The sequence below is a fragment of the Erinaceus europaeus genome, chromosome 17 (genome assembly GCF_950295315.1).
Source record: "Erinaceus europaeus chromosome 17, mEriEur2.1, whole genome shotgun sequence".
Taxonomy (NCBI): Eukaryota; Metazoa; Chordata; class Mammalia; order Eulipotyphla; family Erinaceidae; genus Erinaceus; species Erinaceus europaeus.
Window position 1 is genome coordinate 16671086 of NC_080178.1, and position 60948 is coordinate 16732033.

Consider the following 60948-nt stretch of genomic DNA (forward strand, 5'->3'; position numbering starts at 1 on the left):
CTCTCCCATTAGGGAAAGATAAAAACAGGCTGGGGGTATAGGTCGACCTGCCATGTCCAGCGGAGGAGCGATTACAGAGCCAGACCTCCCACCTTCTGCACCCCCAAAAGAATTTTGGCCCATACTCCCAGAGGGAGAGAAATATTAGGGGAATATGACCAGAAGGCTCTGAACTCCAATTCTATCAGGACCCAGAGAGAGAGGAGGGGGGAGAAAAAAGAAAAGAAAAGGAAGGACATTTGGAAGCGGCAATAGGTATAGTTGTGCCTGAGAAGGGAAGAGAAGGTAGGACCACAGGGGGGAAATGGGCAAATATATCTATAGAAATAAAAATCACCCCATATCTGTGGTCAGGGGAGAACTGCTGCAATCTCCAATGGAAGGAATGGAGACAGAGGATTCTGGTGGTGGGAATGGTGTGGAATTATACTCCTGTTATCTCATACTTTTGTAAATCAATATTAAATCACTAAAATAAACCTTGCTTTCAACATAGCTGTAGAGATAAGAAAGGAGACTTGTCTTAATTCGGTTCTGAGATATTTTTATTAATTATGAACATTTCAAATATTTCAAATATTTTTATATCTTATGTAATCATTAGGTAGAGCAAGAAATCAAGAAGGAAGCAGGGGTGGGGGAGGTAAGAGAAAGAGGGGGAGAGAAAGACACCTGCAGCACTGCTTCACCAGCAGTGAACTTTTCCCCCTGCAGGTAGGGACTGGGGACTTGAACCTGGGCCCTTGTGCACAGTAACCTGTCCACTCATGGTAACCAGGTGTGCCACTGCCTGACACTTCAGTTCTTGTGACCGGAGCCCAGGATGTTATTCAGATTGCCAATAATAATTTCTGTAACGGAACTAGAGGAAAGAGTAAAGGCAGTTTTCTTGATCAGCTGTAATAAAAAGGTCAGGTGTCTAGAAGTGGGGCCCTGAACAGGCATGTCATACTTTCTCTTTGTGGAGTTTTATTCATAGCACTAATTCTTCTCTTCCTAATTAGAACCACTTCCAAGCTTGTTAATTAATACAAAGTATAATGATGACACGGATGACAAAAACATCCTGTCAGATATTTAGCATGTGGGAACCCTCAAAATCCTTTTCACTGAGTATTTCACTCTATCTTCACAACAAATCTTCAAATCCTCTCGGAGTCTTTGCTCTGCAACACCTGGGTTTTGCCTCTGAAGCACAGCAAACTCACCAGCTTGGCTTTGCCTGGAGATCCACTCCCCCGCCCCCCCCCCCCACACACACATACTGTTAGGCATCTTTCAAAAAAATCTCCCCATTTCCTCCTCCTCCACTAGAAGCCCACTCTGATTTGACTAGGAAGCAACGATCACTCCTGATGAGAACCCTTTGAGCCCTTCACCAACTAACCAAGAAATAAGCGCCTGAAAGGTATGGGGTTGAACCCATGCCTGGTGCCTGGGGCCAGAAGTAAAGGAGTTTGGCCAGCTAGCACCCAACATCAGATGATCCGCTAGGTTTGTCTTCCCTCCTGGATCTCAGCACCATTGTATATAAAATGAACAGCTGGGCCTTGACTGTCAGTTGAATTTTCCCATAATACTGCAAGGGAAATTTCTTTTTCTTTTTGAATTTGTAGAGTCAGGGCCTCTTGTGTGTGATTTCATGTGAGCCACGTTTTCCTTCAGATGGAGACAAAAAGAGTGAGAGAGACATCTCAGCGTCAGAGCTCCCTCTGTGGCCAGGGCATCTCCCATGTGGTGCTGGAGCTCACACAGGTGGCAAGGCAGGTGCACTGACCAGTGAGATACCTCGTTGTCCAAGGAGAAATGATGTTTTTTGTTTGTTTGTTTTATTGACACCAGTGTTATTGCTGGGGCTTGGTGCTGGCACTACAAATCCACCACTCCTGATGACCATTTTTCCTTTTTTTTTTTTTAATAGGACAAAGAGAAATTGAGAGAAGGTATGAAGATGTGATTCCCACATGTGAGATGGACCCACTGCTAGTGGGAAGTGGGAGGGGGTTGGTCTCAAACCTGGGCCCTTGTGATGGTAATATGTGCACTTAACCGGATATACTACCACCCGGTCCCCAAGTGATGATGTTTTAATAACAGCAATTTAAAAAAAAAAAAAAAATGGATGCTTCTCCTGGACCACCTGACTTCCGGTTGATCTTTCAGAGCTAACATTTCAAAGTAGTAATTTCCAGTAGACCAAGACTAGCCATGTAACAGGCTTTGTTCCAAGCACTGCACGCTGCATACTACTTCCTTCTGTCCATTCCTAGCTGTCAAGGCTGAGCCTCCCCCAAGACAATGCGCTTTGCCCAAAGCTCCCCAGCTGGCTCCCAGTGGAAGCCATTTTCACTTCAGGCAGACCAGTGTCACAGCCCCTGGCCTAGCGATCATGCCACACTGCACTTCCAGTGCAGGAAGTACAGCTCACCTGTGACTAGAAAGGTCTCTCAGTAGGAGAGCACCTGATGCGCATGCCAGAAGCCCCGAGTTCCATGCCTGGCCCAGCACATGCAACAAATGATGCTCTGGTTCTCTGTTGCACTAACCAGGCATATCTTTGAAGGCACAGCTCACTTCACCACAAACATAGATGGTGACACACCCCCAGACAATCCAGGGACTGCAGCCACAACTCCATCCACTGTCCCCAGCCCTGAAGTAGTTTAAATAATACCAAGAGCATGGGGGTGGGGGGGGGCAGGAGATAGCTCACCCAGTGGAGCTCATACTTTGCCATAGTCAAGGACCTGGGTTCAAGTCCCCAGTCACCACAAGAGATGAAAAGGGGAAGCTTCATGAGCAGTGGAACAGTGCTATGGTGTCTGTTCTCTGTCTCTCACCTTTTACCTGGGGAAAAAAGGGAGGGGGGGATTCCAGTATGAATTACACAGGTGTGAAGCCCTAAAAATTCTTTGGAGGAAAATGAATAGGATAGGATGAGATGGGATGGGATGGGACAGGACAGGACGGGATGGGACAGAACGGGACGGGATATGCCACCTTGAATGGGAATAGGAGTGGGGGAGGGGTAACAGTGGAGAAGGACACTTGCATGTGACTGGGATGGATGTCCCAGGGTGGCTGTGGGGCAGGGACCAAGCTCATGTCTGTGTGTCTGACATATTATTGAGGTGCTTATGTGTCAGGCAGTGTTCCTCAGCAAGAGATGAGACCCCCCTCCAATCCTGCCTTTCTGGAGTCTAGATCCCAAAAGAGATCCACCCCTAAGGCAAACATGACAGGTAAGGGATAGTACTCCAACTATTGGATATAGTTTAAACTGAAGAAGGAGAAGGGGAGTGGGGAATTCTGGGGTGAAAGGTAGAGACTGGTTGGTCAGTTTAATAAATACAGACAGCAGACCTGCATGGGGGAATCCACTTCTCCCTTAATCCGCTAGGTGGCAGCATCCTCTCATCCATGGAGGCAACACAGGTGGGTCTGGATCATGGTCTAGACAAAAATCCTGACAAAAATGGGAAATCCTAGAAAACCACAACCTCTGACTCTTGCTGGTGACATGTAGCTGGCCTGTGTTAAGTGGAATCTGCGTGGGAGGTTTCTGAATGGTGAACAGACCTGTGTGTCCACACCCAGAACAGTATATCCCACTGCGTGGTTTTCTTTTTCTTTTTAATTTTTTTATTATCTTTATTTGTTCATTGGATAGAGATAGCCAGAAATTGAGAAGGGAGGGGGAGATGGGGAGACAGAGAGTGACCTGCAGCTCTATTTCACCACTTATGAAGCTTTCCCCCTGCAGGCCCTTTCACGATGGGCCTGGGGGTGTTGCACCTGGTTGAGCACACCTGTTACAATGCACAAGGACACGGGTTCGAGCTCCCAGTCCCCACCTGCAGAGGGAAAGCTTCACAAGTGGTGAAATAGAGCTGCAGATCTCACTCTGTCTCCCTCTCTATCTCCCCCTTCCCTCTCAATTTCTGGCTATCTCTACCCAATAAACAAATAAAGATAATGAAAAAAAAAAAAACATTAAAAAGAAAAAGAAAACCACACAGTGGGATATACTATTCTGGGTGTGGACAAACAGGTCTGTTTTCCATTCAGAAATCTCCCATGCAGTAGTTACAATCTCAGCAGATTCCAACTAAGTTATGCTAGCTACACATCACCAGCAAGTGTCAGAGCAGCTTACCTTAATCTAAATCATAGGTTTTAAAAAGTCATCCTACTGACCTCTCGCTGATTACGACTCTGTCATGTTATCTCAGTTTATTTAAGTGCCTGTGTACAGACAAAATACTCAGAGCCACGCTGACAGGTGGGAGACACATTGTAAATATCAACACCTTTTCTTTTCGTACACACCCACCATGTCTCCCTAGTCATTTTCTTCACGTCAGAGATGCTCGCCTTGCAGTCAGATGGCAGAATTCTAGCATGTTATCACTTTCCACAAGCTTTGACTGATAGCATAATCAGACATATTTCAGTAGATCCTCTGGGGGGCCAGATGGCACACCTAGTAGAGCGCACACATGATAGTGTGCAGTGACCTAGGCCCATGCCTCCCAGTCCCCACCTATAACAGGAGAAGCTTCACAGGTGGTGAGACAGTACTGTTGGCCTCTCTCTCCCTCTCTTCCTTTCTCCCTTCCTCTTTCTCTCTCTCTCTCCTATCGCCCCCATCACTCTTAATTTCTTATCTCTATAGAAAATGAATTAAATATATTTTTTTAAATAATCACTTTAAGAAAGAACTCCTAACAGAATGGAGGTAGGTGTGCGTCAGCCTGCCAGTGCCTGTGTCCAGTGGAGAAGCAGTTACAGAAGCCAGAATTTCTGCCTTCAGCCCCCTAAAAAGAATTTTGTTTCAGACACCCAAAAAGGTAAATAATGGGGTACAGAAGACTCTGTACTCCCATTCCACCAGGACCTGAAGCATTTTTCCCCAGGAATCTTGTTTTTAGACCATCACTGAAAGGGAAGCAAATCTGAAAAACACCAGAGGATGCCAGGCACTGTTCCTCTTATCTGAGAGAGAAGAGGACAAAAAGGGAGAGCGTGGGAATAAGTAATAGGCATATGGGTGACTTAGAAAAGAACTGAAGGCGGGTCTTTTGAAATAAAATGGGGGGAAATATAGATTTAGATAGTTACAGAATCAGCCCTTATCTGTGACCTTGGGAGAACTACTGCAGTTTCCAGTGGAGGGAATGGGGGCAGAGAACCCTGGAACCAATATGAAATTATACCATTACCTTACAAATTTGTAAAGCAATATTAAGTCTCTAATAATTAAACAAGTTAATCTTTTTTAAAAAGTCATTTTAACCTTTATTTATTATTGGGTAGGGGCAGCCAGAAATCAAGAGGGAAGGGGGTGATAGGGAGAGAAACAGACACCTGCAACACCGCTTCACCACTCTGAAAGCTTTCCCCCTTCAGGTGGGGACCAGGAGCTTGAGCATTATAACGTGTGCTCAACCAGGCATGCCACCACTTGCCCCCAAGGCAACTTATCTTTAGAGATCTTTCTAACGCATTCACCTTAGAGTGCACAGGACAAGCTGTTCCCCATAGTTCTGTTTCCTCAGTTGCCATGTGAGTTCACTGCAGTGCATCATTCAACAGTGAAACCAACTGGTGCCAAGAGGTTTGGAGACAAGCACGGCTCACCCATGGAGCACTTTGGCCAATCTGGAAGGTTGGTCCAGTGGAGGCTGGGTCAGAGAGCTACCAGTGTGTTGTCCCTGTGTGCCGGCAAAGTTCATTCTTACTTATACAGCTAGCTCTTCATGGGCTGGTTTATCCACCAGGCATTGTCACAAAGTGCCCAGGAAGGCCTCTGGGAGCCTGAAATAATCATCAGAGTGACTTTTTGTGCCACTTCTGTGCAGCATGTTCAGTCCAGGTGCCTTCCTGGACAAGGACCCCTGTGAGGACTGGAGCAAGCGTCACTGAGCACTTGAATATGCTAATCAGCGAGCTCCTGATGGGTAACAAACACTCCACAGCGTGATGATTTGAAGTGACTCATCATTTTAAGTTCATTCATTATTCGATTCTGAATCGGCACTTGGGCTGGGTCTACTTGGGTGGATCTTGTGGTTCTGGTTAGGCTCAGTCACATCTTTGTGATGAGCTGCCTGACAGTGGCTCTACTTCCGGGAACAGGTTAGGGCTGCCTGGGAGCCAGGTGAGGAATGGAGACATTTGATCTTTCTCCCTGCTGGCCTGGGCTTCTTCACATGGTGGCTGGGCAGGATCCCACAAGAGAGTAAAAATGTTCATCAATTCAGGATCTAGGCTCAGAATCAATAGGCAGAGTGTGACCACTGTAGTTAAGTTGGTTAAATGAAGTCACAAGGGGAGAGAAACAGTTGTCCCTCACCTCTTGACAAAACTATCTTGCAAAGAGGTGTAGACACAGGAAGTGGGGATGGTGGCAATTGCATCCGTCTTTACACATAATATATCTCATGATTTTTTGTTTTGTTTTTTGCCTCCAGGGTTATTGCTGGTGTTCAATGCCTGCACTACAGATGCACTGCTCCAGGCGGCCATCTTTTTTTTTTTCCTTACATTTTTTTTTTTTACATTGTTGTTGTTGCTGCGATTGTCTTTGTTGATTAGTAGAGAAAGAAACTGAGAGAGGAGGGGAAGACAGATGGGAGAGAGAAAGATAGACACCCGCAAACCTGCTTCATGCCTGTGAAGCAACCCCCCCTGCAGGTGGGGAGCCAGGTGGGAGGTGCTCAAACCAGGATCCTTGTGCAGGCGCTTGGAGTTTGTACAATGTGTGTTTAACCTAGTGTGCTATCGCCTGGCCCTCTTTCCTTTTTTTTAACAGGTAATGGAACCAAGCCCTAGATCAGATCAAATCAATGGGGTTTACAGTCAACAATATTTGACTAATCATGAACCTAAAGGCTGGAATAGTTCAGATGAAGAGTTGGGGGGGGGGGTCTCCATTTTGTAGATAGTTAGTAGACCTCTTTTCCCATATTTGGAAGCTACTCTCTTCCCTGATCCAGCTTTCTGGCCCTTTATGCAGCTATGACATCATTTCCCCAGAAAATAACTTGGATCACCTGAATATCAGATGTCAGGCTCAAAAAGAAAAAAAAAAACCCAAAAAAACCTAGTATAGTCATGGGCCTTTGGAATATAACTAAAATAGGCCTACTAACTATCTACAAAACAAAGACCTTCCAACTCATCATCTGAACTATTCCAGCCTTTAGGTTCATGATTGTTCAACAATTTGTTTGGCTTTATATGGTAACTCTTTTTTCAGTCACCAGGTTCCAGATCCTAACATGATGCCAACTGGACTTTCCTGGGCAGAGGACCCCACCAATATGTCCTGGAGCCCTGCTTCCCCAGACCCCGCCCCACTAGAGAAGAAAGAGACAGGCTGGGAGTATGAATCAACCTGTCAATGTCCATGTTCAGCGGGGAAGCAATTACAGAAGCCAGACCTTCCACCTTCTGCACCCCATAATAACCCTGGGTTCATGCTCCCAGAGGGATAAAGAATAGGAAAGCTATTAGGGGAGTGGAGGGGATACGGAGTTATGGTGGTAGGAATTGTGTGGAATTGTACCCCTCCTATCCAATGGTTTTTGTCAGTGTCTCCTTTTTATAAATAAAAATTTTTAAAAAAGCTTTCATACTACAAAAAAAAAAAGAGACAGGAAGGAAGAAAGAAAAAGAAAGAAAGAAAGAAAGAAAGAAAGAAAGAGAAAGAAAGAAAAATCCAGTTGTGACTTGGAAAATATAAACATCCAACAAGAGAAGTAGTAATCAAAATATCAGCATTGTGATCCTGCACTGAGAGACTGGGGTACATTCAGGAATATGAACTCCAGGACCTTCTGTAGATTCTCGCAGGCATCCTCCTCTGTCTCCCCTTGGGATTCTAGAAGACCCAGATGTTACCAATTAGTCTTTATCCTTACACATCTCAGCTGCTCCACTGTCAGCTGTCTCTCTCCATGGAGATGATCTTAGGATTTTTTTCCCCCTGTAGGAGCAAACACACTGACACCTTTTCTCACAGAGAACTCATTAAATGACACTTCCTTGCTATCAGTAACCCTGGGAACAAGACTTACATCACTGGTGAGACAGGCATCACCCAGAGTCCTCCAGACTCCAGTAGGGTTCAGAGTTCAGATATCTCCAGGGTTACCCCAGCTCAGCCATGGGCTGTCTGTCCCTGTCTGAGAGGAGGAAGGCAGTGAGTCCTTTCTGGGCTGAAGTCCCTTTTCCACTTAAAAATTAAGGTCACAGGGAGTCGGGCGGTAGCACAGCAGGTAAAGTGCACATGGTGCAAAACACAAGGACTGGCATAGGGATCCCGGTTTGAGCCCCCAGCTCCCCACCTGCAGGGGAGTCACTTCACAAGCAATGAAGCAGGTCCACAGGTGTCTATCTCCCCCTCTCCATCTTTCCCTCCTCTCTCCATTTCTCTCTGTCCTACCCAACAATGACAATAACAATAATAACTACAACAATAAAGCAAGGGCAACAAAAGGGAATAAATAAATATTTTTTTAAAATAAGGTCACAGGGCTGGGGTAGATAGCACAATGGTTATGCAAAGAGACTCATGCCTGATGTTTCAAAGTCCCTGGTTCAATCCCCCCACACCATCATAAGCCAGAGCCGAGCAGTGCTCTGGTAAAAAAATAAAATAAAATGAAGGTCACAGCAGCTGCTGTCATCTCAGTCACCATAGTAACAACAGGCCACAGGCAGGTGTCTGAGGCACTTCAGACAGTGCCTGATATTCAAGTGCTTTCCATCCATCCCCACAGCCATGCCCCCGCCCCCATCCAGTTGGTGGCACTGAGTTCCAGAGGGGAGCAGCTCAGGGACAGGGGATCTGGACTGACAGCCTTCATTAAGCCTCTTATTCCCCCAGGACATTTTGCATCACCAGACCCAGAAACAAGAAGCCTCCCGTACAAATCTTTCTGAGGGAAAACAATGCTAAGACTACCGCTAGAGGAGTGGCTGCCAACGGGGCTGAGTAGGAAAATGTGTTTGGCATCCAGCAGTCACACACAAAAAATATTTGTGGCACAGTTTGCTTAATCAAGTGGAGCTCCTAGAGCAGATGGAATTCCTTCCAGGACAAAGGAAGTCCTGCTGGTCACATCACCCTTCCAACTCAGTGTCTCCTAGCCTGTGTATGCACCTGATGGGTGGCTTGGAGGTCCCGAAGATGTTACCTTGCTGAATACCTAACAAATCCCTGGGAGTGACTGAGGTGCAAGGGCATGCTGGCAGGAGTAGGGGCCAGTGTGGAAGGAGTGGCAGGGGCCATATCACAAAGGGATTGGCATCCAAGTTGACTGTTGGGTATGTGTCTGGAGAAACTGAAGATTTTTCAGTGACAAGGTTCACTTGCAGTTCAGAAGCAACCGTTTTGATGCCATACTGAGAAAGGATTAGAGCAAAGAATATTTAACCCAAGAATCAGCATGGTATGAAATCTGCAGTTGGTCTTTAAGAAAAATGGCCGCTTCTGACTTCTACTGGGAATCCAGTCACCGCACTGATGGAAGCTCTAACCACAGGGATGAGGACCCAAGGGCACTGCAGGACATACAAGCTGCGCCCAGCCATGACGGGCACCGACTGCTCCCCATGTGGTGCGCCATCTTGGACGTTCCATTTCAGTTGACCACATTCCCAGAAGGCAGTGTTGAAAATTATCCAGCTGAGCCCACTCACTAACTCCTGAGAACATAGTGCTCTAGGAGAGCGTGGCTATTATGCTGGGGTAGGGGAAGCAAATCATGGAGACAGATAGTGGTCACAACCATAGCTCAGCTCAGCAGGGTACATCTGTCTGGAGCCATCATCAACGTCAGAACCAATAGCTTCCTGGGATTTTTGAAAGCAGCCCCATTAAGGATAAAAATAATCTACGCCTCGGGGAGGGGAGTCAGCAGCAGCGCAGTGGGTTAAGCGCACATGGCGCAAAGCTCAAGGACCAGTGGAAGGATCCGGGTTCAAGCCCCTGGCTCCCCACCTGCAGGGGAGTCGCTTCACAAGTGGTGAAGCAGGTCTGCAGGTGTCTTTCTCTCCCCCCTCTGTCTTCCCCTCCTCTCTCCATTTCTCTCTGTCCCATTCAACAACAACGACATCAATAACAACAACAATAATAACTACAACAAAACAAGGGCAACAAAAGGGAATAAATAAAAATTTTAAAAAGTCTACACCTCAGAGGACAGGAAACATAATGGTTATGCAAAGAAAGACTTTCATATCTGAGGCTCCAAAGTCTCAAAATCAGTCCCAGGTTCAAACCACATAAACCAGAGCTGAGCAGTGCTCTGGTCTCAGCCTCTCTCCATCACTCTCTACACACACACACACACACACACACACACACACACACACACACACGTTCTCTCATTAAAACAATGTTTTAACAGAATGTTTTTAAATTTTTTCTACACTTCTTTTCACACATGGACACCATGGTTCAAACACAATAGATGCTTGTGGTGGAGTAGATTAAACATGTCACAGAATGTAAGCCATAAACAAACAAAAAAACCTTCCCTTGTGTTCTGATCTAAGAAATATCCTTCCCATACCTGAAGTTTAATTTCCCTCACTCTAACCACACTTTTTTTTTAAATTTATTCCTCTCTCCCCTTTTAAGTCAAGTGGTGGTGGTGATGGTGGGGCCTGGCTTTATCCTTCTGGGGCAAGTCCTTTCCCTGAGAATGACTTGTGAGTTTGGAAGCTGTAAGCCTGAGTATGGATTCAGGGTGACTGGATTTTTCTTTTTAAAACAATGCTTTATTTCAATGAGAGAAAGGGACCAGAGCATTGTTCAACTCTATTTTATATTGATATGGGAGATTGAACCTGGGACCTCTAAGCCTCAGGCATGAAAGTCTCTTAGCATGACCATTATGCATCTTCCTAGCCCTGTCTCTTTTATTTTAACCAGACCACAGTTTAGCTCTGGTTCACCAGCAGAGCTGGGGACTGAACCTGGGAGGTCAGTGCCTCAGGCATGGAAGGTTTTCTGCATAACCACGTGACTAGATTATTTTAGCTGCCCAGCTCTGAGCCTCTACTTCCTCACCTGTAAATGGAGGTGAACACATTTACAGATTCTGAGGTCTCACCGCTCTGCTCTCTGTCTCACCTGTCCCTCCCCAGGCAGTGAGCATATTTGAGAAGGTGACCATTTTTGCAGCCTCCTCGTAAAAAGGGTAGACAAAAGGTTAGGAGGAACCAGGCAGTGACTCTTAGCCCAGAGGGAACCCAGAGCCCAGAGGCCAAGCGGAGGTGCACCTGCTAACACTCACTGTGACCTTTCTTGGGGTCAAGTGTCCTCTTGCCAAGAGAGTGGAGGACAGAGGCCATGCACCCCAATGTCCCTTTCTGCTGAAGGGGGCGGAGGTGGGGGAATGGGGTGGGATCACGTGCTGGTGGGGAGGGGTGCGGCTGACGCTGTCGGTCCAGCCTCCTCTGACGTCCTCGCCTCCCGCCCGCCCCTCACCCGCTGGCGGCGGTAGACGCTCCTGGCGGCTCGCGGGGCTGCAAGCTGCGGTGGGCGCAGGCGAGGGAGCCCCGCGGGCCCGCACGATGGTGCTGTCGGTGCCGGTGATCGCGCTGGGCGCCACTCTGGGCACCGCCACCAGCATCCTCGCGCTGTGCGGGGTCACCTGCCTGTGCCGCCACATGCACCCCAAGAAGGGGCTGCTGCAGCGAGACCGGGACCCGGATCCTGAGAAGGGGAGACCCGGTGTGCTCAGGCCATCACAACAGGTGAGCGGGGGCGGTGCCTCGGCCTCCTGCCCCCCTCCCCCAACTGAGGCGGCAGGAATGGGGGACGGGAAGGGAGGGAGCCTGTTTTCCTTGAGCGACAGAGCATAGCGGGGTGGGGGAGCAGAAAGAGGGCTTAGGGACCCAGCAAGAAGTCGGGGGGGGGCATCGTTTGGGGGACAGTCTGGGTTAGGGGGCGGTGAGGAAAGACAAGAACAACCAGAGGTAAAGGTGAGGGGAGTGGGAAAGGGAACATGGATGGAGTAAGGGTTAGGGCGGGGAGGGCTGGTGGAGAGTTGGGGAGGCTGGTAGGGAGTGGGGTGCCAGCAGGAGGCTCGAGGTGGGCTGCCAAGGGCACTCCGGGGAGCGTGGGGGAGCAGTGCACAGATGAAGGGTGAGACTGAAGGGTTAGGATCAGGGGAGACTGAATGGTTAAGAGACTGCACACAATGAGAAGCTTGCAAAATCCGGGCGCAGGAAAGAAGAAATCAGGTTTGCTGTAAATGTGGGCTGTGATAAGAAAAGTCCTCATAGCACAGAGGACTAAACCTCCACCAAAAGCCATAGGAGATAGCTGCTGACTCTGACATGGGGGTGTGTGGTTGGTGGGAGGGTCAGGGGTGCTGCGGTCTGGAAAGTAGATGAGAGGCTTGGGTGAAGGACCCCAGCTTCACAACAGCCCCCAGCTCCAACCAACAGAAGGGCAAGCAGTGTCCCCAGCTCCAACCAACAGAAGGGCAAGCAGTGTCGTGGACCCCTCCCCATCTCTGAAGATGTTTCTGGAGACTAAGGGCTCTTATCCCCTGCACTTAACTGCCCCCAGAGCCCCAGTGGGCAGGGAACAGGTGGTGTCTCCACAGCACAAAGCAGCAGCCAGAGGATTTATGGAAGACTCGTACCTAGCCTGAGACCCCCAGGGTGGGACCCCTGTGGGGAGTGCAGAGTGTTCCAGGAGACAGAGTCAGCTTAAGTAATTTGAGAAGGTTGCCTGCGCCCCCTCCCCACCCCCCATGACTTATTGATTGATTAGACTCTCTTGCCCCACCCCCACTCTCTAGTGACACTAAAAGGCTGTGGTTCCACCTTTTTTTTTTCTCAATCAATTATTCAAAAGCTCTGAGACCCAGTTGCAAGGGGCTATGTCAGTCATTGTACATACAGTAAGAGCCAGAAGAAGATGACTGCTGTCCTTGAAGCACTCACACAGTCCAAGGCAAGTGACATTGATACTGGCAGGACTGGGAGCTTTCTGGGAAGCGGAATGTGAACTCTGGAACCATCTAGAAATGAGAGCCTGCTGCCTCTCCTTTGCTCCCACCTGGCATCCTTTCTCCTGCCTGTCGTACTTCTAGGGTGTCCCTTCCCCTTCCTAGAGAGTACCACAGGGTATCGGAGTTGGTGTAAATAACCTCTGGGATCCTAGGCTTCCTCTCTCGGGCCCACACAGTGGCCAAGGATCTGTTATTGACCAACCATATCTTGCTTCTCTGAGGCTTAAAATCCTCTGCACTTTCTCTCTCTAAGCTACAAGTCATAGCACACCAGGTTTCTTTCCAAGTGCTTTACACTTGATACATCCAGCAACGTAATAGAGGACTTATAGGATGATCCCAATTTAATGGTGAGGGAGCTAAGGCTCAGAGAAGGTGAGTCATTTTCCCAAGGCCACACAGCAAGAGAAGTTTCAGAGTTGGATTCTACCAAGCTGGTCTACTTCTGGAGACCCCCACTCTTAGTCACTGCACCCCACTTGCTTGATTGATTGATTGATTGGCAAGTGTCTATCTCTGGAGCCATGCCTGAGCCAGTTCCTTCTTCATCAACAATCTCTAAGTTTTTTTAATTTATTTATTGGATAGAGGTGGAAAGAAATCAAGTTGGAAGACAGAGAAACACCTGAAGCTCTGTTTCATTGCTCTCACAGCCCATGCCCCTATGAACATACATGTGAGGACCAGAGGCTTGAACTCAGGTCCTTGAGCATGTGCATTGTAACATGTGTGTTCAACGGCCTCTATTAGGATCCTTCTTTTTTTTTTTTTGCCTCCAGGGTTTTTTCGGGGGCTCAGTGCTTTCACCATGAATCCACTGCCGCTCCTGGAGGCCATTTTTTTCTCCCTTTGTTGCCCTTGTTGTTGTAGCCTTGTTGTGGTTACTATTGTTGTTGTTGATGTTGTTTGTTCTTGGATAGGACAGAGAGAAATAGAGAGAGGAGGGGAAGACAGAGAGGAGGTGGAGAAAAAGATAGACACCTGCAGACCTGCTTCACCGCCTGTGAAGCGACTCCCCTACAGGTGGGGAACCAACCTGAGCTCAGACCAGGATCCTCACGCCTGTCCCTGTGCTTTGCACCACGTGTGCTTAACCCTCTGTGCTACCGCCCAACCCCCAGGATCCTTCTTAAAGGTATCAACTCCCCCAGTTTCTTTCTGACTTTTCACCCAGATGTCTCTTCATCCCTGAGGTTTTTTTCCATTGAAATTCCAATTCATCGGGGAAGATTTTATCTGCTGCCACATGAACAAAACACTCGCTTCCCTCACTGCCCTTTCCCATGTCCTTTCTTCCAAATTCTTTCAGTAGCAGAGGCTACAGTTGACTGTGGCCTTCCCTGTTGGCTTGTCCATAATTTATTCCCAGTATCTACTCCGTGCCTGCACCTAGAAGATGCCCAATAAGACAGTGTTTCCGAGTGAAGCCAGACAGCCCAGCTTATTGTCCAAGCTCAGACTGCTCTTTCCCTCCCTTCCTTCCTTCCTTTCTATCTCTCTCCGTGCCTGCCTGCCTTTCCTTCTTTCTTTCTTCTCCTTGAAACATGTACTTTCTATTGAAAGGATGTCTGTTTACAAGATTACTTGTGTTTTAAGAGTATGCTTTCACCCCTGACCACCAGCAGAGGGTCAGTCTCCCTTCATCACACACCGCTGGGACCCCCACCGCACTCCCCTCCCCCAACCTCAGATCTGCTGTCACTGTCTGGGGGTATGTTTATGTTTCCTTTTGTCAGGCTCCTTGCTTGGCTCCTTCGAATCCCACATACGAGTGAGATCATCCTGTTTCTTTCCTCTTCTGGCTTATTTCGCTTTGCATCTTGGCATGATCTCCTCTGGCTCCATCTGTGTTGTCTTTCTCTCCCTCTACCTCTCCCTCCACCCCCCACCCCTACACACGCTCAAAAGCAAGATGTCATCTCATAGCTGAGTCGTACTCCATTTTGTCTGGATGCCTCATTTTCCCTTTCTCATCTGAGTACTGGGGGTCCTTCCCAGATATTGACTGTTGTAAATAGCTCTGCAGTGAACATAGGTGTACAGACATATTTCAGGATGAGTGTGCTTTTGTTCTTCAGATGGAAACCTAGGGGTGGAGTTGCCGGCTCACATAGCACATCTATTTTTTTGAGGCATCTCCGTGCATTTTTCCAGAGAGGTTGGAGCAGTCTGCTTGCCTGCCAGCAGTGCAAAAGGGGCTCCTTTTCACAGGCCCTCTGCAGCATTTGCCAATCCTGGCCTTTTTGATTCACGCCTTTCTCACAGGAGTGAGTGGTGTCTCTGTGTTGTCTTCATTTGCATATCCCAGATAACCAGTGACCATGAACCTTTTTTTTTCTTAAACGTGGATGCAAGCTTCATGCTCTTGTGGCCTGGAGCTAGCTTAGCAGTGAACATTTGTAGAAACACTCAGAAGGGATCATTCATGTCCTGGGACCTGGCATCCTTAGTGACAAGGCTTTGGGCCACCTGGAATAGAATCTTTAGGTGTGAATGTGGTGATTGATGCTTTTAGAAGGAAAGCCTCCTCTGCTGCTTCCTGGTCAGGCTGACTCAGCCCCTGACCCAGATAAGAAAAAACAGCACCTCACAGAAGGAAGTCAGGGAGATGGCTTTAGGGCTGACAGGTGACACAGGGTGATGGACTCACATGCCAACCAGGAGGGGAAGGCTTCCTGGAGATGTTCCTGGACAGAGGGGACCTGGAGGCAGGGCAGCAAAGTCCTAGGTCCCTGACACCTTTGAGAACCAGGTATCTGTAGGATGCACAGGAACTGACCTCGGCCCCACAAGTTACTCACTGCGGTTGCTAGACTAATCCCTTGGTTCTGCAAGCCATGCCTGGGAGTCTGAATTCTGACCCCGAATGGTTAGACAGATTTGTAGTTATTTCAAAAAGTGCTTTTCAAGTTTATTTTTATTTATTTATTTGATAGATAGAGAAACAAACCAAGAGGGAAGGGGGAGGATAGAGTGGGAAAGAGGTGCAGCACTGCTTCACCACTCACAAAGCTTTCGCCCTACTGGGGCCTTGAACCCAGATCCTGTTCACTGTCACATGTGTGCTCAATCAAGTCCACCACTGCCCAGCCCCAGCTTGAAAGTTTTCCAAGAGTCCTCAATCTGAGGTCCACAGGATTCCCTTCAAGGATATGGGGATAGAATTTAATATCTTTTTTTTTAACTTTTTTAAAAAAAGAATATTTATTTTCTTTTTTGATGCTCTTGTTGTTTTGTTGTAGTTATTATTGTTGTTCTTTTTTATTTATTTAAGAAAGGATAAATTATGCTCAACAAATTGTTTGGCTTCATATGTTAACTCTCTTTTCAATCACCAGGTTCCAGATGCCACCAGGATGCTGGCCAGGCTTCCCTGGATTGAAGACCCCACCAATGTGTCCTGGAGCTCAGCTTCCCCAGAGACACACCTTACTAGGGAAAGAGAGAGGCAGACTGGGAGTATGGACCAACCAGTCAACGCCCATGTTCAGCGGGGAAGCAATTACAGAAGCCAGACCTTCTACCTTCTGCAACCCTCAACGACCCTGGGTCCATGCTCCCAGAGGGCTAGAGAATGGGAAAGCTATCATGGGAGGGGGTGGGTTATGGGGATTGGGTGGTGGGAATTGTGTGGAGTTGTACCCCTCCTACCTTATGGTTTTGTTCATTAATCCTTTCTTAAATAAAAAATTTAAAAAAAAAGAAAGGATAAATGAACAAAACCATAGGGTAGGAGGGGTACAACTCCACACAATTCCCACCACCCAATCTCCATTTCCCACCCCCTCCCCTGATAGCTTTCCCATTCGCTATACCTCTGGGAGCATGGACCCAGGGTTCTTGTGGGTTGCAGAAGGTGAAAGGTCTGGCTTCTGTAATTGCTTCCCTGCTGAACATGGACGTTGACTGGTTGGTCCATATTCCCAGGCTGCCTCTCTCTTTCCCTATTAGGGTGGGTCTCTGGGGAAGCGGAGCTCCAGGACACATTGGTGGGTTCTTCAGTCCAGGGAAGCCTGGCCAGCATCCTGATGGCATCTGAAACCTGGTGACTGAAAAGAGAGTTAACATACAAAGCCAAACAAATTGTTGAGCAATCATGGACCCAAAGCTTGGAATAGTGGAGAGGAAGTGTTAAGGGGGTACTCACTGCAAACTCTAGTGTACTTCTGCTTTCAGGTATATATTTTGCAGTAGTTTATGGATACATGTGAACATATGCTCTCTCTCACTGAAACTAGTGTATATCTAGGTTTTGGGACTTTGTTAGAAAGTGAACCACCTGGGATGGAATTAGAGAATACTGTGAAAGGAAAGGTCTCACCCGAGTAATGAAGCTGAAGGGTTGTCATTCCACATGTGAAGTCTCTGGACACAGTCTGAGGTGAAGCATGTTGAGGTGGCAGTCGTGTTGATTAGGTTGTGATCGACAGATGCAATATTATTTGATATGGATTGGGAGAGGCATACGGGAAAGTGGGCCCTATCCAAGGGTTCCAGGACTGGGGGAAGTAGAGACTCTATAGTGGCAAACGCTAGAAGAAGAAGTGGAGATGTGAGGTTCCTGCTGTCTTAGGGTTCAAAAAGACAATGGATAGTTAATGTCATCATCACATTATTTGGTAATTGGGTTAACTTTGAAAAGTCCTTTTGTTAGGTTTTTCTGTACAGTACCCAGTATCTTGTATATAGCTGTGCTAATTATTGTTGTTCTTGTTGTCATCATTGTTGGATAGGACAGAGAGAAATGGGGAGAGAAGGGGAAGACAGAGATGGGGAGAGAAAGATAGACACCTGCAGATCTGATTCACCGCTTATGAAGCGACTCCCCTGCAGGTTGGGAGCTTGTCTTTTTTTTTTTTAACTCTTGGATAGAGACAGAGAGAAGTTGAGACGGAAGGGGGAAATAGGAAAAGAGACAGAGAGATACCTGCAGCCCTTCTTCACCACTCATGAAACTTTTCCCCTACAGGTGGGGACCAGGGACTTGAACCTGGATGCTTGCACACTATAATGCATTCGCTTAACCAGGTGTGCCACTGCCTAGCCCCAAGTGTCCATGATCTTGAAGAGCAGAGGCTTACATCTGATTTTTGCTACTCTAACTGGAACTCAGTATCTCTTCAAAGGAGGGATAGAGACCATAAGCCACTGTATGTGACCTTGTCCCTAGTTAGTCCTTTGGAACACCACCATTGTCATCAAAATGTCACCGGATCATTTCAGCTCCTCTCCCATTCTGAACGGTGATGTTTGCTATGTCCTCCGCTAGATCCTGTTCTTTCAACCAGTGACTGAAAAGGTGCATGCATAGCTGTTTCACCAACTGCATTTATCAGTTACTCCTTTGTATCCCTGTGCCTTTTGTTTTTTGCTCTTTTAAACATTCTGAGGCTATGGCCACAAGCCTCTTCAGGCAGCTGAAGAAATAAATCCCTGAGGCTAAGCAGGGCCAGAGTCCCTGCTGACAGGGGTGGGGAAGTGCAGGGGCACCTTTCATGTCTCTGGCCTTGGGATTCATCGCCTCCTCTGCTTTCTCTAAATGCACACTCTGCTCCGGATCCTGCATCCTATCTCCGTAGGTAACTCTTCACTCTTGCCATGTGCTGTCTTCTGCAGGACACAGGATTGTGTCTGGGGGCATAAGGATGTGTCATTTTGTCTGCCACTTATGGCCCAGCGGGACTACCCTGGTGACTGTCAGCCCAGCTTTCCAGGCTTGGTGACCTGAGTGAGGAGACAGAACAGAGAGGGTGTGTGTGTGTGTGTGTGTGTGTGTGTGTGTGTGTGTGTGTGTTCATCTTCCCTTCCCAGTTCCTTCTGACTCTATCAGCAAGAGCCAGAGCCAGAGGAAGTCGGTTCCTTCCCCCTAATTCCCATTTCATGTTTGTCTGCACAGGCTGTCTCTGGCCCCGTTTCTCGGTCTTTTTAAAGAAGCCCTTATTTGTTTGTTAGCTAGTTTATTTATTTACTTACTTATTTATTTTCCTCCAGGATTATTGCTGGGGCTTAGTGCCAGCTCGATGAATCCACTTGAATCCAGTTTTCTGGTGGAATTTTTTTTTTCTTGGTAATTTTTGTTAGATAGAACAGTGAGAAATTGAGAAGGGAGGGGAGATAGAAGGAGAGAAAGATAGACACCTGCAGACCTGCTTCATGGCTCTTGAAGCATCCCTACTGCATGTGGGGAGCAGGGGTTTCGAACCTGGGTCCTTGCACTTGATATGTGTGCTTAATAGGGTATGCCACTGTCCAGCCCTGGAAGAAACCCTTATTGAGGCTGACTCCAGGAATGCTGAAGCAAGCTGGGGCACTGCCCTTTCTCCAAAGTCTGACAGCCCTGACCCTTATCACTTAGTGGGAAGTGAAGGTCCTCTCTCTGCATGGTGCTTACTTTGTTGTATCTGTAGGTGAATCTTCTCAGACATTCCCAGGGTGAGTCTGGTGCTGCCCCCTTGAAGCTGACATGTGGCCAAAGGTGTTGGACTCATTGCTTGTAATCTCAGTACTTGTTCCCACCCTTCATTAGTCCACAGTTCACTACTATACTGCCACTCACTACCAGTCAAGAAAACCTTGTCCTGCTTCCAGCTAAGTGAAGATCTAGGCCACTTTCAGTGGAACGCTGTATTCATCCATTCAGGCAGCCAGAACAAAATAGCAGAAGTTGGGTGGCTTATGAATAACAAAGCTCACAATTTGGGAAATTGGAAAATTTCCAAAATGTCAAGGTCAAGACACTAGCTGCTCTAGAGCCTAGTAAGGATCTTCTTCTCCTTCTCTTCCTTCTCTTCCTCCTTCTCTTCCTCCTCCTCCTCTTCCCTCTCCTCCTCCTCCTTCTTTCTTCTTCTTTTGCTGTAGCCAAAAGCAAAAGTGCTTTCCTGGTCCTTTGTGTAAGGGCACTAATCCTATTCAGGAGGGCCCCACCCTCATGACCTTATGGCCTCCCACAGTCCCACCCCCTGACACCACCCATGGGAGTTAGTTTCAGTGTAAGAAGATGAGGGGGGACACAAACACTCAAGCTGTAGCAAACATGAATAGAGTCTAGGTTTTACGAAATAATATAAATAGAGGCCAGATGTGTATCAAACCATACAGCCACATGTCACATAAAGACTATTTTGAGGTCAGTGACAGCCCTATCTGGGCTTTGTTGTGCAGTAGGCTAGAGATTCCAGATTTGTGCGATTACTCTGCATGACAGTCACATGACTGCAAAACTGCCTCATGATGTTTTTTCTTAGGATGTAACCCCATTGTTAAAGCCCCACTTAATCGGATACAAGTAGGGTCGTTTCCTCACAGTTCCAAGATCAGGAAGTGTGTCTCTTGTTTCCCTTGGTCCTTGGCAAGATGTATTGTGGCAGCGGGCACAGATAACTGATGCATATTGCGGAGTTAAGATCTTCATCATGTGGTGGGACACAGAGGAGTGCAGATAGCAAAGGTTCCATTGTCACAGGACTTGAAAGCGAGCCTGACTCATCCACAAAGCTGCCATCATCAGTCAGAGGCAGGTGTGAATGGGGCCTAGTGGGAGCTCCTGGGCCTTTGTTCTTGCTCCTCCTCTTGGTGTGAGTGCTGATCACACCACTGTGTGCACTTTGTGAAAGAAAACCCATCTTGCTTTATAGTTATGCTTTGTGTACTTTTCCATATATTGTGATGCTTCTGTTGGGGTTTCAGTTTGTGTGTGTGTGTGTGTGTGTGTGTGTGTGTGTGTGTGTGTGTAATTTAATAGTGATTTGCAAGATTATAAGGTAATTGGTGTAATTCCACACCTATTCCACCACCAAAATTCTATGTCCCTATCCTCCTCCAAGTGTAACCGCCATAGTTCTTCTAAGGTCATAGGTATGGGTTGACTGTGTGTGTGTGTGTTTGTGTGTGTGTGTGTGTGTGTGTGTGTGTGTGTGAGTGTTGTTTCTTGCCCATTTTTTACATTTTATTTTATTTGATAGAACAGAAAGAAACTTAGAGGGAAGGGAAGGTAGAGAGGGGGAGAGAAACTGACATCTATAGCATTGCTTCGCCACTCATGAAGCTTTCTCCCTGCATGTGAACCTGGGTCCCTGTGCATGGCAATACATGTACTTAGCCAGGTGTGCCACCACCCAGCCCCTTTGTGCCCATTTTTATTCACTTCTATGACTATGCCTTCACTTCTTTTCTAAGCTGCACCTACACCTATCACAAGAGAGACACCTGCAGACCTGCTTCACCGCCTGTGAAGCGACTTCCCTACAGGCGGGGAGCCGGGGGCTCAAACCGGCATCCTTACGCCAGTCCTTGCACTTTACGCCACCTGCACTTAACCCACTGCACTACCGCCCTACTCCCCTGCAGGCCAGATTCTGAGGCTCAGCTCTTGGGCACTTTGCTGCCCTGTTATACCCATCACCTGTCAGGCAGGGGATCCAGCCCCAGGCCCTAGAGAGAGCTTCTGCACAGTAGACATGTTTGGGCTGGTTGCTTAGCAACATGGAAGACAGTATGAATTTTTCACCAGGAAATTAGCATTGATTATTTCAGGGAGATGAGTGCATGCCTTTTGGCAGTTCCAGGCCCTTTAAAACGTGGGGCTGAAATCTATGTTTATTGGTCTCTTTGCTGGTGGCAGGTCCTGGATGGACCTGTGACATCTCCTCCATGTGCTGACATCCCCTCTGGGCAGTTCAGGTCTGGGTCCCTTCCCCCCCCCGCCCCCCCAGAGATAGAGCTCTTTAGCGTGTCTTATGAACCATAGCAGAGAACATTGCTTCATCCTTGCAGATTCTTCAGCCTGGGCTGTGGGCTGTGAGCTGTGACCCAGGCTTGCATACCACGGGTATAGGAAGAAGAAATAGAGAGGCCTTGGAAAAAATGAGAGGGCTTACAATGGAAGGAAGCCACCCTCGGGATGGGGGAGCAGCAGACCTAGCAGACAAAGAGGAGAAAGAAACAGCAGAGGACCAGAAATCAGAAGCAGTGTGGGTGTTTGCTGAACTGGCCATGCTCTGGACCTGGACCGATAGTGTTCCAGAGGCTAGAGACGCTGCTCCCTGGTGTGACTGCATTCACTGCCTCCTCAGCTGACCCCTTGCCAACACACTGGGGAACCTGCTTTGAGGGTGGAGGACAATAGCTCCACAGAGGCAGATTTTAAGAGCAAAAGGAATCTATCCATGCCAGAAATCAACACACATTTGTGCGTGCAAAGGGTCCCCTATAAATGGTTCAGTAAGGGGGCTGGGTTGTGGTGCACCTGGTTGAGCACACATGTTACAATGATAAGGACTCAGGTTCGAGGCCCCGGTCCCCACCTGCAAGGGGAAAGCTTTGCGAGTGGTGAAGCAGGTTTATAGTTATATAGTTATATATATATATCTGCAGGTGTCTCTCTCCATCTCTTATCTCCTCCTTCCCTATTTATTTCTGGCGGTCTCTATCCAATAAATAAAGGTAATAAAACTAAAAAAAATAGTTTAGTAAGGAAGACTGTGCTAGCTGACTTCTAAGGGAAAACGGATGAAAAGAGTCACTGTGTCCCTCTCTCTGCTTGCCTCCCTCCACTTTTCCTTCTTTGATTATGCTTTTGTTTTTGTTTTGTCATCAGGGTTATCATTGGGGCTCAGTGTCTGTACTACAAATCCACTACATCCTTTGGTTTCCTTCCTTCTTTCCTTCCTTCCTTCCTTCCTTTTTGATAGAGGCAAAGGAAAATTGAGAGGGAAGGAGGAGATAGAAAGGGAGAGAGAGAGAGAGACACCTGCAGCACTGTCTCACCACTAATAAGGCTTCTCCTCGGCAGGTGGGGAGTGAGGACTTGAACCTGGTCCTTGCATACTGTACTGTGTGCACTCCAAGTATGCCACCACTTGGCATATGCTGAGGGCTAGGCTTTGTGCTTAGTCTGGGAGAATGGACTTGGAATGCATTCTAATTTTTCTCAGTGTTAAATAACAGCCTACAAGTCACTGCCCTCTGAAATTATAGCCAGTTATATTGGGGTCAAATAATGAGAGGATAGTGGCATATATGAATATGAATTTGAAAAAGTAAAAGGAGGTGATTCCTATGGGAATTCTGTGAAATTGAGTCTTAGTCCATCTGTCAGAGACCCCAGGGGATTTTGACATACTTCATTGACCCTTTGCTCGGCCTCCACTTCTTAAGCCCAAGGTATGCCTTTCCTTCAGAGAAGAGTTGTGTTGGGCTTGACAGATAGCAAGACATGTCAGGGGAAATGTTGAATGACTGGATAATGACTCAGTGACTGGATGGGGAGATAAATGGAGAAGAAGGTCTTCACGGCGCTGCCTCCTCTATTGGCAGCCAAAATACAATTCACAGGAGCAGGGAAGGAGGGCAAGGTGCTGAGCTCACTGGGGAACCTCTGCTTCTGCCTTTAGAGAAGCCTCCTCCTCCTCCTTTCTTTAAATTTTTTAAAATATTTATTTATTTTCTCTTTTGTTGCCCTTGTATTTTTTTTATTGTTGTTGTAGTTATCATCATTGTTGTTAATGATGTTGTCGTTGTTGGATAGGACAGAGAGAAATGGAAAGTGATGGGGAAGACAGAGGGGGAGAGAAAGAGAGACACCTGCAGACCTGCTTCACCACCTGTGAAACAACCCTCTTCCAGGTGGGGAGCTGGGGGCTCGAACCGGGATCCTTAGGCCGGTCCTTGTGCTTCGCACCACGTGCGCTTAACCCGCTGCGCTACTGCCCGACTCCCATCTCCTCTTCCTTCTATCCATATGGCTAACAGTGGGGACAGCCTTAACCCCCTCAGTGGCAAGGTCAATGACACGATATACCCACTGGGTCCACATTTGACTAATTGGAAAGGACTAATTGCCAGTTTGGGACTTGCTGCTGAAAATGGCACAAGGGGGGGCATGTAGGTGAACGAGTCAAGCTGTGGTGAAGCCTTTTCTTTTGTCCTTTTTTGTTTGTTTGTTTTTATTGCCACTAGGGCTATCACTGGGACTAGGTGCATATACAACAAATCCACTGCTCCTAGCAGCCATTTTCCCCCCTTTTCTTTAATAGATAGGACCGAGAAATTGAGAGGGCAAGGGGAAATAGACAGTGAGAGAGACAGAGACACCTGCAGTACTTGCCTCACCATTCATTTAGCTTCCCTCTCCAGATGGGGAGCAGAGGCTAGAGCCCAGGTCCTTGTGCATGGTAATGTGTGTGCTCAACCGAGTGCACCGCTGCCCACCACCCCCACTTCCCTGAAGCCTTTGCTTTTCAAACAGAATCTCTGCAGGTGAAGGTCAGGTTGGGGGGAAAGCAGGATGGCCCAGGCAGCCAGAACATGTGGAGAGAACAGCTGCTCCAAGCTTGTGGTGAGTTTCAGAGTCCTTGCTCTGGTCACACAGAGGACAGGACCAGGCTCTGGACAGAGAGGCAGTGACAGGGGGTGACAAGACACAGCTCCTTAGGAAAATGTGGTACCTGTGGGTACTTGCCCTGTACACGCGCCATCTAAGGAGCCTGTCTGGTATTTGGAAGGAGTTTTTTTCTTCTTCTTCTTCTTCTTCTTTATTTATTAACTAAGGAGAAAGAAAGACCGTCGCTCTGGTACATGTGCTGCTGGGGACTGAACTCTGGGCCTCATGGTTGAGAGCCCAGTGCTTTATCCACTGTGCCATCCTAGGGACCAAGATGTGGCCGTCACTCTTTGCCTGACAACCTCACTGCACAACAGAGACCAAGAACAGAAAAACACAGACCGAGAAAGGCACAGACTGTTTGTAACCACTGCATCCTAGATGGGCATTTGATTTTTGGAGACCCACAGAGTTATTTTTGGTAACACCAATCTAATTTTTTGACACCACCCCCAAATAAAAATTGCCTCTTAGAGTGAAAAGGTTCATTTTATTAGAACTATAAGCTACAGCCTGAAACAAATTAGACCTAATTCAAACCTGAATTTGAACGTAGATGCCATCACCTTCTAGCCAAGTGGCTTTGACCTTTTTGAATCCCACTTTGCTCAGGAATGTAACAGGGATAATAAGGGCCTCAAAGGCTATGCAAAAGACCAGCCTGTGTGTGTGGGGGGGTGCTTCACAAGCAGTGTAACAGGTCTGCAGGTATCTCTCTTTCAGTCTCCCTCTCTATCTCCCCTTCCCCTTTCAGTCTGTCTTTCACCTATCTAAAAGAAAGAAAGAAAGAAAAAGGAAAAAATAGACACCAGGAGTGGTAGATTCATAGTGCAGGTACAAAGCCCCATGATAATCCTGGTGGCAATATAAATAAATAAATAAATAAATTTTGGCTCATGTCATTTTCTGCTCACAGAGCAGCACTTGGACTGGAGTTGTTGTATTGCACCAAAGTAAAGGACTCAGGTTGTGGGAAGGTTCTCAGATCCTAGAACAGGAAGGCGGAGGAGGAAAACTGTTATGTGGAAAACTTGAGAAATGGTATATGTGAACCAACTACTGTATTTTACTCTAAACCATTAATCCCCCAGTAAAGAAAAAAAAAAAGACATATTCAAGAAACAGGATGAGAGAGGTAAGAGAGAGAGCGAGAGAGAAAGAGAGAGGAGAGAGAGAGCGAGAGAGAGAGAGAGCAAGAGAGAGAGAGAGAGAGAGAGAGCCAGAGCACTGCTCTGTCCAGGCATAAGGTGATGCCAGGGATAGAGCCTGCAGCCTCTGGAGCGTCAGGCGTGCAAATTGGTGCTCTAATAGGCTGAGCTTGCTTTCCAGTCTGTCAGTTCTTCCTTTTAATTTATATTTATTTATTTATTTTAATGAGAGTGACACAAGGGGGGAAAGAGAGAAAGGGTGAGAGAGAGGGAGACCTGAGCACTGCTCTGCTCTGGCATATGATGGCACTGGAGACTGAACCTGGAAACTCAGAGCCTCAGGTAGGAAAATCGTTTTTGCAGAAACTTTATGCTATCTCCTCAGCCCAGAGACCATCAGTTATAATAAATCAATAATGGCTTCCCACAGCCCTGAGCTGAACATGCTGTGTCTGCATGGGCTGGTCAAGTTGACCATGGGTGTAGGTGGGAGAGTTGTAGCACAGCCCTTTTGTGTGTTCTGAGTGTGGGCCAGCTCAGCTCCACGGTCAGATGGTCAGCTTCTGCAACTCGCCTCTCTGCAGCGGCATAGGCAGCTGATTTCTGTTTGACTTGATAGAAACCTGATGGCTGCTTGATTAGAATGTCTTGGCTTAAAATTAAACTAGAAGACGGGGCCAGGCGGTAGCACAGTGGGTTAAGCACAAGGTGCAAGGACCAGCACAAGGATTGGTGTAAGGATTCCTGTAAGGATCCCAGTTGGAGCCCCCAACTCCCCACTTGCAGGGGCGTGGCTTCATAAGCGGTGAAGCAGGTCTGCAGGTGTCTGTCTTTCTCTCTCCCTCTCTGTCTTCCCCTCCTCTCTCCATTTCTCTCTGTCCTACCCAACAACAGTAATAATAATAACAACAATAAACAACAACGGCAACAAAAGGGGGGAAAAAAGCCTCCAGGAGCAGTGGATTCGTAGTGCAGGCACCGAGCCCCAGCAATAGCCATAGCCCTGGAGGCAAAATAAAATAAAATAGAAGAAAAGTCAAGTGAAAATAGTTGCTGTCTTATTTTGAAGTCACACTTTACGAACTGCATTGTGTCTCAAGCCTCCGGGTTAGAAATGGACATGCTTTTCCAGTGTCCTCGCAGAAGTGGGTGGATGGCTTCCGTATTGCTTCTCTGTATTTTTCCCCCACGCTGCATGACCCTTGATGGTTGATACACCCATGACCCAAGTGCTCTGCAGAATTCAGTGCCCCTCTCCCACTAAGAAAAACTTATATAAATGTGTGGAGGAAATATTGTTGTAAAGAGGGCCTTAGATGTGCTCTAACTGACTTTAAAATGATTAAAAAAAACAAATCAAATGTGAGTTCTCATTTGTAACATATTGACATGATAACAAGGTTGAAAATTGTTGCTTCCATCAATATCTAAGCTTCAGAGGATCAAGAAATCCTGTTCTTGTTCTGAAAGAAGGTTCTAAATTCTGTGACACAGAAATGGAAATAGACACAAAACTAGATTTTCTGGCTTTTCATACCAAAAAGATTTCCATTCTTTCATTAAAAATATAGCTCCAGAATTGGCAAACTGGGGTGGGATGTGAATTGTCTTAAGTATCAAATGGATATTAGTGGTTACAGACACAGAAACCAATTTAAGCATGTGTGTTCAGGTCTTATTAGAAGTTTCAATAATATACGCACTCAGCTTTAATAATTGTTTTATTATCTTTATATATTGGACAGAGACAGCCAGAAATAGAGAGGGAAGGAAGAGAGAGACAGAGAGACACCTGCAGCACTGCTTCACCACTCGAAAAGCTTTCCTCCTGTAAGTAGGGACTAGGGGCTTAAACCTGGGTCCTTGTACATTGTAACATGTGCACTCAACCAGGTACACTAGCAACCACCCACCCCGCATGCACTCAGCTTTATAGAAAAACTTTAAGGTACCTGCATGTGACGGGGGAGGGGAGTGAGAGGTACCCATGTGGAAGTTAAGAACTGGCTAAGAGGGTAGCACAGCGGGTTAAGCGCATGTGGCACAAAGCACAAGGACCAGCGTAAGGATCCTGGTTCGAGAGAGAAGGGGAAAGACAGATAGAGAGAGGGAAAGATAGACACCTGCAGACATGCTTCACCGTTTGTGAAGTGACTCCCCCTGCAGGTGGGGGGCCGGGGGCTCAAACCAGGATCCTTATGCTGGTTCTTGCACTTTGCATCAATTGTGCTTAACCCGGTGCGCTACTGTGAGATTTTAGACACCTTTCAGACTTTTGAGTTTCCATGTCTTCTTTTATAGAATAATAATTTTTTAAAAAAAGGTTGTTTTTATTTGTTAATATTAGGGCATAGAATAGAGAAAAATTAGGCAACTATCTATATAGGATTGTATGACGATTAACTATAGTAGTGCTTTACAGGGCATCTGGCGCCCAGGAAGTCTTCAGTGATGGCAGCCATATTGCCCTTCCTGCCTTTGGGATGTAACTGATGAAGTCACCAACAGGAAGTACATTTCTAGGCAGGATTTTGCTATCTTCTGGCTTTCGGTCATGCAGTTCCTTCCTTCCTTCCTTCCTTCCTTCCTTCCTTCCTTCCTTCCTTCCTTCTCATTTTTTTTTCCCTCCAGGGTTATTGCTGGGCTCGGTGCCTGCACCATGAATCCACTGCTCCTGGAGGCCATTTTTTCTCTCTTTTTGTTGCCCTTGTTGTAGCCTCGTTGTGGTTATTATTATTGCCATTGTTGATGTTGTTCATTGTTGGATAGGACAGAGAGGGGGAGAGAAAGATAGACACCTGCAGACCTGCTTCACCGCCTGTGACGCGACTCCCCTGCAGCTGGGGAGCTGGGGGCTCAAACCGGGATCCTTACGCCAGTCCTTGCGCTTGGCACCGCATGTGCTTAACCCACTGCACTACCGCCCGACCCCCTGTATGCCATGTTTAATGTCTGACATGACTCCCCCACAGATGTATTTTCGCTCAGGAAGCCCTGCCTGGCCTTCACATTCTTAGTGGACATATTCCCCTCCCACACACTTCTGTCACCGCCTGTCCCTAACTTGACGGTGCTTATTCCTATTTGCAGTTATCTTTCTTGCACCTGCTGGTTCCTTGCCCTCTCCTCTACTGGAAATAAGTCATGCTGTGAAAGAAAGGATTGCACAGTGTCATTTCTGCAGCTGACCAGAAACTTATTTAACATCTATTAAGCCACAGGTTGAATGAAAGACTACCAGCTGAGGAAGGCTTTGCTTGGGGGGCAGGCTGTCTTCTGTCATTTGTACCAGACTGGGAGAGGCATTTACCCAGCTGACAGCACCTAACCCACCAAGAAACGGCACCTGTTGTGTTGGGTACCAGCAGGGAGGGGGCAGCCACTGTGCTGGAGCAGCCACCAACTAGCACTTAGATTTTACAGTAAGCACCGGAGGGGAGTGGCTGGGAGGTGATGCTCCTGGCTGAGTGCACATGTTATCATGTGCAAGGACTTAGGTTCAAGCCCCTGGTTCCCACCAGCAAGTGGGAGGTTTTATGAGTGCTGTAGCAGTACTGTAGTGTCTTTCTTCTTTATCTCCCCCCTTCTCTTTTATTACTCTCTGTCCTATAACAAACTGAAAAATAGTATGGGGGGCCGGGTGGTGACACACCCAGTTAATCTTGTCACCATGCTTAAGGACCCAGGTTCGAGCACCGTCTCCCCACCTACAGGGGGAATGCTTCCTGAGAAGTGAAGCAGGTCTGCAGGTGTCTATCTTTCTCTTCCCCTCTCTATCTCCCCCCTCAATTTCTGTCTGTCCTGTCAAATATGGAAAAAAGAAAAAGGAAAAGATGGCCACTGAGGGTGGTGGATTCATATTGTAGGTACCGAGCCTCAGCAATAATCCTGGCAGAAAATAGTAGTAGTAATAATAATAATAATAATAATAATGGGTTGTGTGGTGGTACATTGATCCTATATATTACAGTGAGCAAGGATCTGGGTTCAAGCCCTTGGTCCCCACATGCAGGGAGGAGCTTCATGAGTGGTGCTGCAGGTGTCTTTCTCCCTTTCTATTTCCCCTCCTTCCTTCTCAAGTTCTCTCTGTCTCTATCCAAAATAAATAATAAAAATAAAATATTGGGTAGTAATAAATAAGCACTGAGGGGGTGAGCTTAACTGGAGGTGAGTCTCAAGAGAAGGAATTGGAAAAGGGATAGACTTGAAATAAACAGAAGAAAGGGTATGAAAAGGTAAAACAAAAGATTGTTGGTGGTGGTTGCCATGGAAACACTGCGTGACACCTGGACCGCTAGACTGGCTGCTTCTTCAAAGTGAATCTGAACTTTGCCCCTGAATGTGAACTTGAACCCCCCCACACACACATGGCTCTGTGGAGTCACTGATAAGCAGCCGAGGCTCCCCAACCCAAGCGGGAACCCTACCAAATAGCTGCTTGGAGAGGAACAGAAAGGGTACGAGAGAGGGGGAGGTGGTGGTGCACATGTTACAATGCACAAGGATCCAGGTTTGAGCCCCCAATCCCCATCTGCAGCGGGAAAGCTTCATGAGTGGTAAAGCAGATCTGCAGGTGTCTCCCTTCTCTTTCAATTTCTGGCTGTCTCTATCAAATAAATAAAGATAAAAATTTAAAAAAGAGAGAAGGGGAGGTTAGCTGCTTCTGGGAAGCTCACCACACAGAAAAGGCACCCCTTGATCTAAATACCCCCATCCCCAAGTTTACAGCCTAGCCACTCTGGAGAACTTCTCAGATGTATAAAATCTCTCTCATTTGTAAGATCTCCAAGTCAGATCTCTTAGGGCAAAGGAACCTGAGAATCACAATTTCACTTTTCCTCAGGTGAAGCTCATACACATCAAAATGTGAGGAACATTGTATATAGTATTGTCCTCAGTGTCAAGGCACAGAAGGACAGGGTAGGGTTGGCAGGGCCAGGAGACAGACGGACACAAGGATAAGTGATGGCCTGGGTGGGCAGGAAAGTATGAGTAGAAAGACCAGGAGGGGTCCAGGTGGTAGTGCACTGGGTTAAGCACGCATGTTACTGTACTCAAGGACCCCATTTGAGTCCTTGCTCCCTACCTGCAGGGAAGACACTTCATGAGTGGTGAAACAGGACTGCAGGTATCTCTTTTTCTCTCTCCCTCTCTATCTCCCCCTGCCCTCTCAATTTCCCTCTGTCTTATCAAATAAAACAGGAAGTATTAGTGGAGCAAAAAATGGCTTCTAGGAGTGATGGATCTGTAGTGCTACGTGGAGCCCTAGCAATAATGCAATAAAATTTTAAAGCAAAGAGGAAGGAGGGAAGGAAGGAAGGAAGGAAGGAAGGAAGGAAGGAAGGAAGGAAGGAAGGAAGGACGAAAGGAAGGAAGGAAGGAAGGAAAGAAAAAAGGGAGAGGACTGGGAACACAAAGAGCAGATAGGACTCTGGAGTGTCTGACAGGGTTGGTATTGAGCCTCCATGGTTCACTAGCGAGCACGTATGACCTCATCTATAACATGGGAATTGATGGTAATATTTGATCACGGGGCTAATGTTCAGTGAATTCCTGTCTGAGCAGTGTTGAACTCTGGGAGAAACACTAGATGGAAGACTCTGGGACTCCTACTGAAGAGCCCTTTTCAAACTATGAAATCAGCTTGTGTTGGGTTTGACCACTGAGGTTTGGGGGTTGTTTGTTACACAGCAGTTGACCTGCCCTGACTAATAAATGGCTGTTAACAAGTGACTGCCCAGCACTGAAGGTTCAGCCAGCTCTTCGTATGTGTGTGGATGTTCCCTGAAGAGAATGGGTGGAGGTCCAATTTTTGGGTTGGTTTAAGAGTTTCTATAGTGGTCCGGGAGGTGGCGCAGTGGATAAAGCATTGGATTCTCGACCATGAGGTCCTGAGTTCAATGTACCAGAGTGATGTCTGGTTCTTTCTCTCTCTCTGCCTGTCTTTCTCATGAATAAATAAATAAAATTTAAAAAATAGTTTCTATAGCTGCACCCCCAAATTCTCTACAAGAGAGCTATCAGTGGCTAAAGGGAAACTTGGCTGGAGGGTTGTGCCCACTCACTGATGTATCTAGAAGGAATTGGTCCTATTTCTTTCAGCTGTCCTCTAGGTTAACCTAGTGGGCATATTGCCTGTTGTCCAGCCATTAGGAAAAAAGGCAGTTCTGCTTTGTGTGTGTGTGTGTGTGTGTGTGTGTGTGTGTGTGTGTGTGTGTGTTGGGAGCATTGTACTATATAGTGTTTCAGGAAATACGCCTCCCCCCAAGCTGCAAAATTAACAAGAGAAACTATTTCTTCCTGGAAATATCTTAATTTAATATTAAAACAATCAGACAGGGTTAAGGGGTAGCACACTCATGCCTTGCCTTATTCAATGGCCCAGGTTCGAGCTCCTGACACACATATGAGTGCCATGACATTGAGGAAAACTGGTTCTGTGGAGTTTCTCTTTCTCTCTTTCCTTCCCACCCCACCAGCCCCCTCCCCCACCCAAACATGCCATAGTACAAAGAATGAAAAAGTTGGCCAGGGAGCAGTGAAAATGTGCATGTGTGAGGCCAGGGCCCAAATAAACAAATAAGGAGTCAAATAACAAGTTGCATCGATTTTAAGAAAGAGCTGGAGATTTCAAGAGGCTTCCCCATTGCTCCAGAAGATTCCCATCCCCTTCCTCAACTCTGAGGCACTGGGAAGACAGCATAGTGGTTCTGCAAAAAGACTTCCCTGCCTGAGGCTCTGAGGTCCCAAGTTCAGTCCCTGGCACCACCATGAACCAGAGCTGAGCAGTGCTTTGGTCTCACTCTGTTTTCTCTCTCTCTCTCTCTCTCTCTCTCTCTCTCTGTCTGTCTGTCTGTCTCTCTCTCTCCCTTTCCCTCCCTCCCTCCCAGAAAGAAAGAGAGAAAGAGATAAAGAAAGAAAAGAAAATATATATCAATTCTGAGTCTAGTAGAGCCTCAGTAGGAAGTCATAGGCAGGTTTGGGGCTGACTATGAAAGTGTTACTTGGCAGATTTGCTCAATTTCAGAATCTTACCCAGCTCAGAAAGCCTAGTCAGGTAGACAATTATGTGTGTGTATCCATATCTGTCAATATTTATTTATTTATTGATTGATTGATTGATTTTTGCCTCCAGGGTTATCACTGTGGCTCGGTACCAGCCCTACAAACCCAATGCTCCTGGCAGCCATTGTTTCCATTTTATTGGATAGAAGAGAGAGACTGAGAGAGGAGGGGGGAGATAGAAAGGGAAAGAGAGGGGGGTCGGGCGGTGGCTCAGTGGGTTAAGCGCATGTGGCGCAAAGCGCAGGGACCGGCGTAAGGATCCCGGTTCGAGCCCCCGGCTCCCCACCTGCAGGGGAGTCGCTTCACAGGCGGTGAAGCAGGTCTGCAGGTGTCTATCTTTCTCTCCCCTTCTCTGTCTTCCCCTCCTCTCTCCATTTCTCTCTGTCCTATCCAACAACGAATTGCGTCAACAAGGGCAATAATAATAATCACAACGAAGCTACAACAAGGGCAACAAAAAAAGGGGGGAAAAATGGCCTCCAGGAGCGGTGGATTCATGGTGCAGGCACCGAGCCCAGCAATAACCTGGAGGAGGAAAAAAAAAAAAAAGAAAAGGAAAGAGAATGATAGACACCTGCAGACCTACTTTGCCACTAGTGAAATGCCGCCCAATTGTTCCTTTGACCACTCACTTCTTCCCAGAAGCAGACACTGTTCTGATTTCTACCATCATCTGTTAATTTCTCTAGTTCTAGAACTCCATGTCCATCAGCATTTCTCAGCCTTGGTTGGCGCTGTTGACATGTTGAGTCAGAGAAGCCTTTGTTGCAGGAGCTGTCCTGTGCTTTGTGGTGTGCTTAGCTGTCTGCCTGACCCCCAGCCCCACCTCCACACACCCCGGGAATCACTAGTACCACCAGTACTACTCACTGTAGAAAATGCTTACACATGACTCATGTGTAAGCATTTTTCTTGACAGAGCTTTTCATTTTCTTTGGCTAAATACCCAGGAATATACTTGATGGGCCAAAGTTTAGATATGCATTTAGCTCTTCAGAAACTTGCAGTGGTAGGCTGGCAAAAAAAATAACTCACATGGATAGTGCGCTGCCTTCCCATATGCATGACCTAGGCTCATGCCTCCCCCCACCCCCACTGTGTGAAGGAAGCTTCGGTTCCATGGTATGCCTCTTTTTCTTTTTAAAATTTTTTTTAAATAGTATTTATTTAGTCTCTTTTGTTGCCCTTGTTGTTTTATTGTTGTATGCCATTGTTGTTGGCTAGGACAGAGAGAAATGGAGAGAGGAGGGGAAGACAGAGAGGGGAGAGAAAGATAGACACCTGTAGACCTGCTTTACCGCCTGTGAAGTGACTCCCCTGCTGGTGGGGAGCCGGGGGCTCAAACTGGGATTTTTACTCTGGTCCTTGCGCTTTGCACCATGTGCACTTAACCTGCTGTGCTACGGCCCAACTCTCTAAAAAATTTTTTTAAATATTTATTTATTGGGAGTCAGGCAATAGCACAGCAGGTTAAGTGCATATGATGCAAAGCACAAGGATGGGTGTAAGGATCCCGGTTCGAACCCCCGGCTCCCCAGCTGCAGGGGAGTTCCTTCACAGGCGGTGAAGCAGGTCTGCAGGTGTCTATCTTTCTCTCCCCCTCTCTGTCTTCCCCTCCTCTCTCCATTTCTCTCTGTCCTATCCAATGACAACAGCAATAATAATAACTACAACAATAAAACAACAAGGGCAACAACAGGGAATAAATATTTAAAAATATATATTTATTTATTCCCTTTTGTTGCCCTTGTTGTTTTATTGTTGTAGTTATTATTGTTGCTGTTATTGATGTCATTGTTGTTGGATAGGACAGAGAGAAATGGAGAGAGGAGGAGAAGATAGAGAGGGGGAGAGAAAGATAGACACCTGCAGACCTGCTTAACCTCCTGTGAAGTGACTCCCCTGCAGGTGGGGAGCCGAGGGCTCGAACCGGGATAATTACACTTGCACTTTGAACCACCTGCACTTAACCTGCTGTGCTACTGCCCGACTCCTGTATGACTATGACTCTTTCTTTCTCTTCTTCTGATTTTTATTGCCACCAGAGTTATCTCTGGGGCTAGGTGCCGGCACTATAAATCCACTGCTCCCAGCAGGCCATTTCCCACCCCCTTTTTTCCTTTCTAATTTTTATTAGATAGGACAGAGAGAAATTGAGAGAGGAGGGGAAGAGAGAGAGAGAGAGAGAGAAAGAAAGATGGTCACCTGCAGACCTGTTTCATCGCTCATGAAGCATCCCCCCTGTAGGTGGGGAACGGGAGCTTGAAGCCAGGTCGTTGGTGTACTTAAACAGGTTTGCCCTAGCCCACCCACCCCCTTTCTCTTTCTCTCACTAACTCTCTGCCTTCTGTCTCTATTTTAAAAACATAAAACAAGCAAACAAACAAACAAAAAAAAGAGTCCCAGCTGTGAACAGGGAGACTGTACCACAGGTAGAGAGCCAGACTTGCAAACAGGAGGTCAGAGATTGATCCCTGGTACTGCATGTGTCAAAATTATGCTCTGATTCTCTCAGAAATAATCTTTAAAAAAGAAACTCCCAACTGTCCAGCGCACCTTACCGTTTCCCCTTCCTCCAGCAATAGCTGAGTCTTCTGTGGCTGACGTCTGGTGTTCTTTCTCATCTTTGCCATCTTCATGGAGTGGGGGGTTGGTGGTATCTGTAGTCATCACACCTCCTTGAATAAGTCTCATAGACAGGCGGATATGAGGTTTCTGGTGCTGCATAACAAATTACTCTAGAGCTCATGGTTTAATATTGCACTTACGTCTGAGTTCTTAAGGGTCAGGAATCAGCCACGGTGAACTTGAGTCTTCAGACTCAGGGCCATCAGCTGGGGCTGTGGTCATCTTGGGGACTCGAGTGGAGAAGGCTCTGCCCCCTGGATGTCTGGCAGGACGCCCCCTTCCTTCCCCATGGCTGGGACTCTCCACAGGTCAGCTGGTTTGTCAGAGGAAGCAGGTGAGATGTGATCTCACTGTGTTGGAACCTAAACTCACAAGTGACACCCCCATGCATTTGCATGGCCCATGTTCATCAGAGCCAAATGATGGGGCCCACCCCTCACTCCAGGAGAGGAGGACCTGCTCCTTTTCTTTGGTTTTTACATCTATTTGCGTCACTGTGAATGAGTGAAAATGAGTCTGTAGGCTGATTCCAATTCACACACCCCACCTTCCACAGCATGGGGCTCAAATCCAGGTTTTCCAACATATGTGGAGCATTTACTGAGAGCTTCACATGGAGCCAGGGAGATAGCACAATGGCTGTGCACTAGACTTTCATGCCTGAAGTCCTGAGGTCCCAGGTTCAATCCCCTTCTTCTAGCGTTTGCCTTTCTTCCATAGCCAGTTGTCATATGCTTTACATTGGTTTGTTCTAGCCCTCCCCTGCCAAGAGAATTGGATCAGTCCAGTTAATTTCGCGGGCCCGCTTGGCCCCGCCCCAAGGAACCCCGACAGAGGGTTCCTGAGTTCGAGAGTTTCAGAGTTACAGAGTAAGAGAGAGTTCCACAGTTGAAGAGTTTCAGAGTTCCAGAGTTGGAGAGTTCCTGAGTTCCATGAATAAAGAAATACAGCTTCCCTGCCCAGCCGTTGTCTCCATGTCTCTGTTACCCGCCCGTGAAGCCAATTACCTTTTAGAGTACTCCAAGCAGATGGGTCATGCAAAAAAAAATGTTTGTCATTCAACACACTCACTCACAAAAACAACTGGCCAGTTATAACATAAGACATACAGGGAAAGGGTAGGAGAGAGGTCTCTGTGAGCCAGATTTTGTAGGTTCTGCCATGTCGTATTACGGGTCCTGGGATGTATCCTGCATCTGGTCCTCTTGTAGTATTTCTTGTTCTTCAGGAATAACAGCACCATCCTGCGGGTATTGTCGGACATGGCGGGCAGGAACCCAGACAGGTTTAGAGAAATTTTGAGGAAAAATGCATGCGAAACCCCTTCCCATGGTCAATAATGGGTCAGGCCCTTTCCAAATTTTATCGAGTGGGTCTCTCCATTTGACCTTAATAGATGGGAGGGTAGATGGTGTTTGCCAGTGAAGAATAATAGGGGGTAAGGCCGAGTTATTGTAAATATTAAAGAGATTTAACGTAGTTAAGGCTTTTGCTAGCTGGATATTGGAGGGATATGTTCCTCCTTTATCTTTATTTAGTTGAGCCTTCAGAGTTTGATGGGCCCTCTCGACAATGCCTTGTCCCTGTGGATTGTAGGGAATGCCTGTGGTATGAGTAATATTCCAGAGGGAACAAAAATCTTTAAATTGTTTGCTTGTAAACATAGGTGCATTGTCTGTTTTCAAAAATAATGGGACCCCCATAACGGCAAAACAAGAGAGCATATGGCTTACAAGCTTTTTAGCACTTTCTCCTGTCTGAGCTGTAGCCCACATAAATTTAGAAAAGGTATCAATTGAGACAAACACATATTTTTGTTTGCCAAAGTTTGGTATGTGGGTGATATCAATTTGCCAAATAGCATTAGCTTTTAAACCTCGGGGGTTAACCCCAAGGGTCTGGATAGCAGGTGTCTTTATGAGACTTGCACAAGAAGAGCATGTAGCGAGGATATGTTTTAACTGTGATACAGGAACATCAGGGAATCGAGCTCGAAGGCCTTTAAGATTAACATGGGTTAGAGAGTGAAAATTAGCAGGATCAGAGACAGAGACTGGGAAGGTTCCTGTGGAGGCAAGGCGGTCAACTGCGGCATTCCCTTCGGACAGGGAACCAGGAAGAGGGCTGTGGGAACGAAGGTGTTGAATATACAGTGGTTGGGTTCGAGAACAGAGCATAGAGGCGATTTGAATCAAGAGAGGGGAAAGTGGGTTGTCATCAATTTTCACATACGAACGAGCAAGCCATGGAAGTAAGTTAACAGTATATACAGTGTCAGAAAAAAGGTTGAAGGATTCTGGTACAGCTTTTAGTGCAAGAAAAACAGCATAAAGTTCTTTGTACTGAGTGGAATTATCAGGAAGCTCAGTAAAGAGAGGTTTAGGAGACTGTTTGTCTGGGTAATATATAAGGGCAGCAGCTCCCCTTTTTCCGCCATCAGTAAAGATTGTAGGAGCAGAGGGAATGGGATCCTGAGAGAAAAGTTTAGGTGCTAGTAGAGGCAGAAGAGGTAAAGAAGCTATCAATTTATTAGAAGGAAAATGGTTATCTATTTGTCCTGGAAACCCCACGAAGCTTATGGCAAAGCGGGAATGATGGCATATAAGCCACTCTGTATCTGTGAGAGAAAAGGGCAGAATGATTAAATCCGGTTCTTTCCCTAAGACCTGCACAGACCTATTTCTCCCTTGGCGAACCATGAATGCTAACGTGTCTATCTCAGTGAGGAGTCTTGGAGCTCCTCCTACTGGCGTGTGAAGCCATTCGAGAACCCCATGGTCTTGCCACAGTGCCCTACTACTGTGGGGGTGGAGTTGAAGATTAGAAGGTTTACCGGAGAGGAGGGGGAGAATCGAACAAGGTGCATGTCCTGGAGGGCCTGGTTAACCCTTTCCAGTGCCAAGGAGGCCTCAGGAGTTAACTTAAGTTTTGAAGAGGGCTGTTTGTTTCCTTTCAACAGGTCAAACAGTGGTTGGAGGCAGCTTGTGGGCAGATATACTGCCTAAGCCAATTTAAATTTCCTAGAAAACTTTGTAAAGAAGCAAGAGTAAGGTTAGAAGGGAAGGTAACATTAGGTTTTAAGGGACGAATTTGCGTTAGAGAAATCTCTGAACCTAGGAAGGATATTGGAGGGATTAGCTGTATCTTCTCAGGGGCTACATTAAGGCCGCTTTTCTTTAATGCAGGAATGAGAAAATCATGTAAGGCATAGAGATCTGTATCTGATTTTCCCCATATTAAAATATCATCTGTATAATGAAAAATATTAAGGCCCTTATGAATATATGGGACAAGGGCAGATTTAACAGCCTCCTGACAAATTGTAGGACTATTGGCCATACCCTGGGGCAGCACCACCCATTCAAATCTGTCAGCAGGGCTGGCGTTATTAATAGACGGAACAGAGAAGGCAAAACGTTTACAATCTCACGGATGCAAGGGGATAGAGAAAAAACAATCTTGTATATCAATAGCTGTGATTGGAATTCCCGTGGGAATTGCAGAAGCAAGAGGCAAACCCCTTTGGGGGGAGCCCCAGACCTGCATGGTTTTATTAACTGCACAGAGATCTTGAAGGAGGCGCCATTTTCCCGAGCGCTTTTTAATCACAAAGACAGGAGTATTCCATGGGCTTCGAGAATGACGAATGTGTCCCAAGGACAACTGCTCTCGGACGAGCTCTTTTAAAATTTTTAGCTTATCCCTAGGTAAAGGCCACTGTTCCACCCAGACAGGCTCATTAGAAAGCCAGCTTAAGCAGGGTGTTTGGCTACGAACAGTGGCATTTAGTATTGGGGGTGCTGAATAGACCTGGTATCGGCGGGAATGAGCTTTACGCTCTGCAGAGGCGTCTGTGGATATCCTAACATTAAGACATTCCAGAAGATCCGTGCCCAGTAAGTTGGTGCTAATATTAGCTACCAAAGGGCGGAAGTGTCCGGTAGAACCTTCTGGGTCTTCCCACATAAGCGAGTCTCGTGTGCAAAATGCTCTCGTCATCCCTCCTATTCCATGTAAACTGGGTCCAGGGATGAGTTCCCAATCTTGGGGAACCTCTTCTTGCCTTAAAATCGTCTTTGCTGCCCCGTGTCAATCAAAAATTTAAAAGGAATATTGCCAATCTTTACTGTCATAGAAGGGTGACCTTGTTCTAAAACAGGAGTGGTCCACAAAATCTCAGGCCCCGAATTTGTACCATTCAGGGGCGAACCATCTTTATGAAATTGGGACCAACAATCTCTCTTCCAATGAAACCCCTTACGACATTTTGGACAAACAGTACGTGGTCTCTGGCTCCCTGACTGAAAGCGGGGTTGCTCTGGCTGGAGGCGTGGTTTCCCTGACTGGAGGCGTGGTTGCAACTTATCAGGACATTGGTTACGCCAATGTCCTTGGCGACCGCACTGAAAGCAGGCCCCGTTTTGCTTACGTGGGGCAACTGCATAGACCTGCGTCGTAGCGGGTGCCCCATAATTGCCTGATGTAAGTTCCTGTGTCGCTAGAATCCAATTATCTGGGTGTAGGTGTTTAAGATTAAGGCATACCTGACAGAATTGTGGTGTCATGCCTTCCCAGACAATAGAGCGCAGGAGTAGTGTGCGGACGTCAGGATTATAAACCTTTCTCTCTAAGCTTCTCTTCACACTTGAGATGAAGCTCGCCAATGTCTCTCTGTCTCAATGTTCTCTCTGTCTCTCTCTCTCTCTGTCTCTCTCTCTCTTTCTCCCCTCTCTCTGTCTTTCTCTTACACTAAAGTAAAATAAATGAGTTTTTGAAAAGGAGCTTTCCTCTGGTCATTTCACCCCATCCTCAGTCTGACCTCAGGAAACAGGAGAAATCGGAAGCACAGGGAGGTTCACTAATCAGAACCAAGATCACACCACAAATAATCGACAGTTTTATGCTACAAATAAGCTTAGAGCCTGAACCGATCATACCGGTCAGTGTGTAATTACCAAGATTACAGCTGGCAGACCCCTTCCCCTGACCTAGTGACCCAGCTTTGGTATTATGAGAATACCCAGCCCCATTCTCTCTACTCTTCCCTTTCTGCACTTTCAATCTCAAACCATCAGTTCCCTCCCCCAGTCAGGCCAGCCCACCCCCACTTCCACTTTGTACCTTCCCAGGCACTGCGATGATCTAAGGTGGACACCCCAACAAAAGAACTGCAGTAAACCAGCAGTCTTGAAGTGAGAACATTAATCATGTCAGGTAGAGGGTCACCTGACACCTCTGCTCAGACTGAGCATCTGTTTACAGGTCGTTAACCACACAATTAATTTCTGTTTTTCCAACATTAGCCTCCTGAGCTCAGCTGGACACACATCTGCTTTTCTTACCTCTGGGTCCCTAACACTTAGTGTGGGACCTGACCTATAGTTGGGCTCAATAAATATTTGTTCAGTGAGTCGTGGTTTGCTGCCACCACCCCACCCCACCCCCATCCTGCCATCTGTCTCAAGCTGCCTTATGGGAAAGCAAAGCCTGCCTGGGACCTCTATGATGCCTGTGCCAGGTGTGCAGTGCCGGGAGCAGAAGGGTGAGAGGGGAGCAGGAGACCAGGAGGGGTGCACACCCAGGGCCCCTTAACTGAGCCAACCATGACCTAGTGCCAGACCTGGACTTCCAGCTGTCACCTTCTAAAAAGGGGCCAGAGACACTGCTGAGAGTGGCAGTGAAATGGCAGGGAGAAGAACCCAGAGTCTGGCATCCAGCTTTCAGGGGTCAAGTTATCCACGCTCTAGGTTGCCCCTGGGGGGACACAGAGTCATTTCGGGCATCTTGGCCTTAATAGCCACGAGAAGTCCCTGGGCAAGTGACAAGAGACACTCAGCTTAGGTGTGGCATGTGAGGCAGTGGACACAGGAGGCTGATGGGAGTCCAGGCAGAGCTGGGTGTGTGGAGAAGAGTTCCAGGCTACTGTGAGGGTGTTTCTTCCCAGACACATGCCCTCTGGGTTGGAGAGAACTCGACCAGAGCCAACCTGGGTGGCTGCTTACTCAGTGACTTGGGAGAGAGACCAGGAACTCTTGGCGGAGTGGGAACACAATGTGTCTTTATTGATCAGAGACAATGCTTTTAGATATTTTGAACTGGAAGTGGCAAGTCGGAAAAGGAAATGGCTAGGAAAGGGGGTGGAGAAAAGGAAAGAGTGGGAAGGTAGAAAGCTTCTGTAGTGGGTTAATTAATACCCTGCAGGCAGGGTGGGTCTCAGGCAAAACAATGATTATGTAAATAGACCATAGTATCAGCAATGGAGGATGGGGGGCTGGCCTAAGGCATGACAGAAGAGCTCATGTGCCCCACACTCCCAGACAGGTGAGGGCTAGTGAGTCCAAGGAGACTCACAATAGGGGGAGGGAATGACTGGCGGAGGGTGTTTTTCAGTCTGTGCACCTACAACCCTATCCCAGCAGGGGGTGCCCTAACTGTTGAATGCCTCTCCCTTCTGTAAATGCCCCTGATCCATTCAGCATTGGGCTCCTTGGGCTCAGGGACAGAGAGTGAGAAGAAGGAGAAGGAGTAAAAGGAGGAGAGGAGGTGAAAGAGGAGGAGGAACTGGTAGATGGGTGGGAATGAGCCCCATTTTTTTTTTGCCTCTAGGGTTATCACTGGGGCTCAGTGCCTGCACTACAAATCCACTGCTCCTGGCAGCCATTGTTGTAGGATAGGACAGAGAGAAATTGATATGGGGGTGGTGGTGGGGGAGACAGACAGGGGAGAGAAAGACACCTGCAGACCTGCTTCACTACTTGCAAAGCAACCCCTCCCCCACAGGTGGGAAGCCAGAGGCTTGAACCAGGATCCTTGTCAGGTCCTTGTGCTTTGTTCTATGTGCACTTAACCCAGTGCACTACTACCCGGCCCCCAGTCCCTTTCTAAACCCTGCGTCCCCTTCCTTCTTGGGTATAAGCCGCTGCCCTGTGCCCCTTCATCATTACAGGCATTCTCAGCTGCCACTCACATCCTTCCTAGATGCCTCTCCCCAGCCCCCTAACCTCTTCCCTGCTGCTTAGGCACCAAAGTAGAAACTGCTTAAGTGGAACTACAGATGCATTTGAAAAAAGGAGGTGGAACCAGGCTTTTGAAACACAATAAATAAAATCATGCAAGAGAATGACATAGACTCTAAATGTTCAAACTTTGGTCCTTGAAGATGCACATGCATCTGCCATCGGCCCCTTCTGGGCTTGCTCCTGGGGTGTCTGTTGTTGTCCACTAAAGGCATCATGGGGCAGGACACGGAGCAGGACACGGAGAAACAGCAGATACTGGTGTCTTTGGCCTAGCACAGAGAAGTTCTGGGCTGCGGGAAGAAAGAGATCTTACCCTAGGCGGGTTTTCTCTACACCATGGTCTACATAATGTCCTCTGATGCTTCTCTTAGTCTTTATTTCATTTAGTGCATATGAGACAGGGACAAAGAGAATTCCCCATGAGAGAGCGCAGGGCGAGAGAGAGAGGGGCTGACCAGAGCATCACAGAGGACTTCAGCTGGCAACTTCAGGCATGCAAGTCCGATGCTCCACCAGCTGCCTGCAAAAAAAAATGATCTGGAGGCTCAGTGATATACCACTTAGTCATATGACCTTGAACTTCCTCTGTGTCCCCACCACAGTGTAAGATATGCAGCTCAGGCTTGGATGCGCTACTCCAGAGGGCCACTGCTCTGTGGAGAATAAAGACACGGTACATCCGTGATTGCTCTCTGTGACTTCTCCCTAGGCCCCAAGGACTTGTTTTGGAGCAAGGCTTTTCTCTCCCCTGTCTCCTTCCTGGTTCCCTCTGCTTGTCCCCTATATACACTGTCTGTCCCCTACCCCCACCCATTAGTTACCTAGACTCTCTGCTGCCCCCTATTGTCCACATTGCCAAACACACTCGTCACTCAGCTATCCTTGCAAAGAAAGAACTTCATCTGCCTCCTCTCTCTAACCTAGGTCAGCAGCTCAGAACAGGAGAGTGGGACAAGCCTGGAAGCCAACCTGTCACAGGATGGGTGGGTTCTGTGCCTGGAAAAGGGCAGTGCTGGAGGGCGGGACTAGGAGCCACTGGCGCAGTGAGCTTGGAGCCAGGCTGATCCAGGTGGAATCTTGCTGTCGTTCCCCTGCTATGGGCTTCCGATAGGCAGGAGGGCCCCTGTGGACTCACCTGAGTGTCCTGTGCTTGCAGTTCAACGTAAAGAAATCCACGGAGCCTGTGCAGCCCCGAGCTCTCCTCCAGTTCCCAGACGTGTATGGCCCCCGGCCTGCGGTCACAGCCCCCGAGGTCATCAACTATGCCGACTACACACTGAGGACCACAGAGGAACCGGCAGCACCTGCCAGCCCCTCAGCCCTGTCTGACAGCCGGCTCAAGAGGCAGGTCACGGAGGAGCTCTTCATCCTGCCTCAGAATGGTAGGTCCCCTGAGAACATGGCAGGGGCAGCGTGGATGGGCAGCGTGGATGGGCAGCATGTCTGCAGCTGCTGAGCAGGGCCAGGTGGCGGGTGTACACAGTGCCCCCCCCCATTACTCCTTGACTCTTGTCTTCTTCCCAGGGCACTTAGGGAGGGGATGGAGAGTTCAATCAAAGGACCAGTAGGTGGTTTACCCGGTAGAGCATACATGTTACCGTGCACAGGGACCCAGGTTCGAACCCAGACCGCTACATGGGAGCACCTGCAGGGGGGAAAATACACCAGTCATGAAATGGTACCGTGGTGTCTCCTTCCACGTCTGTCTCTCTTTACCTCTTTCTTCTTTCCCTGTCTTTTACTTGCTAAGAAAAAAATGGCTGCCACAAGCAGTGGAGTCATGCAGGCCTTGGGTGTCAGTGACAGCCTTGGTGACTAAAAAAGTAAAATTAGGAGGCCAGGCAATAGTGCACCAGGTTAAGCTCACATAGTACAAAGTGCAAGGACCAGTGCAAGGGCCTAAGCTTGAGCTCCCTGATTCCTCACCTGCAGGGGGGTCGCTTCACAAGTGGTGAAGCGGGTCTGCAGGTGTCTATCTTTCTCTCCCCCTCTCTGTCTTCCCCTCCTTTCTCAGTTTCTCTGTCCTATCCAACAATAACAGCAGCAACAACAGCAGCATCAACAACAACAATGGAACAAAAAAAAGGATGGCCTTCAGGAGCAGTGGATTTACAGTGTAGGCACCAAGCCCCAGCGATAACCCCAGAAGCAAAAAAAAAAAAAAAAAAAAAAAAAAAGAAAGGAAGAAAGAAAGAAAAAAAGTAAAAAAATTGGGGATCTGGGCAGTGGAGCACCACAGAGGCTGATGGGTCAGAAAGTATTGACGGAATGAGGTGAGGGGTGCAGAGGAGGAAGATGCACTGTCCCCAAGATTTACAAACTTGGTCCCAACCAAGGACACTCCTATCTGTTGCCCTCACCCCTCTGAGTTCTGTTCTGCCCTATCAAATTTAAAAGGATAACAAAGACGAATAAACGGCCACAGAGAGCAGTAGATCCAATGGGCAGACACCAAGCCCATCATAACCCTGATGGCAATGAGGAAAAGGGGAGGAGGAGCTCATGTCTGACACCAAAGCCTTGGTCTGGAATACTGGACTATCGTGATGTCCCATTGTCATGGAATGCTCTGGGCCACATGCATTGCCCTGGGGTGACCACCACTGTGATTTTGCACCCAGCTAGGGAGCTCTGGGTTTGGTTTCTTGTGTGGATGACAGTGGCGGTCAGAGCGTGATCTAGAAAGTTGATCCCCAGGATGGATTGGTCTGATGATGGCCTTTCCTCTCCTAACAGGTGTGGTGGAAGATGTCTGTGTGATGGAGACCTGGAACCCCGAGAAGGCTGCCAGCTGGAAGCAGGCCCCCAAGCTGCACTACTGCCTGGACTATGACCGGCAGAAGGCAGAGTTGTTCGTGACTCGTCTAGAAGGTGCATCTCTTCCTTGGCTTTCTTGTGCTTTTGTGTCTCCTCTAGCAGAACCAAGAAGGCAAGGTGGACGGGGGAAGCACTGAGTGTCCTGTGACAGACAGATCCAAGCTGTGGGGCACTCAAGCACAGAGGGGCCATTTCAGACATCTTTCCTCCTAATGATGACTTGAGATCAGGCTCCATAACCCCCCTCAGGCCTCCTTGGCATCTTTACCTAGTAGGTGGAAGGAATGGACACACAGGAAAATGCCATATATGCTCCTTAAACACCACAACTGATGCAAAGCAGGCATTGCTTCCGATCACATCCTATTGGCTAGGACACAGTCACATGACTGTCAACTGCAAAGGATCCTGGGAAATGTAATTTATGGGATGCCCCAGAGAAAGAGAACATGCGTTTTGATAGTTAATTACTACTGCCCCAGGTGCCTGTGACATGGGACAGACATCTGTGCTGGAGATGGAGGGTGTTCTAGACAGTCCAAAAAAAAAAAGTCACAAGTCCAGGAAGCAGGCAATCTTTATAGGGGACAGGAACTCTGGCCTCTCTTTGACAATTTACCATTAAACAGATAAGGAAAGGGACTAGGATAACAAGAGACCAGGCTCTGTCTCCTGGAAACTGTGACCAGGACAAATAATACTCTTATATTTCATTGGAAAATATTTTATAGAACACTTTTCCTTTCTTCTGAGTTTTTTTTTTTCCCATTTTTGTGAACTTCACTACCTTTGTTCCCCTTTTACAAATTAGGGAACTGAGGCCCAGCAGAATCAGATGACTTGTCTAAGATCATCCCAACTAGTCAGTGCCAGAGTTTGGCCTAAAATTAGCTTCCTTGGACACCCAGTGGAGAGCTGGCTGTCCGGACACCTGGAGGCAGGTCTTTGTTTTTTTTCTCCCTGGGAAGCATCAGCTGCCATTTCTCAGGTTATCCCTGGGGAGCCCTCACAAAAGCAGCTGTGTGCAACCTCCAGATAAATCTACACTGTGAAGCATGAAATGTCACACAAATATAAGATATTTGTATATAGAGTAAAATACAAAAGTAAAAATATAATATAAAATAGTTTTGAGGGAGCAGCAGAATGTTTCCAACCATAAGTGTGGTCAATATTTAAGATACAAGACAGGACTAGGGAAATAGCATAATGGCTATGCAAAGAGACTTCCATGCCAGAGGCACCAGAGGTGCCAGGTTCAGTCCCCAGCACCTCCATAAGCCAGAGCTAAGCAGTGCTTTGGTAAAATAGGCAAAATGAAAAGAAGTAAATATTTTAAAGAGAGAGAACTTATATAAATGATTACTCAATAAAATAAAATACAGGACAAGTGAATTATAGGATCAGCTATAACATACCCGATAGTTTGTGGGGTCCTGATGCTTTGGGGGTCTGGGGGAGTCTCAGAGTTAGGAGACGAGAAGGACTCAAGGAGGTGCCAGGTCTGACCTTCATTCTCCACAGAGGGCCCTTGCTTGCTGAACCGCCCCCAGAAGGAATTCCTATTTCTGTGTGTCTCACTGAAAAGCAAACCCAGAGAGGCAGGGTAGTCGGTCAGCTCTGGCTGTTGCAGACACAAGCCAATCACCATCAGGCTGGGTCTGCGATTCAAGCAGGACTGGGCTCCTCCCCTCTCTCTTGGTTACATGAGAGGCCTTAGGTCTGTGTTCCTTTCTCCTTGGGTGCAGCTGTGACCAGTGATCATGACGGAGGCTGTGACTGCTATGTTCAGGGCAGCGTGGCCAACAGAATGGGCTCCGTGGAGGCCCAGACAGCCCTAAAGAAGCGACAGCTGCACACCATCTGGGAAGAAGGCCTGGTGCTCCCCCTGGCGGAAGAGGAACTCCCCACAGCCACCCTGACACTGACCCTGAGGACCTGTGACCGTTTCTCCCGCCACAGTGTGGCAGGGGAGCTCCGCCTGAGCCTGGATGGGGTGACTGTGCCTCTGGGGGCTGCACAGTGGGGTGAGCTGAAGACTTCAGTCAAGGTAGGGCTCTCCCCTCCAGAAAAGGCCAGATCTATCAGTGGACCATCTGGGCTGGGCCAGTACTCATGGGGCAAGCCTTAGAGACTGTGTGTGTGTGTGTGTGTGTGTGTGTGTGTGTATGTGTGTGTGTGTTTGTGTATTTGGGATTTCTGATGACTAGTTTTGCTTCTACCTTGCCGTTCGAAGATAACATACATAGAAACTACTGTGGGGTGGGAGTCGGGCAGTAGCGCAGTGGCTTAAGCTTAAGCACACGTGGCGCAAAGCACAAGGACTGGCAGAAGGATCCAGGTTCAAAACCCCAGCTTGCCACCTGCAGGGGAGTCACTTCAGAAGCAGTGAAGCATGTCTGTAGGTATGTCTGTCTTTCTCTTCCCTTCTCTGTCTTCTCCTCCTCTCTCCATTTTTCTCTATTCTATCCAACAATGACATCAATAACAACAACAATAATAACTACAACAATAAAAAAAACAAGGGCAACAAAAGGAAATAAATATTTTAAAAAATCTTTAAAAAGGTAGAAGGTCTGGCTTCTGTAATTGCTTCCTCGCTGAACATGGGCGTTGACTGGTCGGTCCATACTCCCAGTCTGCCTCTCTCTTTCCTTAGTAGGGTGGGTCTCTGGGGAAGCTGAGCTCCAGGAATAAAAAAGAAAAAATAAATAAAAAAAAATAAATTAAAAAAAAAATCTTTAAAAAGAAAAGAAACAGCCATGGGAAGTCTCATGTTGGGAGTGTATGAGTATATTGGCTCTGATGCTGACAGTATTATTCTCATTTAAATTATCTCTTGTTGGGCTGGGCAGGCAATGTAAAGGCTGTGCAAAGACTTTTATGCTTGAAACTCCAAAGTCCCAGGTTCAGTCCCCAGTACCACCACCATGAGCCACAGCTGAGCAGTGCTCTGTGAACAAATTACATGAATACATTCCCCTATGCTTCTTGTGCACCTACTATGTGCAGAAGCTGAGCAGCAGGTAGAGCCCTCACAGAATGGACAGACCAGGGAGATAGACTGAAGTACATGACTGGTGATGATGATATAGTCCTTCTCCCACCCCACCCCCCATGTCCAAAAGAGTGACTTACTGGTATGGTAACTTACTTTTTGGGCATAGACAAGTTATTGCCATTTATTGATAAGGGGAAAAATGTTTTAGTTTTCTGCTCCAGTAACCTACCCAATCACAGCAACCAGAAACCTAAACCAGCAACTGGCCTGTGTTGCATCATAAGACATCTAAAACAGGGCTAACCACAGTGCACCGCCGGAGAGGATGGAGGGTTCTAGAAGGTGTGGTGTGCTGTGACCTTTGGTCTGGGCTTCAAGGAACTGCTGAGACTGGAGGTAGCCCCATATTGTTGGCTTTTGTTTTCTTTTTTTCTTTTTTTTTTTTTTTCCTCCATGGTTATTGCTGGGCTCGGTGCCTGCACCATGAATCCACCGCTCCTGGAGGCCATTTTTTCCCCCTTTTGTTGCCCTTGTTGTAGCTTCGTTGTGGTTATTATTATTGCCCTTGTTGACGCAATTCATTGTTGGATAGGACAGAGAGAAATGGAGAGAGGAGGGGAAGACAGAGTGGGGGGAGAGAAAGATAGACACCTGCAGACCTGCTTCACCGCCTGTGAAGCGACTCCCCTGCAGGTGGGGAGCCGGGGGCTCGAACCGGGATCCTTACGCCGGTCCCTGCGCTTTGCGCCACCTGCGCTTAACCCACTGCGCCACCGCCCAACCCCCGGCTTTTGTTTTCTGATCCACCTTCCTACTCTGTGCCTTTTAATAGGTGAATTGAGGCCATTGACATTTATTGATATCAATGATTGAAGATATTTTAATACCATTTTTGTAGATTTTTAGAGTGTTCTGATATATGGCATATTTATGGTGGTCTATTTATAGTAAACCTTTCAGAACTTCTTTCAGGGCAGGCTTGGTGCTAGTTGATTCTTTCAACAACTGCTGCTTGTCTGAGAAGGTTTTTATGCCTCCATCTAGTCTGAATGACAGTCAGGCAGGATACAGTAGTCTTGGTTGGAAGCCTTTATCACTGAGCACTCGATAGATATCTTGCCATTCTCTTCTGGCCTGTAGTGTTTGTGTGGAGAAGTCTGCTGCTAACCTTATGGGTTTTCCTCTGTAGGTGTCTCTTTGTTTCTCTCTTGCAGCCTTCAGGATCCTTTCTTTATCCTTATTCCTTTCCATTCTAAATAGGATGTGTCTTGGTGTCTTTAATTTTGGTTAATTCTGTTTGGGACCCTCTGGGCTTCTTGAACCTTTATGTCTTTGTTATTGTCTAGACTAGAGAAGTTCTCAGCTATTATGTCCTGAAGAATGCTTTCTTCCCCTCCCTCTCTTTCTTCCTCTGGTAAGCCAATAATGCATATATTATTTCTTTTGAAGTCATCCCATATGTCTCTGTTGTTGTTTTCAGTACCTCTTAATCTCTTTTGGAGATCTCTTACTTCTTTTTTAGTTGTCTCTGATTTATCCTCAATCTTGCTAATTCTGTCTTCAGCCTCATTTATTCTATTCTCTCTCCCCTCTACTGTTTTCTGTAGTTCATCTATTTTGTTACCCTGTTCTGATACTCTTTTAGGTTGTTCAGCTAGTTGTGTTCTTAGCTCAGCTATTTCATCTTTCAGCTCTCTAATAACCTTGAAATTGTGTTTTCTTCCAGAGTCTCATTTGTTGTTTCTGCATTTCTGATGACAATTCTTTCAAACTGTTTACTCACTCATGTTATTATTTCCTTAACTAATGTTTGGATATTGACCTCATTATTTTGTGCTTCAACCTTTGGGGGCTTTTAGCTGGACTCTTTTCCTGGTTCATTTCTCCAATATTTCTTCTTTTTGGTTTTAACCATTTTATATAGTATGTTATGAGGTCCCTCTCTCAGTACTTTTCAAATTACTGATCCCTCTTGCCTGGACTGACTTGTGTCTAAATAAGATAATTAAAGGGTTCACAGTTGTAGAAATTGACAGTTGTTTCAATATTATTTTAATCTCTGAGTTGGAGCACAGTGGCTTAAAAGCCTCTTTTGTCCATTTTCTTCCCTGTAGGCTATGGGAGCCTTAGGGCTTTTAAACTATAAGTAGGCTTCTTAGCTTAACCACTGACTTCAGACCAAGAGATAAAGCAGGGAGGGGCAGAGATAATCCAGTGGTTATGCAAAGAGACTCTCACAGCCTCACCACTAGGCCACGGAGTTATAGATCTTCTCCTGAGTTTCCTGGTTAGTTCTCTGTCCCCTGGTGTCCTACACACACACACACACACACACACACACACACACACACACACACACACACACACCCCGCTCCAGATTCTGAGGGCAGTAGCAATGGAGACTCACAATTGGATTTGGTGATTCTCAGGGGAGTCCTCTCCTCCCTTCAGCCGGCCCCTTGTTGGTGGAACAGACTGGAGGTGGTGTCTCAACTGGTAAACTGCCGGACTGTTACCAGCCACTTAATCTCTCCTGTCTGTCCACCAGCCACACGTGTTTGTACTCACCGGTGATTTGGTGGGTTCCTGAAGTTGTTCTAGTCCTGTCTTGTTGTGGTCCCAGGTGGTCTCCTTTGATATTCCTAGTTGACCCAGGATAGGAGAGGAGAGAAACACAGCTGCTGCTGCTCCGTAGCCCCACCTCTGGAAGTCCCAAAACCTAAAATAATTTCTTTTAATATTTTTAAAATTATCTTTATTTGTTGCATAGAGACAGTCAGAAATTGAAAGGGAAGGGAGAGAGAGAGAGACAGAGACACACCTGCAGCCCTGCTTCACCACTTGCAAAGCTTTCCCCCTGCAGGTGGGGACTAGGGGCTCAAACTTGGGTCCTTGTGTACTGTAACATGCATGCTTAACCAGGTGCACCAGTACCCAGCCCCTAAAGCTAAAGTAATATCTTTTTTTGTTTAATTGAGCCCAGATCTTTTATTTATTTATTTATTAAGATTTATTTATTAATGAGAAAGATAGGAGTCTAGTATATGTGCTGCTGGGGATTGAACTCAGGACTTTATGCTGGAGAGTCCAGTGCTTTATCTACCTCGCCATCTCCCAGACCCACAAACCTAAAATAATTTCTATCTGGCTTTTTTCCCTTTCTTTCTTCCTTCCTTCCTTCCTTTCTTTCTTTCTTTCTTTCTTTCTTTCTTTCTTTCTTTCTTTTTCCACAAGGATTATTTCTACATGATGAATCTACCACTCCTGGAGGCTTTTTTTCTTTCTAACTTTTCCTTCCTTCCATCCTTCCTTCCTTCCTTCCTTCCTTTCATCCTTCTTATTTTACTTTTTTAATATAAAGACAGAAATTAAGATGAGAGAGGGACATAGAGAAGAAGAGATAAAGAGAGAGACTTGCAGCACTGCTTCACTGCTCATGTTGCTTCTCCCCTGCAAGTGGGGATCAGGGACTTGAACACAGGTCCTGCACACAGTGACAGACATGCTCAACTGACTGAGTTACCACCACCCCTCCCCTTTCCCCCCACTCTCACCCCCATCTGGCCCTTTACAGAAAAAGGCTACCACCTCTACTAAAATTAACACTTTTTTTCCCCTTTTGTTGCCCTTGCTGTTTTTTTATTGTTATTGATGTCATTGTTGTTGTTGGATAGGACAGAGAGAAATGGAAAGGAGGGGAAGACAGAGAGGGGGAGAGAAAGATAGACACCTGCAGACCTGCTTCACCGCCTGTGAAGTGACCCCCCTGCAGGTGGGGAGCTGGAGGCTCGAACCGGGATCCTTACACCGGTCCTTGCACTTTGCATCACCTGCGCTTAACCCACTGTGCTACCGCCCAACTCCCGAACACTCACCTTTTGAGCCTTTGTCCCCTATTAGCTGTTTCGCCTGAAGCTCACCTAAATCCTTTCCCAAATCCATCCAGCAGGAGTGACATCAGGGTCTGGAGAGATTATTTGGCAGGAGCCACAAGCTTTGCCACACGTGCATGCACTGCCCGGGTTCAGTAACACTGAACGTGCAGGAGGCCCTGACTGCAAATGTAGCGTGGCTTCATGGCTGCTACCCCAGTTACCGACTGAGGCTTAGAGTAGCCCAGCTGGGCGGGAGACAGCAGAGCTCAGACTTGAGGCCAGCTTGATCCGGGACCCCCACATTGTATCCTTGTCCCCGTGCCACGTCAGAGCCTGTCAGTGAGTGAGATGCAGCCAGTAGGCAGCTTTCCTGTCACTGCAGGTGTGGGGGGCACACCTTCACTCCCACCTGCCCCCTCCTTCCTCCCATCTCCTCCTTGCTCATCTCTCTTTCCTGGGCTTTGAACACCGACAGCCACTCTCTGTGGGCGATCAGCTGCTCCTAAGGCCTCTAATGAGTGTGTGATTTGGGAGTTGTGCAGCATCACAGTTGAGGAGCCTGGGAAGAGGAGCGGACATTATTGAGTTGCCAACTGGCAAACCAGCTTTCTCTGAAGATGAACCTCCTGCCCCTGCCCTACCCCTTGGGGTTTTGGAAACCCTCGCACCTCTTCAAAAGGTCTGAGATACAGGTTTTCTAAGAAGAAGGCTCAGGCAATGATAAGATTGCAACCCCTGTGTCTAAAGCAAAGATCAGTCATTCATTCCACAAATACTTTGTGCATTTTTTTCATCATGTGCCAGGCATTGTGTGTGAAGAGCCAACAACTCACCAGAAATTAGTTGTCATCATCATCATCATCATCATAGTCTTTTTGGTTTGTTTGTTTGCCTCCAGGATTATTGGTGGGGCTCGGTGGCTGCACTGCTTCCGGAGGCCATTTTTTCCCATTTTGTTGCCCTTGTTGTTGTCATTATTATTGTTGTTGTCATTACTGTTGTTTTGTTAGATAGGACGGAGAGAAATTGAGGGCGGGAGACAGAGGGGGAGAGAAAGACAGACAGATACCTGCAGACCTGCTTCACTGCCTGTGAAGCGAACCCCCTGCAGGTGGGGAGCCGGTGGCTTGAACCGGGATCCTTAAGCCGCTCCTTGAGTTTTGTGCCATGTTAGCTTAGCCCGCTGTGCTACCGCCCAGCCCCCCTCATCATAGTCTTTGTAGCTGTCACTATTCTGAAAACACTGTCAGGGCAATCTGGGGTCACAGGAGGAGGAGGTGATGCTCCATTCAGCTGCTTGGGGGAAGAGTCCCTTGATTGCCCCAGCCCAGATGTTTTCCTTTTCTTGGCTACCAGGGGTTAACGGAGATACCTTCAGTGTCCCAGTTCTCACCGGAAGCCACTCAGCTGAAAGTGGTATGTGTGTCACCAGTGACCAAGAAAAGCCCCCTCCAAGGGCGACGGGAATGATTCACTGAGAACCCGAGAAAGATGGGGGTGAGGCAGGAAGAGGCCAGAAGGAGAAACCAGGGAGACCTTTCTGTCTGCAGGCACTTTAGCAGGTGGCTGACATGTAGCTGACTAGACACTTCTGGGGTTCCAGGACCCTCCCAAAAGTGACAAAGAATCCATGCTCTGTTCACTTGGTCTCAGAAGCTGACTCAAGTCTGCATCCAGGACAGTGATGGTGACCCTGCAGCTGTGGCCTTGCACCAGAAGAGGGCGCCCACCCCAATCTTCTTCTTCTAGCTTTTGCCCTTCTTCCGTAGCCAGTCAACAGCATCTGCTTGTTGCTAGCTTTGAAAGTGACAGGGATCCATGTGGATTCAGTCGGCTAGGAAGGATCGTCAGTTTCCCCAATGAATGGGTACTCACGTGATGCACCACAGGAAGGTCGATCCAATGCCCACCCCAATCCTCTGCCCCCACTCCCAGTGCAGGACAAAGCTTCTGTTCCTTTCCTAGAAGGAACCCACAGAGGGCACTCAAGAGCCCTGGGGTTCTGACTCACCCTTCACCAGGGACCCTGACCAGGGTTTACTGGATGCACAGCCCCAGGCATCCATGGAACTTCTTGAGATACCAGGGTCCCAGGTTGAAAACAAGTCCAGATTGTTACCCAGCTTGTTCTTGGTGTCAAGATTGTGTGACCGCCTCACCCTTTATTCTGACAAGAATTCACTGTGACATCTGAGTGCTGAGTGCTGGGGTAGGTGATGAAACTGTGCCCAGTTCAGACTCCATGTTTAGGAAACTGTCACACTTACATACTGCAGGGGGCCATTTCAGTCACACTGCACCTGACATATAAAGGTGGTCCCCAAGCTCCTGTGGGCTTAACAGCCATGGCAGCTGCACCATCTGAGTTTGTGTCAGGACACTTGGTGAGGGTCACACAGCAATGACGTTGCCCAGTGACATGCTTTTAAGACTGTCACCTTGTCACTGGCTGTGTTCATGTCACTGGCAGCCCCTTGAGTCACCTCCACTGCACTGCAGGCAACAAAGGGCAGTGCTGGAGGAGAGGTAGGAGGGGACTGAGGCTGTGACACTTGGAGGGACAGTGTCCAAGCTCCGTCCTCTCCACCCCCAAACTACCTGCCCCTGTGGGCATGGCCCACAGTCAGCCTTCTCCTTAACATTGGGGGAAGGCATCTGCATTGATCAAAAGAAAAGACATGGTGTCCTCAGCTGGCACCTCCCCTCAGTCACCTGAAGCCCCAGGGTCACAGATACCGCCTCCACGGGCCACTCTTGCTCATCTCTGTCCTTTGGTGGTTTGTTGAAATGTGTTGTGGCATTGCCACGGGAGGCACCCTAAAATTTTGAAGGGAGAAGTGCTGGGTGACTGGTGACCCCTATAAAATGCAGTCACACCCACAGTCTATTTCTGACCCCTGGCCTTGCACTTCTTTGGCTGGTCATTCTGCACACAGACCAAGGGGGGTAGCCCCTCAGAACAGATGCACCCCATGATCTACTCTTGGCCATGCAGAGGCCAGAGGAAGACCTTTTTTTTTTCTTTCCTCTAGGGTTATTACTGGGTACAGAGCCTGCACTACAAATCCACTACTCCTAGTGGCCTTTTTTTTTTTTTTTTTTTTTATTGAGAGAAAGGGGAAGATAGAGAGGGGAAGATAAAGATAGACACTTGCAGACTGCTTATCTCTTGAAGCTGACCCTTCTGCAGGTGGAGAACTGAGGGCTCAAACCAGAACCCTTGCAGCAGTTCTGTGTGTCACACACACTATGTGTGCTTAGCCCAGTGGGCCACCACACGGCCCCATAAGGAAGGGTTTTTACAAACAGAGGGATGAGGTTGGGGTTATGTAAATATAATGGTTATACAAAGAAACTCTCATTCTTGAGGCTTCAAGTCCCAGGTTCAATCCCCCATACCACCATAAGCCAGAGATGAGTAGTGCTCTGGTTAAAAAAAAAAAGAAAGAAAGAAAGAAAATGAAGCAAAACAGAGGAATGAGAGGACGGGTGGTGACACACCCGGTAGAGCACGAACTTTGCGTACCCAAAGACCCAGGTCAAGCCCCCACTTCCCACCCCACCTGCAGAGGGGCAGCCTCAGGAGGTGAGGGGTTCCTGGTTCCCTGCCTCTGCCACACCCTGAGTAGTACCACCCTGCCCTGTGGTGTGTGTTTACCAGGTTTGAATCTATTAGAAGGATTCCAGTTTGTGGCAGAGGAAGCAAATCATTCAAGCAGTGCTGTGCATGGACAATTCTTCTTCCCTTTCGAGAAGCTAGCACAGAAGGAAACATGGTTTCTCAGGTGCCTGCTGGTCTCAGGTTGGGTGCATGGGCCAGAAGCCAGCCCTCCATGGAGCTCCCTCCTATGTCTCCCCTTATGCTACAGGAGTCGTCTGAGGGGGCAGGAGAGGTGCTCTTGTCAGTCAGCTACCTCCCGGCTGCCAGCCGCCTCCTGGTGGTGCTGATCAAGGCCAAGAACCTCCATTCCACACAGCCCAAGGAGCTTCTGGGCAAAGGTGAGTGGCAGGGAGGAGGGGAAGGGTAGAGGGCAGTGCCTGGGGTGGGGGCCAGGCAGGCAGGCAGGCAGTGATGGAGGATTCTCTGACAGGGAGACAGGACTTTCAAACAAGGAGTGTTTATTATGCCGGAAGGCCCAGCCAGACTCTTGTCTAAAAACTGAACTACAAACACTGTGGGGTTTTGGTTTTATACAGCTATCTTTTCTCGCCACAAGTCACAGCAACATACTTAAAGGTTAATTTTTCTTTTCTACATAAAGAGAGCACACTTTGTCTTGCTTATCAGCAGGGTTTGCTGGCAGGCCTTTTTAGTAGGTGGGGTAGAGAACTCACTGTCAGCCAGCCAAGGTCAAGTTGATTACTTTTAGCAGAAAGTCTATGCTGATGGGGTTGGAGGGAAGCCTGCCTCCAACTGAGTTCTTTTTTTTTTTTCCTTTCAGGTTTTTTTTTTTATTATTTATAAAAAGGAAATATTGACAAAACCATAGGATAAGAGGAGTACAACTCCACACAATTCCCACCACCAGAGCTGTATCCCATCCCTTCCCCTGATAGCTTCCCTATTCTTTTATTTATTTATTTTTGCCTCCAGGGTTATTGCTGAGGCTCAGTGCCTCAGTGCCTGCACCATGAATCCACTGCTCCTGGAGGCCATTTTTTTTCTTCCTTTTGTTGCCCTTGTTGTTGTAGCCTTGTTGTAGTTATTATTATTGTTGTTGTTGTTGTTGTCTTGTTAGGACAGAGAGAAATGGAGAGAGGAGGGGAAGACAGAGAGTGGAAGAGAAAGATAGACACCTGCAGACCTGCTTCACCACCTGTGAAGCGACTCCCCTGCAGGTGGGGAGTCAGGGACTCGAACCGGGATTCTTATGCCGGTCCTTGCGCTTTGCTCCACGTGCACTTAACCCGTGCGCTACTGCCTGACCCCAGATACCCTCTTCTTTTACCCTCTGGGAGCATGGACCCAGGGTCATTGTGGGATGCAGAAGGTGGAAGGTCTGGCTTCTGTAATTGCTTCCCCGCTGAACATGGGCGTTGACTGGTGGATCCATACTCCCAACCTGCCTCTCTCTTTCCTTAGTAGGGTGGGGCTCTGGGGAAGCGGAGCTCCAGGACACATTGGTGGGGTTGTCTGTCCAGGGAGGTCTGGTTGGCATCATGCTAGCATCTGGAACCTGGTGGCTGAAAAGAGAGTTAACATACAAAGCCAAATAAATTGTTGAACAATCATGAACCTAAAGGCTGGTATAGTGCAGCTGAGTTCTTCTTATTCAGGGTGCAAAATTAACCCTTTCCTTTTCTGCCTCAGTGTTTCCTGTGTGCTTCTTTGTCCCCCACCCTAAATTCACCAGCCAGCTGAGTGTCCTTCAGGGACACACTCACCTCTTCCATGTGATGTCCATTCTCTCCTGGGTCCATCTGGGGCACCAGGGACCAGCTCTGAGCCACCAGGTCCCCTACCCAGCAGGGACTCCAAGAGAACCAGACTCAGGCTCAGGCTGGAGACAGGGAGCAGCGCCTGGGCGGTCAGGGTGACTTGACCTAGTTAGCCTGTGTCACCCCGACCTGGCTGGTGCCTGCTTGAGGGCAGGTGGCAGGAAGCCCCACTTTTTCCCTTCTCACCCAGCCTCCTCTGCTCTCTCTGTCAGCCTGTGCCAGCCTGCAACTCCCTCCAGGCTGCAGAGGGGTAAAGCCAGATGGCATGTGGGTGCGTGGGCTGAGAAGGTCTGCGTTGTAAAGTGTCCACTGGGTACCCTGATTAACATCTCCTCAGCTGGCTTCCCCTTCCTTCCTCCTTCCCTTCCTCCCTCCCTCCCTCCCTCCCTTCCTTCCTCCCTTCTTTCTTTTTTTTTTTTAAAGATTTTATTTATTTATTTATTCCCTTTTGTTGCCCTTGTTGTTTTATTGTTGTTCGCTGTAGGATAGGACAGAGAGAAATGGAGGGAGGAGGGGAAGACAGAGAGGGGGAGAGAAAGACAGACACCTGCAGACCTGCTTCACCGCCTGTGAAGAGACTCCCCTGCAGGTGGGGAGCCAGGGGCTCGAACCGGGATCTTTACGCCGGTCCTTGCGCTTTGCGCCACGTGCGCTTAACGCGCTCTGCTACCACCGGACTCCCCCTCCCTTCTTTCCTTCCTTCCTTCCTCCCTTCCTTCCTCCCTCCCTCCCTTCCTTCCTCCCTTCCTTATATAGATAGGACAGAGGACAACTGAGTTGCGGGGGTGGGGGGTGAGATAGGGAGAGAGAAAGACAGATACCTGCAGACCTGCTTCAACACTTGTGAAGCTCCCCCCCTGTTCCCTGCAGGTGGGGAGCGGGACTGGAACCCAGGTCTTTGTACATGGTTAAGACGTGCACTCCACTGTGTGTGCCACTGCCCAGTCACTCTGATCAGCTTTCTGGGAGTCTCTGTCTTTCCCTCTGGATGCCTCAGCCCCACATCCTAGGGAGTGATACAGACTCTCATCTAAGCAGGTCTGACACCTGCCCTCAACCTGAATTCTCATTGTAGAGAAGGAAATCTGTGGGAGCGTATGGCAGATGTGACTAGAAATCTGTCCCCAGCTTGGAATCTCCAAACCACAGATCTCAAGCAGATGCAATCAGCAGAGTAGATCCTGCTGACAGATCCCTGGAGTAAGGACAGCCCATAGAGATTTTTTTGCCTTTTTTTTCTCATCCTCTTGGGGCAATTCATTGCTTTTGCTCTTTTTTTTTTTAATAGCTCTTGTCAGGACAATTACAGCAACACTCCATCTCTCTAATGCCTCTGCTGAAACAGCAGACTCACCCCCGGGGGTGATAATTATAGCAATAAATATAGAGCAACAATTATTTGCACATTAGCGTAAGGAACCTTGACTAAGGAAAATCCAATTAGGGTCCTGAGCCTTATAATGTTACATCTGATGTTGGAGGGGGGAATCTATTTGCTGTGCCCCTCCCTTGGGGTCACCTCCACTCTCACCCTCCTTGTAAAGTTGGGTGCTCAAGGAAGACCCAACAGAAGCAGAGAAGGCAGCTAGTCAGCAGGGGACTGACAATTTTAATAAAATTTTAATAAAATGCCCTGACAGAGAATGGAGAGGGGCAGAGACTTGGGGAGGGTTTCGCTTTGCTGGTTAGAGGCTGAATCCAGCCACACACAGGGTCTCTGAGCCAAACAGATTGAGAGATGTTGGAGTGTTGGAGCTTCCCACAGTGCCACGGTATCTCCCATGTGGTGCTAGGGTTCACATTTGGGTTGTGCAGATAGAAACCTACCTGGTGAGCAAGCTCTTGGCCCAAGTCTAGATCCTGAGTACATCAAACTCTGTGTTTCCAACTCCAAGAGGGGGGCTCCTGGGTCTCACCACACTTCTTCCCGAAGCTTACTTTCTTCCCTTCTCTCTGTTTCTGTCCCCCACCCCAGATGTTTCTGTCAAGGTGACCTTGAAGCACCAGGCCAGGAAACTGAAGAAAAAGCAGACAAAACGGGCCAAGCACAAGATCAACCCCGTCTGGAATGAGATGATCATGTTTGAGCTGCCGGACGAGCTGCTGCGGGACTCCAGCGTGGAGCTGGAGGTGCTGGGCCAGGATGAGGGGGGCCGGAGCTGCACCCCCCTGGGCCACTGCAGCCTGGGCCTGCACGCCGCCGGCTCCCAGCGCAGCCACTGGGAGGAGATGCTCAAAAACCCAAGGCGACAGATCGCTATGTGGCATCAGCTGCACCTGTGACCCTTACCCCCTCTGAGACCCCCGTGTGCTCCATCTATCCTCCTCTAGACACCCCTGTGATGGGCCTGTATGCAAGGGCCAGCACCCACATCTCTTCTCCCCACCCTCCCATCTCTGTCAAGGGAGCAGGGCAGTGTGTACACGTGGGACGCTTGCTTGGGCGTTCCTCAGAGGGGACATTTACTGGATGCAGCCCAGATCTGCACAGTTTTGGAGATCAGGCCAGGCCAGATGCACAGGAATTTGGATCACCAATGCAAAGGGAATGTAATGTGGGTTTTGAAAAACCAGCATTACAAAGGAGGGAAAAAAAGATGAAGGAAGTGAAACCACTCCAGACCCACCTCTTAAAAGTCAAGCTTGTCCAGGTAGCAAGGGACCTCAGCCAGCAGCAAGTCCCACTGCTGACTCAAAGCAGCAGCCCTGCATTCTCATCAGACCTTAGCCCAGGCAGAGTGACCAGCAGACTCTGGGAGTCCCAGGCCCATCAGTAGACATTCCAAGTAAGGATTCTAGGCCCAAATCCAGAAGCCTCCTCTTCCTCCTCTTCCTCCCTTTCCTTTCAAGTACTGAGGAGTTTGGATGCATAATAGTTTGTATTTGGAGAAATCCCTTCTATGGGATCCCAGACAGGGTTTCACAGACCCAGGCAGGACCCTGAGATTTTGGGGGGAGTTGATTCCATTGGTGTGAAGTATAGGAGTCTCTGGGTTTTTACCTGATTACTTTAATCCTCAATATCCACCCTATTCGAACCCCCCCCCCCCATCCACCTAGCTTTCTAGATCTTGTGTCTGTACTGTTAAATACCTCTGCTGGGTTTTGTTTTTAAGATTTTATTTATTCACTTACTGGACAAAGACAGAAACTTAGATGGAAGGGGAGAATAAAAGAGAGAGAGAGAGAGAGAGACCTGCAGCACTATTTCACTACTTGTGAAGTTTCCCCTTGCAGGTGGGGACTAAGGGCTTGAACCTGGGTCCTTGTGTACTGTAACCCATGTGCTTAATGGAGTGTGCCACCACCCAGCCCTGGATACCTCTGCTCTTTTGTCACATACTCATTCTGAATTCCACTGGTGGGGGGTGGGAGGGGTGGGGCTTCTCTGGCAAGGCCTGGATGGGACCCCTTCTGAGTCATCAGGATAGATCCCGAGCCCTATCTGCTGTGACTACCAGCATCACCAAGGTGACCCTCAGTGACAGCCCCATCCCTTCCCAGCGTCCCAGACACTTCAGGACAAATCCATTCAT

General features: G+C 47.8%; 1 protein-coding gene across 1 annotated transcript; it reads left to right on the forward strand.

The window, feature by feature from the left end:
• Positions 1-11503: 11503 nt before the first annotated feature.
• SYT13 (synaptotagmin 13) lies at positions 11504-60723 on the forward strand. The gene is made up of 6 exons (XM_007519099.3): positions 11504-11772; positions 43437-43662; positions 45017-45151; positions 46846-47147; positions 55843-55972; positions 59388-60723. The coding sequence occupies exons 1-6, from the start codon at positions 11590-11592 to the stop codon at positions 59693-59695; spliced, it is 1284 nt and encodes a 427-aa protein (XP_007519161.1). The 5' UTR covers positions 11504-11589; the 3' UTR covers positions 59696-60723.
• Positions 60724-60948: the final 225 nt, after the last annotated feature.

Bases quoted from the DNA above. Each gene is read 5' to 3' on its own strand.
- SYT13 (XM_007519099.3), top strand. From the start codon at position 11,590: ATGGTGCTGTCGGTGCCGGTGATCGCGCTGGGCGCCACTCTGGGCACC. The intron at 45,152-46,845 runs GTGCATCTCTTC...CCTTGGGTGCAG, and splicing joins GTTCGTGACTCGTCTAGAAG to CTGTGACCAGTGATCATGAC. The intron at 47,148-55,842 runs GTAGGGCTCTCC...CTTATGCTACAG, and splicing joins AGCTGAAGACTTCAGTCAAG to GAGTCGTCTGAGGGGGCAGG.